The sequence below is a fragment of the Lytechinus pictus genome, chromosome 3 (genome assembly GCF_037042905.1).
Source record: "Lytechinus pictus isolate F3 Inbred chromosome 3, Lp3.0, whole genome shotgun sequence".
NCBI classification, from domain to species: Eukaryota; Metazoa; Echinodermata; class Echinoidea; order Temnopleuroida; family Toxopneustidae; genus Lytechinus; species Lytechinus pictus.
In genome coordinates this window covers 63,868,419-63,940,507 of record NC_087247.1, presented here as the reverse complement: position 1 = coordinate 63,940,507, position 72,089 = coordinate 63,868,419, and the positions used below count along the sequence as shown (strand labels likewise).

Below are 72,089 nucleotides of genomic sequence, written 5' to 3'. Positions count from 1 at the left end.
AATAAAATTGTTTGATAAAAGACAGGTTAGAAACAGTGATGCAATATTTATATATATTTTTTGTTACTATAAGAGGGAGAAATGGGGCACACTATCCCATTTCTCCCCGTACTGTCCCATTTCTCCCCAGCACATGTAAGCTTTACTTGTGCAATTCAAATTCCATTAATGTGAAATAGACATTACCATAACATCTTTATTGCACACTAAATGATTTTCTCAAGTTTACAGTGCTTCGAGTTGGCCTTATTTTTCTCCCAGAATTTATTTAAGAGCAAACCAATAAATAATTTCCACACTTTATATTTTGTTTTGTTTTTCCTACTTTTCCTCCTTTGCACACTTATTAAGTTACTACATAGCATAATAGACAAGTATGAGTGGAAAAGCTTGACAGCAAAACATTAAGTTAGCTTCAAATTTATGTTCATTTGCTTAGGCCACAACAAATTATAATACAAGTTGCCTCGTTTACACATAATTTTATCCCTATGAAGCATAAGAATGGTTACACTTACAATATAACGTTTTATTTTATAGGCAACAGACGAGATAAGTTTTCCAAATGTTGTATACATGTAAACAAGTTCTTCTTGCTTTCTGTACAAGAAATCAACTCAATTTATTCATTAGATTTGTTCATAATTTATCAATTCTTGGCTAACAGCTGTAAAAGTTATAACACGGTCATATAACTAGAAGGGCAATTACATTATTCATCATTATGTCAAATAACTTAGGCCTAGCTTGTTATTTGTTAAAAGTGCCCTTTTCAAAAGAGAAAGTGCCCTTTTTTCCTGTGCGCCCCCCCCCCCCACTTTCAAATTTACACGTACCTCATGGGATAGGATTGGGTGTACGAAAAATATTAAATGTTTTCATAATGTGACTTGTTCAATTCTGTGTGATACTTACATGTCAGAAGTTTATTTGTCAAGTTGTTTTACAAATAAGTATGGTTTTTCAAGGAGGGAAAATGTGAATCTGATTTACAGCTTTGTGTCGACTAGACTGAAAAGCTTACAACATTTTGCAAAATATGTTTGAATAAAACTTATATATATCTTTAATGATTGTGTAAAGAATGTTAATACGATCTATAGACACGTCTCATAGCAAATTTACATTCAAGGTTTAATATTAAAGGAATTTTGACTTGTTCTTATTGGTGTTCTTGCATGCAACAGTTGTTTTAGTGTTGTGTTCTTCAAAAGACGGTGTTTAATTACAACGTTATGCCTGACCCATTGTGTGTTCATTAATTGTAGAACTGCAATCTTCTAATGAAAAAAACGGGGAAAAAAGAAATAATGATTTTATTTGGAAATAAATCGATCGTTTCGCACTTTAAGAGCTGATAATTTTCATTATTATTGCATTGAGTTTTGACATAGGATACTAAGGACTTCTTGTCATCATATGAAAATGATGACTAAGCTATTCCTCTTCCTTAGCGCGAGATGAAACGTGTCGATATTCCCTTCTGAAAAGGACAATCTAATTATTGAATTAATATCTTACTAATTAATTTAACAAGCCTAAGAGAGCGCGAAATCTGTTAATATTATGGCCTGAAAACTAGACATTATTTTTAAGTACTTCTGTATGAATAGGATGCATGAGTTGACACATTTTTAACAATTAATGTGAGCGCAAATCTCGAGGAAAAATTTATGATAAACTGTCATGAAATGGGGATTTTAAGTTTATTGAAGAATTAACTCGGTAACTCATGCCCACCTTCCTGCTCACTTCTCCCTCTCTTGTTTTTTCCCTTCTTCTCTTCTCTTTTTCTAGCCCTTCTTATCTTTGTATTGTATTTTGTGTATTTTATCTATATGTCCACAGGCGTATCGCGTATCCCGCCACAAGCATGTGCTTCTATAGGGACCTACGCCTTCTTCTGTACACATAAGTTGTATATACAGTATTTATATTCTTTATGGTAATTGATTTCATATGAATTCTTGTAAACAAAAATGACGAAATTGAATGGAGGAAAATAAATGTTTACTTGAAATGAAAATGAAATGAAAATATTGAGATACACATAACCCACCAATCAAAATGCGAGTGTGCAGCGCTAGCTGACACTTTATGACAAATCAGACCTGAATAGGAATATTTTGAGAACTTTATATGGTATAGGTACCTGACATATCAAATTTTCCGAGTGCGCGCAGCTCGAGCAGAAAATGTTAATATTCAGACCATAAAACTGACATTTTACTTTTTAACAATCAATTTTATCAAACAAAATAATGAAAGTTCGATTTCTGAGCTGACATATGTGTTTTTTGCTATTTTAAGCTTCACCTAACTAAATGCGAGCGCGAGCGAAAATTTTATATTGTGATATGATTTTTTTGTCTACAAGTCTTCCCCCATTTTTATTCACTCGTCTTACTCCTCTAATTTTTCCTCTTCTTTTTTCTCCTCTCCTCTCCTTTCCCAGAAGGTAAAACCAGTAAGACATATATTTTTACTGGGCCAGTTGATTTTCAACTGGACTAGTAAAAATCAACTGGAGACCAGTTCAAACAATATTATTGCATTCCAGTTGAAGCAATTAGTAATACCAGTTAAATTGTTTTTTATCAAACTGGTGTTACTGGTCCAATAAATGGTTTCCAGTAGATCTTTACTGGTTTCCAGTATATGTTTACTGGACCAGTTGATTTTTAACTGGACCAGTAAAAATCAACTGGAGACCAGTTCAAACAATTAATGCATCCCAGTTGAAGCAAAGTAGTAATACCAGTTAAGTTGTTTTTTATCAAACTGGTGTTACTGGTCCGATAAATAATGACTTTATTTCAAGTCAGATCATTTGACGAATTATGGAAAATGAATCTTGCAATTCAGAGAAAGTTATTATCGTTATGTCGATTGTTATCATCATTCTTCTTATAATTATCATAATTATTAATTTTATGATTATTATGATCATTGTTGTTATCATTTTTAATACTGTTATCATTGTTATTGATATTGTAATTATTATTATTAATATCATGATTATCAAGTATTAACATTATCATTAAAATAATTATTTCCTTTAATTATGATTAAGAGCAAGATATATTCCTCTGATATAGTCAACTGGTCTAAAGTAATTCATTGTTTGAAATAGAACATGGTCAAGACCAGTAGTACCAGTAATTCTGATGATGCTGATCACGTGGTTTACCTCATTTGTATATTTCCTGTTTTTAAAAGAAAAATCAGGATTCAGAATGGAATATCCTTGCAATGGCACTCATTGTTGTTTAAAAACTTTCTAAATAAGTGTGTGAACTAATTCACAATGAAAATGTGTAATTTCATATATCACATTTAAAATAACAGCAGAAAGATTAATTTACTAACCATCTTTTCCATCACATTTCACTGACCATGGTATATAACAACCCAAATGCATGTAATAAATTGATCCAGTAAGACCAGTACGAGGACCAGTTCGACCAATTCGAGGACCAGTCATTCTAGTAGAAAAGACCAGCTTAAATTGGATACCAGTATGAAAACCAGTGAGACCAGAAGCAAGACCAGTATAAAATTCCAGTAAATCAAGACCAGTTTATTTTTTAACTGGACCAGTAAAATCTTAAAGGGGAATCCAACCCAAATAAAAACTTGTTTTTATAAGAAAAAGAAAAATCAGACAAGTTGATAGGTGAAAGTTTGAACAATATTGGACAAAAAAAAAAAGTTATGAATTTTTAAAAGTTGTAAATATTGGTAATCACTATGCATGGAGACTTCAAATTGGCCGCATATGGGATGACATAGTGATGTAAGGCAAGGACTACTCTTCCATGTACCCCAATACATATTATGACTAAAATGTCATTTTTCCCAAAAGTTTTATTTCAAATTATATTTTTCTTTCATGAGGACATAAAAAATATACTACCTGGATTATATTTAGATTACTGCCCCAGGGGAATGGGTACTTAGGAGAAAACCACAAATCCCTGATAATAAAGTACATGGCCTATGGGAAAGTTGTCCTTGCCCCTTGTCATAATTTACTTACCCAGTTGCCAATTTGAAATCTACATACTATTAGTGATCTCAATTTTAAAGCAGCTATAACTTTCTTATTGCTTGTCCGATTTCTTTCAAACTTTCGCCTTTCTGTTTAATTCATTTTTCTCCTTCGATCCCAACAACATTTAATGGCCAAGGCTGGATTCCCCTTTAACTGGACCAGTATGACCAGTTAGACCAGTAAACCGATGTTCCAATTTCCAAAGTTACCAGTTAAAATTGTACTGGTCTAGTGGAACTGGTTTTTCCTTCTGGGTTTCCTTTTTTCTTCCCCCCCCCTTTTTTTTCTCCGGCAATAGGGGGGCCGGGTGGCGGGTCCCTGGGCCGGGCCCCCCTCGGGGCCCCCCTGGATCCGCCTATGTATTGAACTATCATGAAAAGAATGAAAGAGGAAATAAATTAATTTAATTGAGTTGAAATTCAGCGTTCCTCAAAAATCAAAATCGACGAAGTATGTCCATTCTTCATAGAGATAGCGTTATTATGTTCTTGTGTCTTTCCAAGGAGATCTCCTTGGTCTTTCGCAGTCAGTCGCGTCACGTCAATGACGAGAATACACGAGAAAAACTTGTTATATTCCTTGAAATGCGCATGCGCAATCTCTTGGATAATCGCCGGTACGGGACTAATGGCGACAAAACCCGACCGTTGGTATTTTTCAAGAGAACAACTGAAAAACAGTCCTTCTGCAAAATGTGGGACAGAGCCAGAGAAAGAATTATCCTACCGGCAGCAGGCTGCCAACCTAATTCAGGATATGGGGCAGCGGCTTCAAGTGTATCCTTTTTCATAGATTTCCAACATGGCGCGATATCGCCAAACATGCCAATCGTTGAATCGACATCATCATGTCTATGACTAACTTAGTATGATCAGACTCAAGTCAAACGAACTATTGGCATTGGACTAACGACAACGTTAGATCTAACGTACCGGTACTTACATGTATGATTATTACCTTATTATGACCGGATGTACCGGTACTGGAAAAATGCAGAAAGCTGCAGCCAAGTTTCCAGGTCTGACTATGTTACTTGTTACTGTTAGTACTTTTTTAGTAGGGTGTCTGGAGAAAAATATTATTTTTCTTATTTCAAGAAAATATCACATTTTCTTTGTGAATTTGAAGAGAAATGACCTTCAGACTGACAGAAATGTAACATTTTTGAAAAAAATCCGATTATTGGCTGCAAAATAGAAGAATGAAATTAGGTCAATTTTCAGCATTTCTCTGCCATACTCATAGACTGTGTAGGCTAGTTAAGAAATGGACACACACAAATCCAAATTTTTAGCTTCCGAGAGCTGTTATAAATTTATTATTAATGCCAAAAACTTGTCCATAAAGAGTCGAATAGGATTTTTTATGCTCTTTCTGATGGTATGATTTTTATAAAGATTTGGAAACCAGATCACAATGAAAAATTGCGACAAAGTGAAAAAATTGTGCAAAACAGAAATTTCATTTTCCCATAGAAAACGCATGGGGAAATGGCAATCTCAACACACACAAAAATAAGGGTTTGCAATTTATCTCTAAATCCTTATTTAAAATGATCATATAAACTTGTCCTTACTGTCAAAAGAAGCCCCTGAATTTTCTCTTTCCATACATGCCAAACACAAGTTAATAATCAATTCAGATCACATTTTTCTAGTAGCCTGAACTTCCCAAAAAAAATGTGCCATATTTTCCTCTAAATCAGCCTCTCTTATGCTGACACTTTTCAGTGTGGCTCCAGACACCCTACTGTTAGAGTTAGCCAGGAGGCTTCTAACGTTAGAGAGTAAAAAAACTAAAAATCATTTACTAACGTAAGGACTAAGGTTACTCTCATAGCTTAGAGTCATAGTCATACGAAGCCAGGGCTTCCGTCATATACAGTTTTGCGTGTACCACCAAAAAACCTGAAACTTTCGCCCCCGAGATTTCTACTTTCTTTCTAAAAGATCTAGGGCCTAGCCCTAAATCATGTAGGCCTACATGGGATACAACTTCATTTCCGACATTTCTACGCTAGGCCTAGGGCCTATGGATTTTATTTTTAGACAAGAATTCATCCGAAAAAAATGAGAAAAATATGAATAGACGGAAGAGACTTGCCCGATGTTTACGCCGCCATCTTGTTTTCTATTGTTCTTCACCCACGATACGGACGCTTGCGTCGCGTAACGTTGGGGAAGAACAATACTAATAGAAAACAAGATGGCGGCGTAAGCATTGGGCAAGTCTCTTCCGTCTATTCATGATGTTTTTCTCATTTTTTGTGACTAGAGCCGTCGATCGACAGCGCATCAAACCTGATGAGCGTTACGATAGGAACGAGCATAGTATTGGAAAGTGCCATGGAACATGCAGCTAAGCCTAAGAAGTCAAAATAAAATTTATCAAACACGAATTTATTACCAATATCTGCTCAGATTTGATGTGAAAAAAAAACAAACATAAGCTTAGAATTTATGCATGATATGATATATGAAGAAAAATTCACACAAATTCTTTCTTACATCATTATAATGAAGAATATCTTTACCCATCCGGCGCGCGTCCGGAATCATGATGTAATTTGTCATGCGCGAAAATAACTGTTTTTCGTGGAGGGGTATGCGACAAAGAAAACGGTTTGCGATGCAAAGAAAACGGTTGGTAAATATAAAATAATTTTATCATATTCATAATTTTCATAATATTTGGAATAGCAAGTGCAAATATTTCTTGATTGCATTTCCTCTAGTTGTCATTTTTAAAGCACTTAGGTAGGGACAGTGATTTTCCGCGATCGCGGAAAACGGACGGAATTCACGGAAAGGGCCTTTTGAAACGGAAAATGGCATTTCAAACGGAAAATCACGGAAAACGTATTTTCCCTCAAAATACACAGAATAGCAACAGAAATTACTCCAAAATCACAACAAAATGAGAATATTAAATGGCCAAAAAAAACCAGAAAACACGATCTCACTTCGCTACTATCATGACAATTCACACATCGTGACTGCACTCGACATCAGCACACTCGATTGTACCCCGCACCGTACCCGTACCTATACCCGGCCGGCCGGGTTGGGCTTCACATGCACACATGTATCGTTCAACTACGTTACATGTACACAGTTGTGTGTTGCTGCCCTCTACGTTTGAAGATGTAACAGCACGATATCGTGGTCTTAAAATCCAAGATGGCGGATTGGGAAAAGACGATGACTGATGATAACGATGTCCAAAAACCCCCAAAATTATCGATGAAATATCATTTCACCGTGAAATAATGCTAATAATATGAAAGGTGAGGATGTATGCATGCAAAATGGGTGTGTTAAAATATTTTATTCACCCGCATAGATCCGATTAGAACGGATTTTATTGTGTTTTTGGTACAGTAGCAGATACAAATTTTGACCAGTGCGAGTGTGCATGTAAATGTGTAAACGGAATTGTCACTTTTCCGTGTGTACAAAGTCTATGGGGAAACGGAATTTCCGTTTTCTGACATGCTGAAACGGAATTTGAGATTTTCTGAAACGGAAAAGGCAATTTTTTGAAACGGAAAATCACTGTCCCTACTTAGGCTCGACATTAGCGGTGGCCCGGGGCCACTAGAAATTCACCTCGGGCTTGGTTTTGGTGGCCCGAATCGGGCAACCAATAATTTTCAAAGTAGTGCAATTTTTCTCCCGATTTTGCACGCATTTATCAACTTTCTACAGTTCAAATTGGAAGTCAATTCGTCATGCGCCCTTTTTGTTAATCTACACACAAATACACACACAAAGATTGCATAGTCATGACAGTATGTAGGCCTACCGCTATAGCATACAGTAAACTATTATCCAGCCGCCTGCGCCGGGCGTCTGGCGAGAGCTTTGCATGCATGAAACCACTGCATGCAGCTAGTTAGCTGTGCGCTAGCAGACTACTCAGACTCAGGGAGCTGCGATACAAAATGTTGCTGCTAAGAAATCTTCCACAGAACTTTGAAAATCTACGTCAAAGTCACATTTTACACCTATGAAATGCCCTTCTACCGTCCATATTACTAAAATCTGGTGTAACCTGATTATTTGCAAGCATTTAAAAGAGGAATTATGACCTCTCTTTTGACTCAAAAAGACCGATTTCCAAATGCATTAATGCACATAAAACACATAGGTGAGTACATCACTGTCCCACGTGTGCATTTGTATGTATGTTGATACTTTGTTTCTTCCGAAGCTGTGTCTTTTCTAGCCAAAAATAAGCAGACAGTTTCTTTATTTCTTTTTATAAATGACTTCTTAAACCACTCTTGAGGAAGTAAATACTTTGGGAAGGCATTTCATTGATATGAAATGTGAATTTTTCCAGCATTTGTCAAATATAGGGAAGGACTTTTCTCACTCTGTTTTTTCCAGATATAACTTATGCCATTTTCTTATTTTTTTTCTTTCATTTTTTTTATAGTAGTCAAACCATTTATACCCCTTCCTATTGAATATGCCTGATTAAGAATATGTTTCTACTGAAAAACAATTACAAATTTTCCCAATTTTTTTATAAATTTTGTTTTATTCATTTTTCTTTCATTTTTTTTTTTTTTTCCTCTAAATTTTTTCTTTTCTTTTTTTTCCTGTTCTTTGTTTTTTTCTTTCTTCATTTTCTTTCTTTTGTTTTATTTCACTTATTCATTTTATTATTTTTGTTTTCTTTTTTTAATATACTAAATAAAAATTATTATTGTTTGTTTCCCCCTTTTTATGCATTGTTCTAATTTTGCAGCATATTTCTTTGATTTTCTCCTGCTTTAATATGCTGGAAGAGAAAATAAACTAGATGTGGGGCCTGCATAATCTAGGTTTTAGGATTCAAAAAGGAAGAAAGGAAAAAATCGAAAGTCCACACAACCTTTGGAACAATACAATTCTTTTATTCTCTTTCAATCATTTCATATTTACAATGGTAGAACAATTTATATATTACCACAAATCAATTAGCAAAGTAAAATAACAGCAAACAAGATTAACATACAAGATGTACAAAGTGAAAGTAACTTGGTGGTAGTGGCTGCAGAATTAATATTTTAGAAGTTCGTTTTATTCATTTTAAATTAATGTTTTTCTTTATACTTTTCGGGCCACCAGACTTTGATATCGGGCCACCAAAAATAAGTATTTGAAGGTTTTGGTGGCCCGAACGGGCCACCACCAAAAAAAGTTAATGTGGAGCCTTGACTGAAATAAAGGTGTCCGGTAATAGGATACACTGCCATACATGTATCGTCTGCTAACTTTAGCATGTAGTAACTCCATTACGTTCGCTGCTACTAAATTCTGTGTGAAAGGCAGACAAATAAGGAGCAGCGAAAAGCTGGTGCATGTGATATGCCCAATGGGGATCCACTGTGCACCAGGCCGGTAGGCCCGGCTAGCTTCGCGAGGCGTGTGCGCTCGCGGCCGCTGGATTTGTCGAGTCGTGCGGTGGAATATCGGTGTGTGATTTCGGCGTATTGATGGGTTGATATTGACACGAAATGGCGGAAAATCAACAAAAGAAGACCAAGAAATGGTCTCAGAAGTATAAGACTGAATACAGTCTCCAGTACCCGTGTATTCGGAAGTCGGAAAGAGGAATTTACCATGCATTTTGCACAATTTGCAGCGTGGACATTTCAGTTGAGCACGGAAGGCTTGATGATATTCGCAAGCACGTAGGGAGCAAACGGCATACGGACATTGCGAAGACGAGATCTTCGAGCTCCACTAGTACCCTGTTGACTTATTTCACCAAGCAAGGGACCAGCGAGGAGGAAGACGTTACCCTCGCTTTAATAATGATAAAGAGGATAATTCCTCATTATTATTGTTGAACAGGTACTTTTCTTCTATTGTCCCCTCATTTTTTTTTTTACATGTAAAAAGGCATATTTTATATTTTTCTTTAATTTTTATGTTAAAAAAGTGGGAACAGTGATTTTTTAAAAGCATGTGAAATGCTCCAAAATAAGGGTCAGATTGCACCAGAGAGCATCTAGAAACCCAGAGCTTCCTGGACCCCGGCCGCAAGGGTCGAGCGCTCCACACTCGAGATGTGCGCTTATGCGCACATAATTTGGTGTCGGTCGCAAATCCTCCCTAATTCTGATTTCCAAAAGTTGGCATCTCTGAAAACTATCCCAATTTTAAATATTTCAACAAATATCTTTCACAAATTTGTGGCAAACATTCTAAAGATCATTAACCAAGAAGAAAATATCGCAAAACTCACTAATACGAAAATCCCGCCGTGTTTTCCGAACACCTCTTGATTTCGCCACCCGATGTAGAAGGGGTCCTAAAGCTACGCACTCGATTTATTATGCAAAAAAATAGTTTTTCCTGTGCCTCAATTTCTAAAATATATTCATATAGGGCCTAGGATAAAATGAAATTTAAGCGAATATAACTCCAAAATTCCAATCAGTTGTTGGTTTTCTCTGCATTTAGAGATTTACTGCAGCCTCTGTAGAAAAAAAATTGAATAGGAATCGTTCGTCACTCTGCAGTCACAGTTCCACACACAGAGTGCGTATTTGCCATAAAAACTATGGGCGATGAGTGGTGCGTAGCTTTAGGGCCTGCACAGCTTTAGGACCCCCTACCATACACATGCGTGACCAAAAAAACGCGTTTAAAGGGGTGTTTTTTCAGTTTTGGACACGGTCCGCACGTGGACTCGTTAAGGGTATAAACACAGATTTTCAAGAAAAAGGGTGGTTTTGAAAGACGGGGTCAAACGTATTTAGGGTTTTTTTTCTCCAAAGCATTTTTTTGAAGACTAGCCAAACGTGTTTAGGGTATTTTTTTTCCCAAGCTTTTTCCCCAAGGTCATTTTTTGTCGACATCTTGTTCAGGAGCCAAAATGTGTAAATAAAGCTAGCGAAAAACTTGTTTAGGGGGTTATTTTGCACACAGAGAAAAACTTGTTTGGGGGGTGTTTTGAAATTTCTTGGTCACGCGTGTGTACAGCAATATATTTGACTGGCCCCCCCCCCCCCCCCGGGATTTTAGAGTTGTCGGTTAATATCGCTTCATAACGCGAATGATGTTAGCCAAAACTCATTCCACTACTCACCTAGTCTTGAGGACTCCATGATGTCTTTTTAAAATCCTTTGACATATGCTTCTTCATCATTGGAGTCTTGAACGTACCCCCGCCCATATAGAGACCCAGGTAAACAAAGATGGATTTCCCTAGGAAATCCATCTTTTCATAAAAGAATCACGTAAAATAGGTTGATTTTATTTCTACACCTTCCTACGCCTAATGCGTAGGAAGGTTTTAAAACATGGTCCCTAAAAATGTAAAAAAATGAAGGTTTCTTACCAGACTGATGTCGTGTAGATCCCTCGATCCACATGTACACAACGCAAATACAATAGCGTCGACCCTTGAACCGCTTATGTATGACGTACATCCGATTAGCGATGCCGTTTTGAAGAACAATTTATAGATAAAAATTATTATTTCACAAATACAAAAATTTATTACGTGATTATAAATAGCAGTATTATACTAATTATTTATGATCATGTAATTAATTAATAAGACGGAAAATTTGGGAAAATTTGGGAAAATTTGGGAAATCGCAAGCTCGCTCCGTATTTTGTCAACGAGAAGAAAAATCAACACTTAAATGACGCTATTAAATGACGCTAATATTCATCATATTAGGATGAATTGACTTCACATCGTTCGGTAAGTTTCATAGGACTTGATTCTGTAAATCCTCTTATTAAATTTGCGGGAGTTTGTTGCAATTTTGCATGCGCCGTGCCTTCAATTTTTCTGTACATGGCGGCAGTAATGCACCCATGGGTGACTGAGGTCAGAAGCCCATTTGTTTTCTGTGTGTATGACAACAAAAATCCTCAAAACAAAAGCAGGTCTAGACTGGAATTTTTAAAGTAAGTAGACAGTGCAGTGAAAAGGGGTAATTTTTCATGATGAATCTGCTTATAACATTTTTTATTACCACCAAGGTAATCCTTTTTGCAGCAAATGTAAACAAAGGAAATTGGAGCCTGTTGCTTGAAAGGGTCTTTCGTAGAACCGTTCTACCGTTCATTTTTGTCTCACCTGCATAGCAGAGTGAGACTATAGGCGCCGCTTTTCCGACAGCGACGGCGGCGTCAACATCAAATCTTAACCAAAGGTTAAGTTTTTGAAATGACAGCATAACTTAGAAAGTATATGGACCTAGTTCATGAAACTTGGACATATTACTGAACATCCTGCCTGAGTTTCAGGTCACATGTCAAAGGTCATTTACTAGGGTCAATGAACTTAGACCATGTTGGGGGAATCAACATCAAAATCTTAACCTCGGGTTAAGTTTTTGAAATGTCGTCATAACTTCGAAAGTATATGGACCTAGTTCATGAAACTTGGCCATAAGGGTAATCAAGTATTACTGAAGATCCTGCCTGAGTTTCAAGTCTCATGACCAAGGTCAAAGGTCATTTAGGCTCAATGAACTTTGACCAAGTTGGGGGTATTTGTTGAATTACCATCATAACTTTGTGAAAGTTTATGGATCTGATTCATATAACTTGGACATAAGAGTAATCAAGAATCACTGAATTCCTGTGAGAGTTTCAGGTCACATGACCAAGGTCAAAGGTCATTTAAGGTCAATGAACTTTGTCCAAGTTGGGGATATTTGTTTAATTACCTTCATAACTTCGAAAGTTTATGGAACCGATTCTTAAAAAAATTGGACATAAGAGTAATCAAATATCACTGAACATCCTGTGCGAGATTCAGGTCACATGACCAAGGTCAAAGGTCATTTAAGGTCAATGAAATTTGGCCACGTTGGGGGTATTTTGGAGGAAATTATTAGATTGCTGTCATAACTTCCAAAGGTTATAGATATAAACTCCTCAAAAAAAGTTTGGAAATCTGACTTTGATCGATAATCTCTCCTTGGTTTTAGTTGATATCCATGTGCAATTAATATTAATGAATAGAACATTTAATTCTCTTTAAAATGATACCTACATGATATGATTACGCTTCCCATGGAGGTGCAGTGCCTTGGAATGTGGCGCAAGGTCAAAATTCAAAAGTTGCAAAATGACACAATATTGAAAGTCACTGTTCTTTTTTCCCTGGTGATGAGTGAATTTCTCAGCGGTTTCTTTTGATTTTGATCGATTATTCCTCATCGGTTTTTAGTAAATATCAATGTGTAATTAATATCAATGAATAGATCATTTAATTTTCTTAAAAATTATACCCTACATGATGTGATTATCGTTCACATGGAGGTGCAGTGCCTTGAAATGTGGGGCAAGGTCAAAATTCAAAAGTTGCAAAATGACACAATATCGAAAGTCACTCTTCTTTTTTCAGTGGTGATGAGTGGGTTTCTCATCGGTTTCTTTTAATTATTTTCATGCACCTTAACGTCAACATTAACATGGAATCAAACACACCTCTGCAAAAGCAAACACAAACCACGACTAAAACCATGTGCCAGGCTCTTTTGAGCATGGCCGTACACAGAATTTCTTTCGGGAGGTGGGGGCAGACGCGCGTAAACGCTCTCAAGTTGAAAGCGAGACAGCGAAGCGAGGCAAGCTTGTCATTTTGGCTTGGTCGCGTGGTTGTCTCGCTTTCAAGGTTTTTTTTTAGAAAGTTTACGCGCGTCATGCTCCCCCCCCCCCCCCGGAAAAATTCTGCGTGAGGCCATGGTGATAATGAGATTAAAATATAAAAATAATGAAAATGAAAAGTATATATAAATCAATGTGCCAGGCTCTTTTGAGCATGGCCGTACACAGACTTTCTTTCGGGGGGGGGGGAGCATGCGCGTAAACTTGTTCTCAAGTTGAAAGCAACACAGCGAAGCGACCAAGCTTGTCATTTGGTAGACAAGAATAACCGTCGTTTCTGGGGATTTATTCAACAATTTCTGACATTTTACTATAATCCCCATTTACCAATACCAATACATTTATGCATTGGTGAGTGAGCCAACGCAGTTCAGCGGAACAACCAAAATACAGAGACTGAAGCTTTTGGTCTAGTCATTTGGGCACTTTTTGGAGTTTTAAAAGTGAAATATGAAGGCTTTCGTGCACACTTTTGGTGAATTTTGTGATAATTTTCAATAGAAAAATAAGTTTTCAAAAATTTAGGGGTCATCATGCCCCCGTATTTTCGTTGCGAGCATTTGGGGGAAAAATTAACTTAACAAAAACAAAAAAACAAAAAATTAAAGAAAGTAGAAGGGCCTGATCATGCACTTACACTCACTCTCTCAGCTCATATTTCAGGCTAAATTCCACCCGACAGTTCCGGGGACCAACCAACGTAATATTTCGTATTGCGAGGTACCGTATACTAAGGTCGCACCATGAACCGCATTTTTCATTGGATTTCTAACAAGTGGGTCTCGCGTGCTGGGATCTCACTTCTGGTGTCCACAACACGCAACTTCTATGGCTTAATTTTTCTGTGCGCGACAACATGTAATGAACCCTTGGGTTGTTCCTACGATCAGAGAGAAAAGGTGAAATACACGCGCGCCTACGGGGATTGTGAACTGTAGGAAAAATCGTATAAAATTACACTTTTTGATATTTCTACGAAGACGAAGTTATATAGAAAATGAAGAATATTACAATCAGACCATATCCCTAGAAAATTGCTTCAAGAAATGCCATTATGAAGAGGAAACGGACAAAAATTTGTGAAGAAAAATCACGAAAAAGGAAATCGCATCATGAATATTCATATCATGGGCGGTCCCACATTTGCATGTTATAGCGAGTTTTCCATTATTTAATAAATAATGGCATTATTTAATAAATAATGGTTATTTGTATATAAATAATGATTATTTGTATATAATGGCAAACTGTAAAAATTGTTTATAAATAATGATTATTTATAAATAATGGGATATTGAAACAAAATTATTATTTATAAATAATGAAGTAGATATTTCATTATTTAACAAATAATCTTTATTTATAAATAATGGAAAACTCGAACATTAAATAATGATTATTTATAAATAATGAAAATAATGGCGCACTCGAAAAAATTATTTATAAATAATGAAGTAGACGTTTTCATTATTTAACAAATAATCATTATTTATAAATAATCATGTAATGCAGGCGACTGAGGCGAGTCTGCCAGAGCCGTTCCACTTGTTTATCTTGACCTACTGATATTATTAAGTGGAACATTTTGAATTGAATTCCTTCTCTCTTATTATTCCTCTAGTATTACTTAAGAACATTTCCTTGACAGCTGGCATTCAGATTTCAATTGTGTATCAACACAGCCATTGTGTATATGCACAGATTTTACATGTTCCATTCATTTACAAAGTTTCCACGCAATGTAAGTATCTCTTAGAAGATGATATATGTACCAGTAGTTTTTTGTTTTCCATTGCTTACATAGTGATTTTCAGAAAAAAGGTAATCCAAATTTAGAGGGCTGATATTTGAATCATATTTTAATTTAGTGAAATCATTCTGAATGGATTTGAAAGAAAAACTCATTGGCTTTCCATTAATACCCTATTTGTACCATTTGTGTCACGCTTTACCGGATGAATTGATGTTGAAGACAACAGGTGCATATACCACTTTTTTCCAAGTTTTCGTAAAGTGGGTAAAATGTGCACTTGATAGAATAAATGTTTTTCAAAGTAATTTTGGGAATGAAGAGTCCAGGCATTCCTGTGAAATTATGATTGATAGGTTAATGTCTTATTCACTTACACCTTCAAAATGTCCTTCACTCCTTTGCACACAAAGCCGGCAGCGTGGAAAGATATCTTGGATAGCTCGTCTCACCATTGCCGGATTTTCGCGCGAAGCATCCCGCTCATGTCGAATTCAGCTCTGTAAATCATCAAGATATTGGGGAGGAGTTGCAAACACCTTGTTTTTTAAGTTTTTCCAAAGGAAATTACCACAGGGCGTAAGGTCAGGCAAAAAAATATGTGTATAGCAAATTTGAATTTATAGTAGCACCGTACAAAGATTGTACAATTAGCACATTTGAATTGAGTTTAACAAAGATTTCATGAATTAACTAGCAAAGTTAGCACATGTCAGAAAAACGTGAAAAATAATAATTTATTCTAGATCTCATCACATGCTCTGTACCTGCCAATTTTCATTGCCATTATACGTTTAACAGCCGTGATCGAAACCATTTATAAAACTCTCTGATTCTTGTTATTTTATTAAAGCATGCATGAACATTGCTTTTTCTTTCCAGAGCATATCTGCAGCATGTCTTTTTCTTGCTGCAAAAGTTGAAGAGCAGCCTCATAAGCTTGAACATGTCATTCGAGTTGCCCATGCATGCCTGCACAGAGGGGAACCACCCCTGGACCCAAGGAGTAATGTAAGTATAGTCTTGTACTGGCTGCACAGAAACGTTAGCGCTAACTAGGCCCATTTTGAAAGTCTGTTTTTGATGCATGATATAGGGCGTGTTTTTTCGTCGTGTACACATAAACACTGAGAGCCAGTTTACGTAATATGATAACTTGCATTGTCTAAATTTCCACCAATAATTCATGAATTGATGATTACAATTCTCACATTTTTTCACTTGATTTTTCTTTCTTATAAGTGTTGAAAAATGACTGTAGATTGCTTTAATATCATAAAATCGTCAATCTCACTCAAAAAAGTTTGTGCGGGAGATCGGAGATGACACATTGTCCTAACCGCCACTCGATCGCTATCGAGGCATGGTCATTGCGAACAGTGTACACTCTGATCCCTACACACAGAGAAGCTCAATTTGATTGTACCATGAATTGCGCAATCCTCAACTAGAGTTGATGAAATGAACTTCGATCATTGACCCCTATTTGAACCCTGAATGAGGGCATGTGCTTTCTGGAATGTTGATAAACAATGCACAGGATATCAAAAGAAGAAGAAAGAGGGGGCAACAATGGAGGGAGAGCCAGAGGAGAGGTTGGAGAAAGGAGAGGGGAGAGAGCAAGAGGGAATAGTTGATTGAGAGATGGAAAGAGACATGTATAGGGTAGGGAGGTGGGCTAGATTGAAAGAGTTGGAGAAAAACAGGCCAATTCAATTTGTTTAATCCTTTCATTTTATTCGTTCATTTATAATCATTCATGTATATGTTCACAACCAGAATAATTTCATTTTAATAATCTATACTGAAATATTTACCCACATTATTCGCAGTTATTATATGAATAAGGGTTAATAAACCAACCGCCACATTTTTTACCTCAATGGTTCGAGTCAGACTCATAACACAGGAAACATGCATTTCTTTGATTACTCAATCCACAACTGGAGTTGAGGCCCTTACTAAACCCACTCTGAACGAAGGGCGGGTCTACAGACCGTACCATGTGCTTTCTGGGCTCCTTTGCATAAACGTTAAGAGAGTGAAAGAGACATGGGGGAGAGACAGACAAATAGAGACTGCAGTCAGAGAGGGGGAGAGAGAGACGGAGAAATGGAGGGGAGAGGAATAAAAAACCCTGATCAGCTTGGAGGAGAAGGGAGACCAGAGGTAGAGAAGGGAGACCAGAGGTAGAGAAGGGAAAAATATATATCTACGATGGTTATTCACCCACTCCCCCCCCCCCCCCCCTTATAACAGCAAATTACTTTTTGGGGTGAAGATTATCAAAAGAAAGGAAGATCGAGAGATAATTTGCAAGTTTGTGTGAGCGATTGATGGATGAAGGTGTTTGATGAATAATTTTTGAGTTGAGACCAGTGAATTTGCACATTGCTAAATTTACTGAAAGGAAGGTTGGGCATCGAAGCACAAGGTAAAGCAGCGATCATTTGTTAACATATTTGTTAATCAATATTTTTTCTTCGCAAATTTTGTTCAAAGACCTGATTATTACCATTTTATTTTTTCAAATATGTATCAAATTGCGTTGGTGCATTGCGTGGGTAGATTTACTCGGTAGCGCGAGCCAGACTCATGACATGATCGCGAAACTGACTTATTGCCACGGAATGAATTTTTACTCTTAGACTCATTGACTAGCGAAGTATATTGTTTAAAAATAATTTTTCTCTCCCTTGATATTTTTCCAATACCAAAAACTTGGAAATTATCATTTTGGGAACTCTAAAAAGTGAATAGAAAATGAAAGATATGTCGTAGTGCCCCTCTGCTGCTTGTAAACAGTGTGTACAGCGTACACTACAAGCCACTGAACTCTTGCCTTGCTCGCACAGCAAAAAGCTCATAGCTCATTGGTCTATCAAGCCTAACGTCACTGCATTGTATGTAAACTTTGTGCATGCTGCCCGTGCCCCAGGCCCAAGACAGATTTCATTCATAAAAATGGACTTAAGAGTGAGACTGGCTTCTTGCACAAATACAGAACTTCAAGGGTGGGTATGAAAGTGGAATTCAACGAACGTAGAGGGCAGCAACATACAAGCGTGTTGCTATTAGGAAGGTCCACTCCGCTCAGATTTTTTGACCACTCTAAGCTCCGCCCCTCACTCAGAGAACCATTGGGGTAGATTGTAGAGTTTTTTTTTTTTCATTTGTTCAATTTTACTATTTTTTATGGATAATGAAAACTCCAGTAAAGTATGTTAAATATTATTTTAAGAATGGTAATGTATTATGCTAAAACAGTAAGACAAAAAGTAATTATGATTTTTGTAGTTTGCACATCAATAAAAATACATAGTCTGGTGACATTGTATTTACCGTTCTTCTGCTTAATTTCGCTGCCCCTACCAAAACTAACCAGCCAACACCAGAGCCAAGACCTTGATCTTCTGTCCTTACAGTGCCGAAACTTCTCCGGTCACATATAGCTACGGACGTGCGCGCACAGCTCGAACAACAGTGCTGGCTGCATACTCGACGCGAATCGACCAAGCTAGATATGGACTCGAAAGATATGGAATTGGTCTGTCACTGTTGTGGCACTAAGGCAGTTGAGCAACGATAAATGGTGAAGGTTAGAATCTTAATTTTAACTTCCAGTGTAGATTGGAGTCTAAAAATATGAATACAGTATGTAATATCCACAAATCCGACCCAGCTTTTTTCAATCCATCAAGCGGAGATCGAATACGGCCACTACACGAGCTAGCAAAGCCAAGCCCTAGACCTAGATCTAGTCCATTGTTAGACCTAACAATATAATTAGACCAAAATTATCCGGTTAAGTATCGAGCCTTGCTCTAACGCGACAGGTATCGATTATGAACTATCTAGGGATGAAGGTTTATGTCACAGGTACTATTTTCATTCTATAATTTTACACCAATTTATGTAAGCATACATGCAGAATTTCAGATACCACCAACCGGTAAACCGGCCAAGCCTACCGGGATGCCGCCAGGCGCAGCACGGTTAAACCACCATGGCGCTGGATTGTGTAGCTAGGCGCATTGATGTGGTGCAGCGAAATTTAGATGAAGAATGTATCAACCTCACATATCTTTGTTATCATAAGTGATATGAAAAGTCATAAAATCATAATCATCACCACGTAATATTTTAGGAAAATACAGATATAGATAGTTCATATTTTTACCCATGATATTTGATGAAAAAACCTCTCTAACAAAAATGTTGAAAATGAGGAAATGAAAAAAAATCAACTCTACAATCTACTATAATGGTTCTCTGAGTGAGGGGCGGAGCTTAAAGGTCAAGTCCACCCCAGTAAAATGTTGATTTGAATAAATAGGGAAAAATCAAACAAACATAATGCTCAAAATTTCATCAAAATCGGATGTAAAATAAAAAAGTTATGGCATTTTGAAGTTTCGCTTATTTTTCACAAAACAGTGATATGCACTACTCAGCGACATGCAAATGGGTCAGTCGATGATGTCCGTCACTCACTATTTCTTTTGTTTTTTATTGTTTGAATTATACAATATTTCATTTTTGTCTCGCCTGCATAGCAGAGCGAGACTATGGCGGCGGCGTCAACATCAAATCTTAACCTAAGGTTAAGTTTTTGAAATGACATCATAACTTAGAAAGTATATGGACCTAGTTCATGAAACTTGAGCATAAGGTTAATCAAGTATTAGTGAACATCCTGCACGAGTTTCAGGTCACATGACCAAGGTCAAAGGTCATTTAGGGTCAATGAACTTTGGTCAAGTTGGGGGTATTTGTTGAATTACTATCATAACTTTGAAAATTTATGGATCTAGTTCATGAAACTTGGACGTAAGGTTAATCAAGTATTGATGAACATCCTTCCTGAGTTTCAGGTCACATGACCAAGGTCAAAGGTCATTTAGGGTCAATGAACTTTGGCCAAGTTGGGGGTATTTGTTGAATTACCTTCATAACTTTGAAAATTTATGGATCTAGTTCATGAAACTTGGACATTAGGTTAATCAAGTACCACTGAATATTCTGTGCGAGTTTCAGGTCACGTGACCATGGTCAATGGTCATTTAAGGTCAATGAACTTTGGCCGTGTTGGGGGTCTTTGTTAAATTACCATCCTAACTCTAAAGGTTTATGGATCTAGTTCATAAAACTTGGACATAAGAGTAATCGAGTATCACTGAACATCCTGTACGAGTTTCAGGTCACATGACCATGGTCAAAGGTCAGTTAAGGTCAATGAACTTTGGCCATGTTGGGGGTATTTGTTGAATTACCATCCTAACTCTGAAGTTTATGGATCTATTTCATAAAACTTGGGATATAAGAGTAATCAAGTATCACTGAACATCCCCTGTGAGTTTCAGGTCACAAAACCAAGGTCAGTTAAGGTCAATAAACTTAGGTCATGTTCGGGTAATTGTTGAATTGCCATCATAACTTTGAAAGTTTATGGATAGAGTGAATGAAATGTGGACATGGGTGTAGTTGACAAGTCTTAAGTCACCGTTCAAATGTCATCTATGGTCAATGAACGTGGTATTATGTCATTATATGAATGGTGTTTTTGTGAATGATTATTTTATAGTTGTTTTCAAAGTTAGCACTGCTGCTATATTAAATCGCGTAATGCAGGCGAGACTGCCAGAGGCGTTCCACTTGTTTACATATTTGACAATATTAAGGACCACCTTGACTGAACCATATAGTATTAAACAATGCTAATTCCACATGTTCAGGGAGGAATTAATAGTTGTTTCCCTTGACAATATAGAGAAAATTAGAATATTTCATATTTCACATAATAAAATACAAAAGATATAGTGAGTGAATGACGTCATCAGTCTCCTCATTTGCATACCGACCAGGATGTGCATATAACTGTTTTGTGAAATTAAGCAAAACTTTAAAATATCATAACTTTTTTATTTTACATCCGATTTTGATGAAATTTTCAGTGTTATGTTTGTTGGAGTTTTCTCTTTTTATTCAAGTCAACTTTTTGTTGGGGTGGACTTGTCCTTTAAATGTGGTCACAAAATGAGCTTGGCAAAATCGGGGTGAAATTAGCAGATTGGTTTATTTAATGACAGAATTCATCCTGTTTACTGAAGATTAAAAAAGATTAAGACAATGATTTAGTGATAATTTTATTTTTAAAATAAGATACATTATCATTCCATTGTTGGTATAGTTTTATTTTTCTATTATTTGAATCTAGTATCATAATCTGTTAGTTCACCTCCATTTTGCTAGTGTATTGTGTCGGTTCGTGGTTTTGTTGGCATGCCTACCAAATTATGCGCGCACTTCAATTGTATGCGCGTATCGAGTGGACCTTCCTAAAAGCAATACTGCAAAGTGTTGCTGCCCTCTACGTTCGTTGGTGGAATTTTAGCAATTATAACTTGTGCAGTGTCTGGGGACTTAAACTGTGAGGCTGGGAGCATGGTAATAGAATTTTCTTCATTTAAATAATTGTTCACTTGTTTACAACTCGCATGCAAGTCTTATGCAGATGCTAACGTATACACAGTCATGGAATTCAGTACACATGCACTGACTTGACCGGGCGTGTACACGGGAACACATGTACCCGAAATGGGCCTAGCGCTAACAGAGCACTAACAGCACCGTTAGCGAGGTTTTGGCCGCACAGAAGCATAATGTTAGCCGAATCACTTTCTAGCGCTATTACCGTAGACTATAATTATGAGGTCGCACAGAAGCTAACATTAGCGCTAAAGTTTGAACTACTCACTACGGTAGTGACAATGTTAGTGAATATTTCTTCCGTGTCTGACGTAAAACTTGTCTCCTTTTTGTCTCGCCCACCAGAGGTGAAGGCGAGACTAAGGGATCCAAATGTTGTCCTTCTGTCACAAACGTTATGACACATAACTCTGCAACTGTTAGTCTTGGGCGATTCCCACCTTTCCCAGAACCAACTCCGGCTCTGACGTAAGGCTTTGGTGCCGAGAGGAGTCGACTCCACAATCACTTAACATACTAGTGAATTATGAGACACATACAGAGCTCTTTTCATGTCCATAAAGTGAATGGAGCTACTGTGTTCACCAGCAAGATATCCCCTCTCACTCTCTCTCCCTCCCTCTTTCTATTCTCTCTTTCTCTTTTTCAAACCAAACTTTTTGGTTTCTTGTTTGTTATTGAAACCTTGAAAGTGTTTATCTTGAGGAGGACAATTATGTGGTCAGTAGATATGAAGCCAGACATGTTCTGTTTGGATTAGTCTGCTTGTACAGCCCTTACATGACACTAATAGGTCTAGAGAGCCATGGTCTGGCAGAACTACACATTAAACTAACTTGTGTATTAGATTTCCATACAATGATTTAAGACTGCAATTATAAACTAAGTCTGGAATTCCCTTCAACAGGGCTTTAATGTGATGTTATAAAATAGAATCTTCTCTTGTCAGTGGATCCCTCAGGCTCGAGTAATGGGCCTTGAAAGAATGGGGGTCGACTCCTCGACTTTGGTGACAAGAATCGGGTAGACTCGATTACTTGGCTCTGATGCCCAAGCCTAGCAACCGTAAGTCGCTTTCAACCAAACGTGAATGGTAGATGTACTTAGGGAACCTGCATGTTATGCTGCAGTCGGAGGTCACATGGTGTTAGGTCAAAGGTTATTTTCGGGTCAACGTTAAAGTTTACGTGAAAGACTCTTATGACACATAACTCCACAACCGCAAGTGACTTTTCAACCAAACTGAAATGGTAGCCGTAAGTCACTTTTCACCCAAATTTGGATTGTAGATGTACTTAGGAAACCTGCATGTCATGCTGTAGTCGGGGGTCACATGATAAGGTCAAAGCCAAGGTAATTTTCAGGTCAACGTTAAAGTTTACATGCAAGACTCTTATGATACCTACATGTAACTCTGCAACCGTATGTCACTTTTCGACCAAGCTTGGATGAAAGATGTACTTGGAGGACCTGCATGTTATGCTGCAGTCGGAGGTCACATGGTAAGGTCAAAGGTCATATTCAGGTCAACGTTATAGTTTGTGTGCAAGACTCTCTTATGACACATAAATCCGCAACCGTTAGTCACTTTTCACCCATACTTGGGTTTTAGATGTACTGAGGAGACCTGCACATCATGGCGCAGTCAGAGGTCACATGGTAAGGTCATTTGATGTCAATGTTATGACACAACTCTGCAGCTGTAAGTCACTTTTATACCAAACTTGGGTTGTAGGAGTACTTAAGAGACCTGCATGTTATTGTGTTCGGAGGTCACATGGTAAAGTCAAAGTTCATTTTGAGGTCAACGTTAAAGTTTACGTGTAAGACTTATGACATAAAACTCCACAACCGTACAAGTCAATTTTCAATGTACTGACATGTAGGGGACCTGTTTTTTTTGCTGCAGTTGGAGGTCACATGGTAACGTCAAAGGTCATTTTCAGGTGAATGTTTAAGTTTACATGCAAGACTCTTATGACAATTTATGTATTCCATCCAAGTTATTTTACAATGAAGTTTTGATACAATTCTGTTGCATGCCCTCAGAAATCAAGATATTTCTGGTTATTTTCATAAGTGGGCACAACGTTCTCGCCAGGTTCACTCTGACGCTTGGCGGCGCGAAGCGACACAAGCCGCGCAGCGGCCTCGGTGCGTGCGAAGCACGCACGGGGGGAGGGTTCGGGAGGGGGGTGTCCCCCCTCCCGCGCTATCGAAAATATCAATATCGACGAGCTTAGATTGCTGCTAAATGCACCACATTTTATGTCTATTTAATGCTTCTCCGGCCACACAGCCGTAACGGTTGCGCGAATTGAGATTGAAGCAGAAAGGCAATTACTGATAACTTAAAAATTGAAGTCAATCTCATTTTATACTTACAGTTTATAGATTATTTCCATCGATAAATTAACTCCATACTTTCCAATGTTCAGATCGATATCGCTACATCCTTAGAAAGTGCGATTAATTTTGTGAATGCGTGTTGTTTCTTATGTCAATGACCGACTGCATCTACGGACCGCATGCGTAGCCCTTTGAGCTTGCGCTGCATCACGCCCTTACTAAATCCAAAGATTGTTCCGACTTTATACCTCGGTCACATTTGTTCTACGGCGGCCGTACGGCGAGTCGAAAACAGCCCTTTTAACATTTGTTGTACCAGCTGAATATAGGTGGTTTGAATAAAAATGAATAAAACGGCTGTTTTCGACTCACCGTAGGGCAAATGTGACCGAGGTATTATTTGGAAGCCTCGGAAGTTTTCTTCCGAGGCTTCCAAATAATGGGCATCGGTATTCATGAGACGGGGTCCCCAACTTATATAATTTGCATGGTTTCTTGTTTGGTTTATTCGATACTCACTGAAACTATAACTCTCATAAGACTTCTGTTTATGAAGTTTATACTATCAATTTCCAATCGAGATTCTTTTATCACTGTCAATTATTGCTGTGTTCATTTGCATTGTTCGTTACTCACCTATAAAATAATGAATGTGCTGTGCTCATCACGAGCGTGAGAAATATTTTTAGTCATTCATAATACTCTAATATTACGAATTTGTTTTTCTTAACTGCGATTTAAAATGTTTTGAAAGTATAGGTTAATTGACAGGAAATAAGATTTCTATTTTTACATAATACATTAATATGTAGGCCTACAAATACAGCGTGTGTGAAAGAGAGAAAGAGGGGTGGGGTTGTAGGATGGTCGAATGGAGAGAGCGATAGGGGAGGGGTCGTGGCGTGGACAATGACAAGGGGATGTTGAGATCGTGTGTGTGGGATTGGTGAAGAAGTCAATATTCGAAGCGAATACATTTTTATAGACGTGTCTATACTTCTACCGATGATGACGGCCGAATAATCTTTCTTACATGTATATTTTGGTGAATTTAAAAAATATTTTCTTGCTCCATGCATGAGTGGGATGATGAACGATCGAGGTACGTGATTCAATAAATTGCATCACAATATCACTATAGGTGTAGTTTGAAAATCACGAACAGTTTATTAAAAATGAATAAAAGAGAAAGATCTTCTTAATTTTATAGCCCCCATCCAGCGTAAACACCATGAAGAGTTTTTGAGGTCACGATATCAGCTGATTCGCACTCAAACAACAGGTTAACAGGTCACACACGTGGGACACATTTCAAGGGCGGGAATTCGGGGAAACCCGTTTTCAAGCACAATGATTGGCTCAACCCAGAAAGTTAATACTAATTAGATCACGTGCCATCGGCTTTGGAGCGTCTCGTTCACATTCCAACTCATTTCATAAATATCCACTCGCAGTATAATTAGGCTAACGACGTTGTCAAGATATAACTCATATATTAAAAGCACAATTCCGATATAAAACATAAAGACAAAGACAAACTTGAAAAATTCATCCAACGATATTCAAATTATACTAGCAAACTCATTGTGGGCGTGAAAAAACGATATAAATATCCGATATCCTCTAAAACGTTCACACATATCAACTTCAATAATTCGTACTTGAAACGAATATCTGTGAATGAATTGCCAATTCCACTTTGTTGAATGTGTACTTCTATCGAAATCTATTGAATCACGTACCCCTCCCGCCCCAAGGTGGATTTTCCAATCGCCATAAAGATTATGCAGCCACAATCACAGTAGACACATCCATAAATGAATATTAATTTCATTCGCTACGAACAATCCCCTCCCCACAAAGTCACAAACATCCCATCATTTTCATCTACATTGCCCACGGCCACCCCCCATTCTCTTTTTTTCCTTTACACAAATTAATTTCAAATGATATTTTATTTTAAATCGTAGTTAAGCAATTGTACAACAAATTCATAAAGCATTCACTGTGATGACTAAAAACATTTCTCAGGCCCGTGACAGGTGCGCTCATTATTTAATTGGCAGGCAAAGAGTAATAAAGAACAATACAAAATAATGAAAATTCACTGTACGTATGACTCACATTTAAAAAATGAGTATTAATGATAAAAAATGTGAATAATATTAATAAAGATTATTAATTATGAAAATTATAACAGATTCAATGAATATATGAAAAAAATCAAATTAAATTAGTTTTGGATCCCATCTAATTTTGGAAGACTATCGGATCCCCGGATCAAGGATTTTGATGCCATGTGCGATTTGTATTATGAATGTGACCGTTGCGAGCGCGAGCGCAAGTGCAGTGGCACAGAACTTGGTAGACACGCCGTCGCGAAACTAATCAACAGTTTCAAAAGATCGATGTAGAGATCAAGACTTTGGAAATAATGGAGTAAAATCGGAATTTAAATGTGAATAAATCATTTTGATGTAAGTAAATGAGTTGGACATTATATCAATCCATTCCATTGGCTTTGTCATTACTAACGTGATCTTTGAATAGTTTTCTCAATTCGCTCTACGGCAGTGTCATCAGAAATGCATTCAATGTAGATGTAGCTATAGAGGCTGGGGCCTGGGACGAGATGAAACTATATTTCGATCAAATTTTGATAGTAAGTTTGACACACTTTATTTTTGACATAATAAGTGACAATATCAACTGAAATTCGTAATAATCTAAATTACATTGCCCAAGCCAGTAACCCACGATACCCCTCTCCCCTCACTTGTTTTTGAGCGTATTTACTACCATTTTAAAGACGTAAATAATGTGAGCAATGCGAGGTAAACATCTTCGCGCTTCCCACAAAAGAGATTGGGCCTCGAGTCGAGGTCGTATCGTATATAGCGCACTAGTAGTAGTGAGTGAGTCAAAGAAATCCCGGGAAGAAATCGTGGACGAAATAATCGACAAGTTTATTTTAGGATCTGAAAAGCAGATTATTTTTTTATATATTATCCAGTTTTTGTGTAGATCTAGGCCTGCTTTACAGTTGTCGGCCACAGTTGTCGGGGAAGTTCACTGTTGGCGGATTTGCCCTGAAAATTTTCAGGCTTGGCGGCGCCCGCCAACCGTGACGCGTGGTAGCGAGAACGTTGAGTGGGCAAGACACAAAATGGCTTATGCCTTATTTATATCAAGTGCTTTAAAAAATTATAATTATAAAATTAAAAGGGTACTCAAGCCCCCCCCCTCCCATTATATAAAATAAGAGTAAACAGAATGAAATTAGATGAGAAGACTGTAATTTCAATGAATTCTGATGAAAAATGAAAGAGTTCTTCAATGGAAGATATGAAAGAAATATAAATATATGAACTGAATGAAGTGAACACTGTACAGTATTTGTGAAAACATTGATGCCTGTCCATGCTACCATGCATGAATATCCTATGAATGGACTTACAAAGCCAAGTTTCATACCTAGGGACAGTGATTTTCCGTTTCTAAAAATTGCCTTTTCCGTTTCAGAAAATCTCAAATTCCGTTTCAGCATGTCTGAAAACGGAAATTCCGTTTCCCCATAGACTTTGTGTACATGAAAAAGTGATAATTCCGTTTACATAGAAAACCAATACGCAATGAATAGCGATGTCAAAATGCTAGCGCTGGTCAAAATTTGCATCTACCAATGTACTAACATCGCTTTAAAATCCATTTTAATCGAAGAGATTCGAGCTCAAATACTATTTAGAGAAATATAATCAACATTAATACATCCTCACCTTTCATATTATTAGCATTATTTTATGGTTACATGGGATTTTATTGTTGATTTGGGGACTTTTCGGACATCGTTTTGAGCAGTCGACGACTTCCGCCTATCCGCCATTTTTTATTTGTTGAATCACCGTGATCATTGTATTATGACCGAACGCAGAGGGCAGCAACACACGGCTGTATTCTGCCTTATATGCGGACGTCAGTGTAAACTAATTTAGATACGATCGGGTGATGGAGGGGCTCGAGTGTAGTTACGATGTGTTGATTGTCATGATTGTTGTTGCAAAGTGAGATCGTGTTTTTTTCAGTTGATATTCGTATTTTGTTGAGGATTTGGGATTAATTTCTGTGGATATTTTGTGCATTTTGAGAAAAAATAAGTTTTCCGTGATTTTCCGTTTGAAAAGCCACTTTCCGTTTCTAAAGGCCGATTCCGTGAATTCCGTCCGTTTTCCGCGATCGCGGAAAATCACTGTCCCTACATACCTCATTCCCTTTTCTTGATTTTACCATGAACTGTGAACTATGTTACAACGAGGATTTAGTTACAATTTTCATTGGCTATATTCGCCCAATACTTGAATATGCTGCTCCAGTTTGGAGCGGAGGTCTCCAAGCGTAGAAATAAGCGGGCGCTGAGCACAAATTTGCGCTCATAATGCCCCAAAATCATCAAAATTTTGACGACCGGGCGCAAATATTTAATTGCGCCCGCCGTGAGTGAGAAGTGAAGCCATATCATACATGTAATTTAAATATCTGAAAAGCCAAAATCAAGTAACTTTCAATTTACGATATAAGCACAGTTTCAAATTGCCAAGTGTGTCATTTTTTCTGTACCATAAAAAGTGAGCTACGTCTGTCTTTTTTTTCTGTAATGTGCGCGCGTGCTTCCGGTAGCGGTTTTTCCATACTTCACCACGTGCAATTTTTAATGCACACATTTCCAGTTGGGATATCACAATTCTGCGATATAGTAATTCGAATTGCACAGGAGATAAATCCCTGTTCACAGCACATACGATGTGCGAGTCTTTTATCCTCACAGTCGCCGACTTTGCTTGTCAAAACGGAGCCTTAATAATCCAAAATCACTTAGCTTATAGTTGTGAATTGTACCTTTTTAATTTCTTTCTTGGAGAGGGGTAAATATCAGACAATAAATCATCAAACAAGGCTCCATCTAAAAAAATAGGAAGCCGCCGTGCACTTGAGTGTGGTGTTAGCTAGCCAGTTTGAGCTCATGTTCTCTGCCAGAGCTCTGGGTGAGAATTCTATCAGTAATGGCCTAAGTGATGGTGATTTTCCGTTTCAGATAGAGTTTAGATTTCATGTTAATTTTTGAATACATTTTCACCAAATTTAGACTCTCCCAGAATGAAAGGTATTTTCTGTGGAGATCTGCATTTTCAAATAACTTGTGAAAAACTTAAGGTACATGAACCTACAATACATGTACATAGCCTGTGGCTATGTGCTGGAATTTGAATAGACTGAGTTAGATATTGATTTCATTTCTTTAACATAATTTATATGTAATCCAAGTGCACCTCACAGTCACAATCACACACAAACACTCATCCACACCCATGATTCTAACCATGAAATAAAACCTTAAAAATTATTTAGTTTTTTCTAAATTTATTATTATTTGATCTGAATTCTCTTTCTCCATCTGTCTCTCTTTTTTTATATTTTTATTTCATTCATTTATTTAGATTTTTTTTTTTTTTTTTTGGGGGGGGTTCATTGTTCGTGGTTCATTAAAGATGAAAAATAAATAAGCCCATGTGTGTGTGGTTGTAAAGGGGATGTGGAGTGAGGGTGTCAAAATGCACTTAAACATTTAAATCTGATTTCTTAAATGTTTGAATAAGCCTAATACTTAGCATGCTATTCATGTACTTATTAAGATATTGCAGGAGCTGGGCTTACTATAAACAAATTAGCGGTGTGGTTCACCGTTATATATATTTTTTAAATTGCCCCCGGTTCCAGAAAATTGCCCCCGGTTCTTGTAAAAAGCCTGTGAGCCGGGGGCAATTTTTTTTGAAAAATTGCCCCTGGTCTGCAGCTGCTTATTTCAAGGCTTGGAGGTCTCACAATTGCCCAAAGACAACGCTTAGAAAGAATTCAAAAACGCGCCTTAAGAATTATCTTTAGAAATGATTATGATTGTTACACTACTGCTCTTACTCTGTCAAAATTACAACAATTAGAAAAACGTCGAAATGATCTGAGTGTCGTCTTCTTCAAAAAGACTTTATTATTTACAGATCAGTTTGAACAGTTCATTCCCCAACGATTGCAAACAATAAATCTAGGAAAGACAAGAAAGATATACGAACCCAGATGTAAAACTAAGCGTATGTGGAACAGGCCAATTCCTGATCTGATCCGTTTGTACAACAAAAACCCTCGAATGATTATGCTTTTTGTATTGTATATTAATTACTGTTAGGATTATTTGTCACGTTCATTGCCGTAACTTGCCCTTTCTTTTTTTATGTATTTGTTCCTGTCAGGATCCCTTCCTAATGGTTTTTCTTCTTTTTTTCTACCTAATTCTCTAACCCTGTACTCTTTCCTTGCCTTCTCCTTTCCAAAATCTTTCTTGATCCTGGCAATACAGTTATGCATGAATGTAATTTTAATAGTTTTAATTGTATCATAAGATCAATGGTATACAGTATACTGTATTTTATCTACTTACACACTTGAACATTGTATTGTAAAATGTATTCAATGAAATGTATACTTGTATTTTTAGCTTTGTAATTCACATGCAATTCAGTTTGTTAACTGCAATATGTGGAGAATTTTAATAAAATACCATTTATCTATCTTTTAATAGTTGATGAAGGATTGTATACATTTTTATTCAAATGTGTCAAGCTTAAGCGACCTTCAATTGACAAATCATGGGGAAAGTGAATCAATACGAAATTTGCAAAAGGCCAATTGACTCGCATGATATAATCCGTCCATCATGAGAGCCTGTCGGACTAATGCGATAAAAGTTCGGACAGCACAAATTTGACCAAACTCGTGATTGTTATTACTTCGGGTCGTCGCAGTTCTAGTTTCCAACAATTCCTAGACTCTGAAGTTACATGTCTCAAAGTGAAAACATGCAGTTTACTTCTGGTTGGTTAGTCTACTAACTATCGCTCTCCTATATTAGACCTCCCAGACATGCAGGCGTCTATTACATAACACCTCCAGGCATGCAGCCGAGTGAAAGACTTGAATCCCTTCTCTGTTCTGAGATTAGCCTTGATTTTATGGTGGCCCTGAAGGGACATCGCAAATAGACCAAATCGTGAATATTCACGACGAAATTGGCGACGAAATTCACGACGTCGCCAATTTCGTCGTCAATTTGAATATTCACGACGAAATTGGCGACGAAATTCACGACATCGTGAATTTCGTCGTGAATTTGTTTTGCTTGCCTGGGCGGTATGCGGGTTGAAACCAATTCGTCTGCTGCTAATTCCTCCACTCACAACAGGGTCTACATTCATTTAGTCTAATGCAATTCTGTCCATTAACTTTTCGCCTAACAGCCATATGATCCAATAACCATTTGGTCCAGTCATCACTTCGTCTAATCACCAGTTCGTCTGTGACCATTTCGCCTCATAACTAGTTGGTCTAATATCAATTTTATTGTTAATTTCGCCCAATCAACACTTAGTTCAATTAGACCAAATGGCATATGGAATAAATGGCAATTGGACCAACTTGGTTATTAGACGAAATGGCAGTTAGACCATGAGGATAGTGGACGAACTGATGGTAGACCATGATAGCAGACGAGTTGGCATTAGACCAATTGAAAATAAACCATTGAAACGACAGAGCGATGTCCACTGCTATCCATATGCATAGGCGGATCCAGGGGGAGGGGGCCGAGGGGCCCTCCCCCCTATTGGCGGAGCAAAAAAAAAGGAAAAAAGGAAAGAAAGAAAAAAGAGGAGGGAAAAGAGAGGAGAAAAAAAAGAAGAGGAGGAAGACGAGTGAAAAAAAGAAGATGAGGGGAAGACATGGAAATAAAAAGAATCTTTCATGTCACTATATAAAATTTTCGCTCGCGCTTCGCACTCGCATTGCCTGTTAGGTGTTCCAGGGGCGGATCCAGCCTTCGCCAATAAGGGGGGGGGGGGGCGGAATTATTTTTCAGCCATATTTTCCCCGATCGGCCGCTCGAAGATGATTTTTGGTTTATGTGAAGGGGTAGTCTTCTTAGCTTTATTCTTATAAATCAACATAAATATATAATATCATATTCCTTATTTATATAATATGAGCGCGAAGCGCGAGCTAATTTTTTATAAAAATCTTATGTATTTTTTTCCTAAGATTTGAACATTCTGGGCAATGTCTGTTTTCCTAACAAAGATGTGTATGCAAATAAATAATTACTACGAACGCGAAGCGCGAGCAGAAATGAATTGGTGGAAAAGGTACCTGTTAAAGACTGTATGCAGTTAGTCATGAAGACGTTATATATTTTTAAAATCAAATAATGCGAGCGCGATGCGCGAGCTGAATTTTTTTGACATTTTTACCTAAAGAATGGAAATTCTAAGGAATTTCTGTAACTTAAACAGAATAGGTATATAATAAACAATTGATGCGAGCGCAAAGCGCGAGCTGAAAAATTTTGACATTTCTACATAAAGAATGGAAAATTTTAATCAATTTTTGTAATCGTGAACAGGATAGCTATATAACTTAACAATTGATGCGAGCGCGAAGCGCGAACGGAAAAAAATTCGAGATTTAGACCTAAATACGGGACACTCTATTAATGTTTTGTAAATTTTGAAAAAAATTAGTAATTCCTACATTAATGATGCGAGTACAAACCGCGAGCAGAAAATTATTTATATTGTGATCTGAAACTAGATAATGATTTTAATAGAGAACAAGCGCGTGTTTCATATTTAGACCTAGAATCTAGGCATTCTAAATACATCTTTTATCATGAAAATCAAAGCGAGCGCGAAGCGCGAGCTTAAACTATTCGATATTTTGATCTGAAAAAAGGGTCAATTTCAGCTCTATATTTCAAGCACTTTTTAAAAATAAATTTGTAAATCACGCAAAATAATGAAAGTTTGATTTTCGAGATGAAATATGTTTTGTATATTGACTTCCAAACTTGATATTTAAACTAAATATTGAACAAGATATGAAAATCACCTAACAGGCAATGTGAGCGCGAAGCGCGAGCGAAAATTTTATATAGTGACATGAAAGATTATTTTTATTTCCATGTCTTCCCCTCATCTTACTTTATTCACTCGTCTCTTCCTCTTATTTTTTTCTACTCTCTTTTCCCTTCTTTTTTTTGCTCCGCCAATAGGGGGGGGGGGGGCCTCCCCCCTGGATCCGCCTATGCATATGGATAGCAGTGGACATCGCTCTGTCGTTTCAATGGTTTATTTTCAATTGGTCTAATGCCAACTGTCTGCTATCATTTGGTCTACCATCAGTTCGTCCAATATCCACATGGTCTAACTGCCATTTCGTCTAATAACCAAGTTGGTCCAATTGCCATTTATTCCATATGCCATTTGGTCTATCTGAACTAAGTGTTAATTGGGCGAAATTAACAATAAAATTGATATTAGACCAACTAGTTATGAGGTGAAATGGTCATAGACGAACTGGTGATTAGACGAAGTGATGACTGGACCAAATGGTTATTGGACCATATGGTTGTTAGGCGAAAAGTTAATGGACAGAATTGCATTAGACTAAATGAATGTAGACCCTGTTGTGAGTGGAGAAATTAGCAGCAGACGAATTGGTTTCAACCTGCATACCGCCCAGGCAAGCGAAACAAATTCACGACGTCGTGAATTTCGTCGTGAATAATTCGCGACGAAATTCACGATGTCGTGAATTTCGTCGTCAATTTCGTCGTGAATATGCGCGATTTGGTCTATTAGCGATGTCCCTTCAGGGCCACCATATGATTTCCCCATGATTTTTCAATTGAAGGTCGTTTTAAAATATGTGACAGTAATGATGGGAGTGAACAAATGGTGGTGACTGGTGATGGACTATTCAGGTGGGAGAATGGCAATACAATCTGGTGTTAAGCATTTATCTTTCATAATCTATTTATATTTTTTCCCATTGTTAGGCATATGCTCAGCAAGCTCAGGAGTTGGTTATCAATGAGAGCATCATACTGCAAACTCTTGGTGGGTATTTCCCCCTCCACTTTTCCATGTACATGTATAGTATAAGGTTAACTTTTAGTACACAGCATACTTTTTAAAACTTAATTGAATTTTTTTTTGTAATTGTATCAAGACAATTAATTACACTTCTTCAAAATATGGTATAAAACAGAAATAAGACAATTTGCATTACCCAACCTCTCTAAAAGCAATCACAATCTGTAGGCAAGTCTTCAAAACATAATTAGAAAGGTCCTGCATATATAATATTTAATGGGCTGGGTGCAGAACAAAACGGCTCTTTTCATTTTGTCATACTAATTATTTATCGATCTTGATGTTTTTGGTATCATTGTAAAGAAGAAAAGTAATTTTTTTAAAGTAATGTGCTTAAATTTATTTAAAGCCTTTGTAATGAAGGTGAAACTTTTAGTCTAAACACATTACAAAATATTTATTTTTACTTGACAAAAGCTGTTGTTTTTACACTTGATTTTTGTTTGAGCCTGAACGATTTTTAGATCATGGTCCATGCGGGGCCTGTCCAAGGTCAAGTTTAATTTGATGGTGTGAAGCAATCTTTGTCTAGAGGTACCTACTCTACGAAAAGAAAATTAAAATATAATATTGTTGGCTCAGGTGGTAGAGTGTCCATCTCACAATCGAGAGGTCGGGAGTTCAAGCCCCGGCCGCGTCAGACTAAATGATGTTAAAAGATGTTAAAAGATGGGAGTTGCCAGTGTTAACCTGTTTGGCATTCAACAATTCAAGGGATAGAGCAATGTCGATCTGGCGCTGCATAGTGGTTGCCAATCCCTTGACCAATTGGGCAGAATGAATTTTCGGGTATTTTTTTTATGCGAACAATAAATATATGGATTTTCATTTTTGTCTCACCTGCATAGCAGAGCGAGACTGTAGGCGCCGCTTTTCTGACCAAGGTTAAGTTTCTGAAACGTCATCATAGAAAGTATATGGACCTAGTTCATGAAACTTAGACATAAGGGTAATCAAGTATTACTGAACATCTTGCCTGAGTTTCAGGTCACATGACCAAAGTCAAAGGTCATTTAGGGTCAATGAACTTTTGCGATGTTGGGGGTATTTGTGGAATTGCCATCATAACTTTGAAATTTTATGGATCGAGTTCATGAAACTTGGACGTAAGAGCAATCAGGTATCCTTGAAAATCCAGTGCAAGTTTCAGGTCACATGACCAAGGTCAAAGGTTGTTTAGGGACAACAAACTTTGGTAATATTGGGGGGTATTGTGGAAATGTCATCATAACTTTAAAAGTTTATGGATCTAGTTCATGAAACTTGGACATAAGAGCACCCATGTATCCCTGAATATCCTGTGCACATTTCAGGTCACATGACCAAAGTCAAAGTTCATGTAAGGTCAATGAACTTTGGCCATGTTAGGGGTATTTGTTGAATTTTCAGGGTAGTCGGCGCCCGCCAACCGTGACGCGTGGTAGCGAGAACGTTGATCGTATGAATGTTTTCTTTTGTGAATAATTATTCAATAGCTGTTTTCAAAGTCAGCACAGGCATTCCACTTGTTCTTTTTTTTCTTTAGGTAGGAGCCAATCTTACATTAACACTGACCACAAAGTTCATTTTAGTAATAAATCATAGAATTGTCCTAATAGTAATTGATTTTGATAAATAACAAAAAGCAATTGTAATAATTCATATGAATTTTGGCTTAGAACACAATTTGTATTCAAACAAGCAATGAGCATTTTGTCCCTATTGAAAATCAGGGTTTGAGTAATCCTACATTTTGCTCATCTAATAGTGATCTCTGATTTCATTCTTACAGGTTTTGAAGTGGGTGTTGTACATCCACATACACATGTTGTCAAATGCACTCAGATGATAAGAGGTAAGTCAGGGGTTTTCAACATTAACTGATAAGGCACAGTTACTTATAAAGGACTTTTAATTTAGTGACAAAATGAAAATGAAATATATACTAAAGTGAAACAAAACTATTTCACAAGTGCAAAGGCTCCTTTACTGAGATCAAATAACAATATCAGCTCGGATCATAAAAAACTAATAATAACTTTGAAAAATCTTGTTAATGCAGAGGTCATTGTATACCTTTTGCTCCTGACAGGTTTATTTCATATTTATTACATGATATTTTATATTTCATTCAACACAAATATATTTTATAAATATTATTTAAGTTTACACTTAATATATTGAATAATAGAAATTTGCATGTATTGTAACTAGTCATATATTTATGCACTGTATGATTGTGGCCAATTCACATTTGTAAGAATTCTCTGATATTTTTAATTATTTATTTTCCTATTCTATTGCAGGAAATGTAACATTGAACTGTTTATTTAATAATATGTAAAAAGTGATTAGTTTCCAATGTAAAGAAAAAAAAGGATTATCTTCCTCATTTTATAAGTGATATTCTCTACCTTCTGAAAACATTTTCAGCATTTGCTTCAAATTTTAAGCAGCTATTGCATCAAAAGAGAGATCTTATTGCTGGTGACAATGGGAGATTTTACCAAAACAACCAACATTTCCATGACACAACTTCTTTGTCAAATTGTCTGTGGGGTGTATAGGTGTAACCCATACATTTACATTAGAATGACAGATTTTGATTTGTTTGTTCAAAATAGACCTTATCATTGATCATACATGAATGTGTTCTGAATCATTTTAGTTCAGGAAAAGATACCTCTTGTGTTTTCTCTTTGTAAGGAAGGCAGTGAAATTGATTTGCATATAGATCTTGATGCACATGCATTCTGTCAAGCTTTCTGTACTGATTGATTCAGGTCACATTCTTGTTACTTTCAGCAATAGTTGAACAGTCAATATTCATTTTTCTAATTGTCTCGTGTTTCCCTGTCTGTCCCCCCGTCTCATGGGTGATGTGTTTCTACACCTGTCTCTCCGTCTGCACCGTCTCTGCTCCTCCTTGGGTCGGGCATTGCGTGTGGACGCTGGTCTTGGTGTTGGCACCCTCCCATCCATCGACCCTCTGCTCACCCATTTACCAATGACGGAGTAGCCAGCAAGGACCTGTCCCAGAGCTCCTATTTCTTAGCGACCAACAGGTTGGCTGCCCTAATTGCCTCTGATTGTCAGTAAAATAGTGAAAGTAACATGTGTTTGTATAAAAAAAGAAATTAATGTTGAAGAAGAAATGCAGTATTAAATTTATTTCCAATAGTTGAAACTTGACTCATAGCAAAATTCAGCATTTGCACTGTACTGTTTTAATACATGAAGTCAGCTTACAAAACCAATAATCAAAGGTTGAATACTCTCATTTTGAAATAAAAATAAGAGTAGGATTATTTAAAAAATATATATGTCACATTTGAAGTCAGTATCCTCCATGCCAGGTATGTTAATGTTGAATTTATCTTTGAGTCAGGATTGATCTGAACTTTTATAAATTGTATGTTGTGTAAGATATTACTGAGTGAATACAGTCGGCAACAAATTATTCATGTCCTTCCTCATTTTGACATTTATTCAATTTTGAAAATTTAGTAATTTAGCCAATTTTCTTTAAGAAAAAACAACAATTTACATACATGTTTTAAAATATTAGATATTACATCTAAATTAAGCAACTTTTGATATTGAAGTACAGACAGAAAATAAAAAGATATTTCAATTTACCAAGGTAAATGAATAATTTTGATGCTGACTGTATGTTCATTTCCATTGAGAGCACTTTGGATTAGAAAATATAAGATTGCTGAAAAGAACGAAAAAATAGAGGGAAAAGAGAGACAGGTTGAATAAGTTCAAATGATAATTTACCCGTGAATGCATATAGTAAGAATACTCATTGACTAATTGACATCTTTCCTTTTTTTCTGCATTGTAGCCTTTGTTTCCAGGTGCCTGCTGTAAATACATTCATCGACTAATGGAGTTAAAATCATGAAAATCTTCTTTCATCATTTTAGAAACATTCTTAAATGTAGTTTATCACCCAGTTGAAGTAATGAATTTTCCCATATTATGATATGTTTCTCAGATAGTGATTTAAAATAGGAGGAAAAATATTAAAGGCCTTCAGGTGTAATAGTAAGCCATTTAAGAGGGAAATTAAAAGGATGAATTAGTTTCCTTGAATTGATGTGAGAAAGATGAGTAATGTTAGAACATAGGTAATTATGAGAAGAAATGGTAAACTGCATTTTTTGTTATTTATCATTCCCATAGCGATAAAAACTTATATTGAAATTGCAAAGTTTGTCATTTTACATACTGCGTAGGTTATGTGATATTTTAACTTGTAAACCTCGTTCAGATTTAACAGGGAATTTCAATCTCGTATTTCCAACTTGTAACCTCGTTCAGATTGGTCTATTTAACAGCAAATTTCAATCCCATAATTCCACCCCCCCCCCCTTCTCCATCTATGCGCTTGTACTATATTTATGCCTCCGCCCACGCTGTCAACCGTAGGTGTTTGCTGTAGGCATTATTTATTTGGGTCATTTGTCCTGTCACCTTGTTTTAGTTGTTACAAAAGAACCATTTCACTGATAAACTTCAAAGTGGGTCCAAGTTTACTCAATACAGGAGTGATGATCTGATTAATTTGTTGGGTCATGAGATAAAAGGAAAAATTGGTCATTATATACAGTAGATTCTGCCTAAGTTTTCCTCAACTAAGTCAAAATAATCATCTAACACGAAGCATTATTTGAGACAAGAATATGCAAAATGTCTTATTACATTTTCAAAGTCAAACAGATCTGTGTAGTCCCAAGAAATTATACTCAGGCAGAGTCACCTGAACATTGGAATATCTTGTTCTCATGATAAATGGAGAACTGTTTGAGGTATTAACTTCAAACTTGGCTCATATATGTATGTATGTATATAGGAATGATGATGATTTCATTAGATTTTGAGGTCGTGAGTTCAAAGTCACAGTGATCGTTACATACATTGTATCATTTTGTTCTTACGTTAACTTGAAAACCATTTGAGAGTTCAATTTCATACTAGGTTTGTATGTGAGTGAAAATGATCGATTTAAAGTTCGGGTTTTCGGTCAGAAATCATTATTTGAAAATTATGCAATATTCATTGTATTCTTTTATCTGACAATTACAGATGCGTAATTTTGAATGTGTGCAGTTTAGAACAAATCTAGTTTTTATGGTTCCTCGTTATTAAATGATTTGTTAAATTTCAGGAAAATTTTGAATTAATTATTCCTATAACGGCGGGGGAGGGCTTAATGACCCTACCCCTTCAAGATTTTCTTCAACCATTCAGGCTTGTCAAAGTTTTTTACCACACTGCTGATATTTTTTTACTTTAAGGTCTTGCATATCTTATGAGACCAAATTTGCAACTCCCAGATACGTGGTTCTGAAATTATGCAACGTTTTGTAAACTGCATGCCAGACCTAAAATTGCTCTTATTTATGTAGGGATGCTACAAAGAATCGTTATTATTTACACCAAAAACTAGCATTCTGGGAACTTTTCTTTTACTATTTCAGAAGTTTTACCACTACAGCCAATATATATCACATAATACCATTTTCAATTTTTTGCAATGCGCGAGATTGGAGACCAAGATATCTTGAGGTTAGGGTTTAAAAAAAAAGGACAAAAAGACGGGTCAATTCAAATTATTGTATATGTCATGATATATACAAACAGAGTTTTTTTTTTCCAGGCAAATATAGAACTGTCAATGCGCATTCCTTTTTTTCTTGACACAGACCTTGAAACGTTCTTTGTCCTTTTATTACAAAATTTGTTCATTGCATTAAAATGAAGTCAGCATTTTACAGTGACATCCTCCAAGAATTCTAATCAAAATTAATTGACTTAACAATGAATGACTCTTGTCTCCCCCCCCAAAAAAAAAGGAGTAGTAAAATGTATTAACAATTCAACTGAACTTTTAAGTGAAGACATAGGGAATTTGCAATTTCCTTTTCATGCTTCACACCAAAGTGCTCTCATTGGAAAAGAAATATAACATGCCATATGTGGTGATTTTATCACAACCTTATGAAATGTATTTTGTCCTTGATGTACAGCCTTCACCTGACCACATTCTGCCTGAAGTACAAGCCAACTGTTGTAGCCTGTGTTTGCATTCACCTAGCCTGTAAATGGACTCAGTGGACGGTAATTGTTCATATTTATTATATGCCGCATACTAAGAATCTTGCTATAGGATTGGTCAAAACCAATCATGTTATAAAGGGTAGTTTCCCCATCAATCATCACTCACAGTGATGGAACTTTTGTGTTTTGCTGATCACTTCAGCCCATAGGGTCATAAAGATGCACGCACGCACTGTACAAACGCGCTAGCAGTACAACTTTACGCAAAATAAAAGTGTATTGCCCTTTGATTGTTTTGTTGTGATGGTAAAATTATGATGTCACAATTATCTTGCTGGAGCAAGATCTAGATGTTTGCGATCAGTTTACCTATGAGCTAGCATTAAAACAAGCACATCGACTTGACTGAATTTTTTCTTTTAATGGAAACCTTTATTTTTTATAAATGAAACTTCCTTCTTGTAGAGACATAAATATCAGTTTCTCTGTTTATAGTATTTATCGATGTGGAATATAGATTCAAAAGCATATATAATCTCCTCTTCATTTCATGTGATGAGGCAAACTATCACTTCCTCAGCAAGCTGGTTGTACTTTATATCTTTCCTCAGCTTCGCTTCCGAAAGATCGCTATATCCAGCTTACCTCGAAATTGATAGTTTCGTGGTAACCATCACCTTCACTAATGATTACTTGCTCACTATCAAGCAACATATACACTATTACACCTCCAATGAATAGGATTTTGTTCCATTTTCAGATGTTCCTTTTTTTTACCCAGTTGAACCCTATCTAGGCTAGGGTATTTTGGGAGATATGGCCGGGGGGCTAGCAGGCCCCTTCCCCCTTGAGATTTCGACCGAGATTTGAGATTCAACTTGAGATTTCATGTGAACAACTTTCCCTTTGGTGGACTAAAATACCCCCCAAAATGTCTCTTTTTGCTCTTCCTTATGGTGATACAAACTCTTTATCCATAATGTATTCTTTGAAAATTTGTATTACATGCCCTCCTATAGAAAGAATACATTTTAAGTGAAATATATATACAAAAGTACTGGGAGAGTTGTTCACAAGTGACATCACACATCTTTGTTGCATTGCCAATAGGAGGATCTCCATAGTATTTAGTGATCGCAATATTCAAATGCTCATAACTTTCTCATTATGTGTCAGATTTTTTCAAACTTTCATTGATCTGTTTATTTGATTTTTTCTGTTTTCACACAAGCTATCTTGTTCCAAAGGTTATATTTTCCTTTAAAGGGGAAGTTGAACCCAATTAAAAGATGATTTGAATTAAAAATAGAAAAATCTAACAAGCATAAAACTGAAAGTGAAAATTTCATCAAATTCTGATATAAAATCAAATAAGAAAGTTATGACATTTTAAAGTTTCGCTTGAATTCACAAAACAGTTATTTGCACATCCTGGTCGGTATGCTGATGAGGGGATGTATGACATCACCCACTCATCATTTCTTTTGTATTTTTTTATATGAAATATGAAATGATTTTATTTTGTCATTTTCATTTGAAACAAGGTTTTATTCCCCCCTGAACATGTGGATTGCATATTGTTACATATTGTGGTTCATCAAGAGGGTACTTATTGTCAAATCTGTGAAAAATGTTTTATTAAAACAATAACAAAATGAAAGAAATAGTAACTGTCATTTGCATATCACAGAGTTTTGCATATAACCGTTTCGTGCAAAAAAGCGAAACTGAAAACGTACCAACTACTATCTAACATCCGATTTTGATGAAATTTTCAGTGTTATGCTTGTTTGATTTTCCTATATTGATTCAAATCAGCTTTTTTTTTTTGGGGGGGGGGGGGTGGACTTGACATTTAACTGAAGTTGTATGACAGTTGAATGGAGGTAATGCAATGGATCGGGATTGACCAGGCCCCTCTAATGTTATTTTGAAAATGATGTATTCAATTGTACATTGTAGATTCCCAAGTCCAATGATGGGAAAGGCTGGTGGGAGTATGTTGACCCATCTGTTACAGAGGCCCACCTTGATGGTAAGTTATGTCTTTCTCTTTTTTCTCTATTTCTTTCTCTATTCTAACACTTGGACCAACTTTTAATCAAACATTACTCCAGACAGATTTAAGTGATTCACACATACCATGAATGTTAACTAGCAGATTAGACACAAAGGCCAGAATTCACAAAGGTGGTTTTGAAAATCCACGGTTGAGTCTATGGTCTGCAGATTTCCTGTATAAATTACGCTTATTTTACTGCATATATTAAAAAAAATGTCCAATGCTGATGCACGCTTTTGTCTAGAGTGCGCCAAATTGATGCCTGTTGCCGTGCTTATCCACGCTATTTTATTCATGAGTCTACTGTTTTTGAATAATGAGTCCACTCTTCAAACAGTGGACTCCTGAATAAAATAGCGTATCTAACCATGGTTAACAGGCATCAATTTGGCGCACTGTGACAAAAGCGCGCATCAGCATTGGACATTTTTTACACAAGCGCCCGATACGTGCTAAATTAAGCATAATTATACAGGAAATCTGCATAAACCATGGACTCAACCGTGGGTTTTCAAAACCACCTTTGTGAATTTGGGCCAAAAGGTTTAAAGCTAAACTTGGATCCATTTTACAGTAAGGTCCATAGTCAAGAAGAATTTTTTAAAGGACTCCATTCTAATACTTGTGCGGCATATATTTGTTATATGGCGCAATGTCATGGGCAATGCTTTGTTTTCACTGTGTTCACATTAATCATGGCAGTCAGGTTTCAGGCCAAATGGGTTATACTTGTATCATAAAATCAAGTGATAGTGTCATAAAACTATATATATATATATGTAATATGTATATATATATATATAAACACAACATCAAAAGTAAGTTCCCCCCTAAAGAACCCCATCAAATCGTCCAGTATAACAAATCAGTCAAGTTGAAACCAAGCATGGGATATAGCTAGGGTTAGAAAGTGGTTTTTCGAAAATTAGCGACATCCGTGACTTAATGAGCACAACATGAACAAAAAAATGACACTTTAAAAAAAACAGCAACAATGATTTGTTTTGTGAAAATTACAGTACGGTCGCATGTCATAAGGTGGTCCAATTTCGCGAACAGGATAAAAATGGTCAATTTTTTTTTATATATATGTTATAGGTATTACCATTCTGTAAATGAAAAAGTTTTCAAGTCTCAAATACCTTTAAGTTTTCCTTCAAATGACTAATTAACGGCTAATTATTACGTAGACGTCAATGTAAATATGAATTTTGAAATGTGTTTTTCTCAAATTGGACCTGCTGCACATAAAATGGTGTCAAAAGTTAATGTAACATTGGATTTAATTTCACATTTTTGCCCCCAAAATGCCTGTCACTGTTAGTATGTTTGGCAAAATGACTGCATCATGGGTAGAAATATTTGTTGCAATGATACACAACATTTGTACTAAAAATTAAGATTACAAAATAGATAATTAACCAAATTTCTCCAGTTTACTAATTGATTAGGTTGCAGATCAGAGCTCAGATACACATGTATTTCATTCCTGCATATTTTCAAAATTGTCAAATCTTTGTAACATTTAGTTAATCCCTGCTTTTAAACTGCCTAGAAATATGAGGCTGACAGTCATATTACATATTATATTAAGTTGTTAATTAAGTTTAATTGACATTCTATCATTCACCGCATCCACTGGCCCCACCACCCCTGTTACTTCAAACTTAATGTGCTTTAGTTTATGTTTCCTGATATTGTATTGAAAATAGTAATATATTTAGCCTATAGTTCTAGCTTTAAAATGAGATCTTACTCAATAAATTTGGTCAAGATGCTGTGATGTAGCAACAATTTATACAACACATGGATAGATCCTTGACAGCTGATTGGATGAAAGCGTGTCACGTGACATTCAGAGGAATCAGCTATAGCACGCTAAGATATGCTAGCCGTGCTATAGTCGACTATTGCACGCTCGTGCTATAGTCGACTGTAGCACGCTGAAGTAAATGAGCCAGCACTGCAAGAACCCTGGGCACACTGAACCCATGGTCATGCCCCGTACACGTTAAGTGAATACGCGCATACGTAATCACGTTTTCGTATCTCTGACCGATGTACGTAGCACTGCACATACACGTTGCTAAGCTGAACACAATGCGCGTACGTACGTTACTAAGCAAATTATTCCCAGGGTACGGCTGCGTACCTTCTGGATTTCCTTCTGGGTTTTATGGAATTCGTTCACAAATTGGACTTCATGGATCTATGTTGAAAATACTTGACTCTCCTGGGATTACTGGAGTAAATCTACTGACGCTCAAAAGACAACATTATAAGCAAAATAAGACCTAACGTGCGTTAGTCATAGACTACACCTATAGATCTAGTCTAAAGTAGCTATCGGTGTTGTATAAAACAAATATTCAATGTTGTATTCGTGCGACGTTCCGAATATTACATTCGTTGCAAGTTGAAACAGTCTATTCAACTCCGCTTTGCGTCGTTGAATAGACTGTTTCAACTTGCACACTCATGCAATATTCGGAACGATCGCACTCATCAACATTGAATATTTGTATATTATCCATTGCACTGTGTGGGAAAATTGTTCATCCGCCACCCTTTTTGCATACCCAACTTATGAAATGCGACTAGTAATGCTTGCTTTCACGGCTTACGAATCACAAATTAAAGACAATATGAGTAATTTTCAGATTCGTAAGAGTGATTTAAATTAATTTCAGTTCATTTTCAATGTGATCAAGCATGAAGTGAAATGCAGTTTAAAAGCATTGCCAAGCTTGCACCTTGTGCCATCTTGTCACATCCCTTTTCTTTCAAAGTCATGCTTAGTCAGGATTCCATTCATGGGATGTTCAATTAGGAGGTATTCCTAAAATTATGAATAATTCAACACATATTATGTGGTAACAGCAATGAAATGTAGACATATACAACCAATAAAATTTCTGACCAACATACAGTCTTTTACACCAAACACAACACTTTCATTGCACTAAGTGACCATGCCCAAGTTATCTGATCAGGAGAGGGCAATTGCAATTGGCTTGTTGGAGACTGGAACCTCTGTTAAACTGTTAAAGGGTTGGCTCGAAGAATGGGTGTCAGCCCCAATGCCATCAGAAAGCTGCCCAGATGTTGGAAGAAGAATGGAATGCCATCCTCCAGCAAAGAGCCACAAGACTCATGAACACCATGAGGCAGCGTTGCCAAGAAGTCATTGACAGACGTGGTGGCTACTCATATTATTAAACTGTCAGTATACTGTCTGATAAAGAGCAGTCAATAAAGCACAGATTTTGCTGTTTTTGAAAGTGTGTAATTTTCTGTTTGTGTTGTGCTCATTCAGGCATTAAGTCATGGATATCTCTTATTTTCGAGAATCTGATTCCTAACGATCCTAGCAATATCCCATGCTTGGTTTCAACTTGAATAATTTGTTACACTGGCAGATTTGATGGGGTTCTTTAGGAGGGAACTTACTTTTGATGATGTGTTATATATATAAAGTTATATGTATATATATATATATGAATAAATATATATATATACACATATGTATATATATATATATATATATATATATTGTGGAAGAAATGAATGAAGAGAACAATGGTAGGCGTAGCTTAAATCAAGGTTCCCTAGTGCTATCAGCCCTTTGGAAAAATTGGTGATGCCGAAAAAGTGCCTCTGCCGGGAATTGAACCCGGTCTTCCATCTTTGAACGCTGGTGCCTTAACCACTAGACCACAAATATGGGTTCATGGCTAGGGCCACCCTGATCCACTTGACCATCAGATAAACAGATTTTCGACACCACCTATTAATTTTCCTTTATTGGGTATAGGTGAGTTTTTAACAGTGACAAGCTTGTCATTGTGAAAAATAGTGCAAGCATGGCATAAACCAAGTGCAGGATTTTGGAAAGAGAATTGTTTATACTTTGGTACTGAAATTTTTTTCCAATTATGCAAGAGAAGACTTGTAGGCAACTCCAGATTTTCCATTTCACCTATATTTCTAGGCATGTTGTTGTTAAGTACCTACATAATTACAGCAGTGCAAACTAAAAGAAGGTATGGAAAGGCAGTTAGACAAAAATCGATAAGGAATATTTGATGCTGGTTATTGGCATATGTGCTTTTGTCAGCAAAAGTGCTGAATTTGTATTATTAAAACTAGGTCTGATTCGAAACAGTACCGACAAAGCCACGTTTATGCTCTGGAATATCAAAGTAATTATTTATTTTATATTATTTCTATTTCTTTGTGTATTTACTTGTAATAGGCCTTTAGGGCCCCGTGAGAGAATGATGTGACTGATGGTGCTACTCTGTATAAATAAGACTCAGTAACTCAATGATGATGATGATGATGATGCTGATCCATGATGATGATGATGATGATATGATGGTGATGATCCATGATGATGATGATGATGATGATCCATATGATGATGATGATGATGATGATGACAATGATGATGGTGATGGTGGTGATGGTGATGATCCATGATGATTATGATGATGATGATGATCCATGATCCATGATGATCCATGATGATGATGATGATGATGATTCATGATGATGATGATGATGATGGTGGTGATGGTGATGATCCATGATGATGATCTTAACGTAATCCTCTTCTGACTTCACACCTGGCAATGTATAAGGCCTCTATAGCTGAATGCCAGTTTCTTCTATTCTGGGCAAGTATTCCCAGCCCATTCCAGGTTTGGTTTATTGGTTTCATTTTCTGTTTGATAGTTCTCCATGTCCCTTTTAGGAACTTGGCTTGTTTTCCACACTCATGCATTGTCCTTACATTTTAACAAGCAATTCTTGTTTTGTGTTTGGGTGACATGATAGATGTTCTCGGAGTAACATCTTCCTCTCGGCTTTCATCGTCTGTTGTTTAAACAGTGGCTCTATATGCATACCCAAAACATTGTTTCAGCTGTGTTGGTTTCTGTAGTAGCATGTAGGGGTAGGGTAGCTAGCCTTACACCCACCCAACCCTCCTCTTAACATGGACTTGGACCGGCTATGGTAGATGGTGATGATATTAATGGACTTGGACCGGCTATGGTAGATGGTGATGATATTAATGGACTTGGACCAGCTATGGTAGATGGTGATGATATTAATGGGAAAATAAATACTGTATGGCCCTAGCATCTAATTTTTCTGCTTTGTTTTCTATGATTTCATGCATTTGGTAATTGATTACATATTTCACACTTTTCATGCTACAGACTTGACAAGAGAGTTTCTGAACATCATTGACCGCTGTCCTGCTCGCCTAAAGAAGAGAATAATGGGATACAACAAGGTATGTAAACTTTTTTGTTATTCTTGTTATTTTTATATTATCCCAAGTTTATCCCAAGGTTAATCAAGTATTACTGAACATCCTGCCTGAGTTTCACGTCACATGACCAAGGTCAAAGGTCATTTGGGGTCAATGAATTTAGACCATGTTGGGGGAAGCAACATCAAAATCTTAACCTAAGGTCAAGTTTTTGAAATGTCATCATAACTTAGAGAATATATGGACCTAGTTCATGAAACTTGGACATAAGGTTAATGAAGTATTACTAAACATCTTGCCGGAGTTTCAAGTGACATGACCAAGGTCAAAGGTCATTTAGGGTCAATGAACTTTGGCCAAGTTGGGGGTTTCTGTTGAATTACCATCATAACTTTGAACGTTTATGGATCTGATTCATGAAACTTGGACATAAGGTTAATCAAGTATTAGTGAACATCCTTTCTGAGTTTCAGGTCACATGACCAAGGTAAAAGGTCATTTAGGGTCAATGAACTTTGGCCAAGTTGGGGGTATTTGTTGAATTACCTTCATAACTTTGAAAATTTATGGATCTAGTTCATGAAACTTGGACATTAGGTTAATCAAGTACCACTGAATATCCTGTGCGAGTTTCAGGTCACATGACCATGGTCAATGGTCATTTAAGGTCAATGAACTTTGGCCGTGTTGGGGGTCTTTGTTAAATTACCATCCTAACTCTGAAGGTTTATGGATCTAGTTCATAAAACTTGGACATAAGAGTAATCGAGTATCACTGAACATCCTGTACGAGTTTCAGGTCACATGACCATGGTCAAAGGTCATTTAAGGTCAATGAACTTTGGCTGTGTTGGGGGTATTTGTTGAATTACCATCCTAACTCTGAAGTTTATGGATCTATTTCATAAAACTTGGGATATAAGAGTAATCCAGTATCACTGAACATCCCCTGTGAGTTTCAGGTCACAAAATCAAGGTCAAAGGTCAGTTAAGGTCAACAAACTTAGGCCATGTTGGGGTAATTGTTGAATTGCCATCATAACTTTGAAAGTTTATCGATAGAGTGAATGAAATGTGGACATGGTTGTAGTTGACAAGTCTTAAGTCACCGTTCAAATGCCATCTATGGTCAATGAACGTGGTATTATGTCATTATATGAATGGTGTTTTTGTGAATGATTATTTTATAGTAGTTTTCAAAGTTAGCACTGCTGCTATATTAAATCGCGTAATGCAGGCGAGACTGCCAGAGGCGTTCCACTTGTTAGTATAAATCTATGCTAATTGTTTTTTTCTTTTTACCAGAGCGCCAACTCTGCTAAAGATGTTAAACGACCAAGATCTGAAGGCCAATCTAGTAGTGAGAATTCACAGCAAGCTGGGAGTTCCACCCAAGTTGACAGCAAGGCATCCACCAGCTCATCAGTTTATGATTTCTCATTTGATTCAAAGCCAGCTAGCGGATTTGACCAGTATTCAGACAGTGAAGATTCAAAATGTGAAGAACCTTCCTCTCAAAAGACTGAACCCACTGTTCAAAAGAGTGAAAAGAAAGTAAAAGTATCCATTGAAGAGTACAAGAAGAGCAAAGATAGAGAACGTAAAGAAAAAGATATACTTGCAAAGCAGCAACAACGTTCTAGTGCAGGGGATAAGCCTGATACAGGTGGAGTGGGAAGTAGTAGGGCATTACCTAAAGATTTCATCAAACAGGGGCCAAAGCTTTTGCCTAGTAACATCGAAAACATAATCAGTTCAAAAGAAAGAATACCTTATGGGCTAGAAAAGTTATCCTCAGGAAAAGAGTCTGTTCACCTTCCACATGAAAAATCTCACACAGGTCATGACAGAATACCCTCTAATCATGAAAAACGTCCATCCCAGGATAAACATCTATCAGGGTCCAAGAGAACTTTACCGTCTCATGATAAAATGCATTCAGGGCATACAAAGGGACCATCTGGGCCTGACAGGTTATCTACAGAAAGAAATTCTGGAATTGAAAAGCCTTTTTCAAGTCATGGGAGAGATCCTGTTCGACCACTTGTTCATGACCAGACTTCTTCAAGCCTTGGGATAAGACCACAGGATAAAGTTGCTGCCTCATCTCTTGGTTCAGCGAAGCATTCCGGAAGTGCAAAGCAGAAGGATCATAGGAGATCAGAGCTTCACATACCTGCATCTGCAGGAAGTAGTAAAGAAGCACCGAGTTTACCAACTGAAAGGACGTTATCAGTCAAGGTAAAAGATGTCTTAGGAAAAGAGCACGGGCAAAGAAGCTATGCTCAGGCTGTCAAATCGGCAAAGCATCAAAAGGAGCACACGAGTAGACCTGAACATCCCACTTTGCATCCAGAAAAAGCTGTCAAAGAAAGAAAACCAGAAGCTCCAAAAGAATCTCTGCATATTATGAGAGAAGAACCAGAACAAGAGCATGCCACTCAGGGAACTCTTGATCTTCTTAATCAGATAAGTGCAGAAATCATGAAAGACATTGAAAAAGAAACCACAAATCCTACAGATCCTGTTGTTTCTCATCCTGTGCCTATTCTCCAAAGTGTAAAGAAGGAATCAAGGATTCCAGAAGATTTGAAAGATAGATTACAGGTACCACCTGTACCAACTTCTGTCAAACCTGTTGAAAAGTCACATGGGGAATCTGAGAGTGATGATATCATTGCTGATGTGGTTTCTCCTTTAGGCGCCATTCTTGAAGAAAGAAATGATCGGCATGAAAGCAAAGAGGAAAGAAGAGAAGAAAGGGAAAGAAAAAGAGAAGATAGGGAAAGACGAAGAGAAGGACATCGGTCAAAGAAAGATGAAAAAAGGCATAAATCCCACAAGCACCGTCATCGTTCTCCAGGTTCTTCTCATAAACATAGTTTGGAAAATGATAACGGTGAAGGCAGTGGGGACATGGCCCCTTCCAAAAAGCAAAGGCTTGATCAAGCCGGTTCTACACACACCGTCCTGACTACATCAAAGGGAATTAAATTAAAGATTAAAGGTTTAGGCAACTCTTTTAACAATGGTAGTGAACATGGAAAAGATACTGAGAAAGCAAATGAAAACTGTGATTCTCCAGGCAGTGTTTCACTGAAATTGAACTTGAGCAAATTGACTTCTTCTCCTCGAGAAACGGGTAAGGAGAGGGATAGCAATCATCACCATCATCACCACCACAGATCTCACCATAAACACAAATCCAGGCATTCCCGAAGCAAAGATGGACACCGTAAGCACTCTGTTAGCCCTGGACCATCTAGTGCTTCAGATGCTTCACCTGCCATCTCCCCATCCAAGAAGAAAACTGTGGAGATGTATGAGACAGCAACAAACCTACAAAATCAATCTTTACTTGACCTACCTATGCCACCAAGTATCTCAAAAACTTCATCTCGTCATGCCTCGCCAGTCACCAAGCATGGCAAACGGAAAAGAGAATCCAATCCTCCCCTACCTAATGAAGATGTCCCTCCTCCGCCACCACCACCACCCCAATCCAAATACAGGTTACCTGCCAGTTCTAGTTTGCAATCTATGCAGTTTTCCACCATTGATGCTTCTGCTTTGTATGATATTCAACCTCCTTTACCAAGTGGAAGACCCAGAGAGCAAAGACCCCCACCACCTCCTCCAGTTACTACTTCCCAAAGAAGACCCCATCTTCCACATTAAAATTCAATCTGGTGGATCTGGCCATATTAATTTCTCTCCCAACTTTGCTTGGACATTTATTTTATATCTATTTTTTACAGATTGGTGATAAAAAGATTATGACTGAAAGGTGCTGTAATATCAAACCAGGTCTTCTCTTTTACAAGAATCCCCCATACTGCATTCACCCGTATATGCATAGGTTACACTGCTAATCAAGCGAATGCATCTAAATACACACACACACACATATAATATGTGATGAAAAGCTGAAGACAAATTTCACAATGGGTAATTAATGAATGCAGAATGTGATGTTCAAATATTTTGTTGTTGAATCTTCTTCATTTTGAATTTTGTGCTGCTTAATGCAATTGGACAGTTTGTTTTTTTGTTTCAATCCCCCTCCTGTGAAGAGTTTTTTAAAAGTGGATTTGGCAAAAAGTCTTGTGATGTTTTGGTATACAGTACTCGTGAAAAAAAATGATCATAAGTGATTTATATCATTTCTGGTGGATTATCTTATTTCTAATTCATGAATTACTTGTGAAAGAGAAGGGGGAAAAAAGAAACATGTTCGAAGAGAACAAAAAATGAAGAAAAAAAATCATATAAAGCATGTACATACCTTATATTGTGTACATTGTAAGAGGTGAATTAGTTCATGTGTAACATGTATGAACAATCTTTATCATATCATTTCTTTGTATAAACCTATCAAAAGATATATGAAATATTAGGTATCTAAAGAAGAAATAAGGAATACTGATATTTTGTATTAACATATGAGCTGGTTCTGAGGCTATGTTTTTGTATGATATGTAAAGTTGCACTTAAAAAAGAATAACATTAAATTATTCTCAGGAAATGTTAGTCTTATTCAACATGTACAGATTACTGAAGAAATAACTTTCAAAGAGCATGAAAATCAAGAAGTGTGAATCTCATTGGTGGATAATTTTAAGGTTTTTATTAAGGGGGAGGGGTCTTTTTTTTTAAATAAGTAGCCCTTTTACTTCTTTGTCAGAGGTTTAATACAAGGAAGTGATATTTTGCAAAGTATGTTGTACTGTACTTCAGTTTATACAGGAAATCTTACCCCAAATGATAAACATGTGTGATGAAAATTAGATTTAATATGAGCTTTTATGTATAATACCATTAAGATGTGTTGGTGAAAAAAATTTAGCAAGGTATTCTGTATGCATTTTTTCTCTATGATCACAACCCTTTGTATGATTGGGAGCTGGGGAGTGTAAAAGATATTGTGAATGAATACCATATCACCAGAAATAGTTCCCCACACACCAAAGAACTATATCAACTTCCTTGCTTGAAAAAAAAAACACCACATAGTGGCTATGCCCATGTTATCCTCAATCTCTTGTTTTCTTAATGCCTTGTTTAGGGTTGAGTGATTGATGGGGAACTTGCAGATGATCGGGCAAGATTATAACTTATAGTTCTCTTGGGGTGAGGTTTCCTTTAATCAATATTAGTATTTGCTTACATACTAAGAACATCACAAGTAAGCTATGTAATAAATCATGTTTGAACAGACCTTTGTATTATGTAGTTTTTGCAATATCATCAAATTTCATGCATATGTTTTTGTGAAATGTGGGATGTACATTTTCACACATAGTTGTTTTATTCCTCAGAATGAAAATTGAAGACGTATGCAGTTGAGAAAGGACATTTTTATTGAGGTACTTAACAAAGACGAATGCATAAAATTTGCCTACGTTGTGAAAATTAATTTGTGAAAAGAGAGAAATTTTAGACAGTCATTTGTCATTCAGTTTATGTTACTGTTGCTGTATGGTACATGACTTTAACAAAAATTATGTTTTATTTCAGATGAATCATAAAACAAAACTGTCAAGAAATTGTAATTATATAGAAGATATAGAATGGAAATTTGCTTTGAGTTTTGCTTTCATTTTCATAAGAAAATGAGTGGTTGGTTTATAGTGAAACTAGTGCATGGCAGGGATACCCGGGATTGATAAGAAAGATTTGTTCATAGTTGATGCACATTTGCCAGTGCATATCTATGTACACGTACCTGGAGCTATGTGTAATAACACAATCTTAAGGATAGAGAAGGAAATTGTTCATTGATATTATTATTATTTTTTTATTGCATCATCAAGGAGACAATGTCTGTGTACATTGTATTGTCTATAGTGCTCATGCATCTTGTGTATATGTACATGTATTTGGTGAAATTTCATATGCATTTACATTTGCTGTTGGATTTATTGATTTAAAATTACTATCTTATTTGTTCCAATCAGAGAGAAATTTCATAATTTCATTTAATCTCCTCCATTGATAGGCCTACTTGATCAAGTTTGATAGCAAGTAACAATGACATGGGCCAAGAAAAAATTCCATCAGATTTGTGTGTGACATGACTTAAAGAGACATTTGAATGGAAGCTGATATATTGCCCTGCTTAATTTAGATTTGTTTTGTACTTTACTTTCATTCTGTTTCAATTGTCATCTGATTTCTTGGTAATTTGTAGTTAATCTTTGTGTTCATTGACAAAATCATTTGAATATGAAGAGAAATAATTAAAAACACATTTTGAAAGGAAATGGAAAAAATATAGTCATTGTGTTTTTAAGTTGTGAATTTATGTATTATGAGAAGTCTTTTTTATGTAGATTAAAAGTCTAAGTGTCAGTCTATCATTAGAGTAAATTTAAAACAAACCACCCAGAGTAGTATAATCAAAATCAGACATTTAGCAATTAAAAGAAATACATTCATTGTTTGCCTTGTTTGATTAAGCAACAATATGCATAGCATAGGTTACTGTGCAGATATATATGAGCAAATGATAATGTAATAAAGCTCACTCTCTTTCAATTTAAACATTCAAATTTCTGCTTAAAAAATGTAAACCATTCTTACAAACTCATCGGCCTGAATTCACAAAGTTGGTTTCGAAAACCATCGGTTGAACCCATGGTTTATGCAGATTTCCAGTGTAAATTAATACTAAAAAATGTCTGATGCTGATCACGCTTCTTGTCTCACCTGCATAGCAGAGTGAGACTATAGGCACCACTTTTCCGGTGGCAGCTTAACCTAAGGTAAATTTTTTGAAATGACAGCATAACTTAGAAAGTATAAGGACCTAGTTCACGAAACTTGGACATAAGGTTAATCAAGTATTACTGAACATCCTGCCTGAGTTTAAAGATACATGACCAAGGTCATTTAGGGTCAATGAACTTTGACCAAGTTGGGGGTATTTGTTGAATTACCATCATAACTTTGACAGTTTATGGATCTGATTCATATAACTTGGACATAAGAGTAATCAAGTATCACTGAACATCTCATGCGACTTTCAGGTCACATGACCAAAGTCAAAGGTCATTTAAGGTCAATGAACTTTGGCCATTCAGACCGTCAAATAAACAGATTTTTTACACTAATCAGGTCGCCCTAGCCACTAACCCATCTCTGTGGTCTAGTGGTTAAGGCAACGGCATTCCAAGCTGGGGACCCGGGTTCGATTCCCGGCAGAGACATTTTTGGGGGCATCACCAATTTTTCAAAAAGGGCAGGTAGCTCTGGGGAACCTTGATTTAAGCTATGCCTACCATTGTTCTCTTCATTCATTTCTTTCACACACACATATATATATATATATATATATATATACAGTGCGTATCGAAAAAAAGTTTACACTTTGAAAAAGCCCTGGGAATTAAAAAATATACAACATGTGGGAAATATTTTCACATATAATCTTGGGTTTGGGTCTCATCTATCCAATAAAAGTTTTGACAGAATGTTACACTTGAGTGAGCAATGTCCATTTTTGTAAAGCTCGCAGAAATCTGTTTGCGCAGAAATGCTCGTTTTCACGCTGTGTCAAGGGAAAGGGTGAAATCAAACTTACCCTGCGAAACATTTCTCATACATTTCCCTTGCACTTTTAGTCAATTAAAATAAAACGGATACATTCAAGCATTTTGTAACAATTTTACCACCCAAATTGAAATTTCAACACTTGGTAAGTACAACCTTTACCCTTTTTGTGCCAGCTGGATCTGAGGACATAACTGAATCTGAACAAAAGTTTATATCAGACATCTCCAGCATTTTGTCACTAAGTTTTTATCATTTAAAGCGGGTTTACATTTCATTTTTCATTTAATACTTGTTTCTACACACTTTTTCCAAGCTTGACAATGATTAACAAAATGAAAATCAAGCCTAACCCATTTCATGTAAATCACAGCTCAGTGTAAAGCAAATATCGTCACGATGGCCTCGGTGTGTGGGGTGGGGTGCAAATCGCGCAATGCACTCTTCGAAGTGTTTTGGGCAAGGAAACAAGTTTAAAAAGGTAAAAGATATCTTCAAATCAATTTTACTAGCTAAATTCCACGTGATCTTCATGAATAAGATCTACTTTTATTCGCATAACTATTTCAAAGTTCTGCGCAAATCGTTTTTCACTTACTTTCAAAAGTAAGTGGTGCTCACTCAAGCGGAAATATTTTTCGACAGTTATATCGTTTTTAGCTAAAATGGATCTGTACCAATGTTAAATTGTGGAAAAACCTTCAGAATATTACAAATGTATAATTTTACAGGATTTTTTCTAAGTGTAAACTTTTTTTTGATACGCACTGTATATTATATTTCTTTGTCACTTATAATCCATAAAACCTGAAAACAGAAGAGCTGTATCATCTACACTGTAATGAATATTGAGGTAAATTTTCACCAACACGAGGGTAATTATGTGTCCAACCAATTTGGGGCAGTATTTTACCCAATGCGAGAAGCATATTGTCCTGTAAGGTTTAAAAAATAAGCAGCAATTACTTTAGAATGGGCAAAATTTTCATCACACTGGATAAATAAAAATGGCCAAAATAAAAGCCCAATATTGGTTAGACACATAATTACCCTCATGGGGCACTTTTTCCCAATATTTATAGCGTGTATATTTTAAGGTTTTCCGAATATTTAATATATGTGCTAGTTATGATTATGCTAATAAAATGCTCATTAAAAAAATGCTGAGGGTTGCCAAAGTGGCAACCAAATACCCATCTAGAACACAAATCTAAAAAAAAATCTTGTGCTAAACAATTTTTCCAGGTCTTGTACCTGGCATATCTTCTTTGAGACTGTCTACTGGACTATAGAAATGATGTTTCATTCTTCATGCCTGCAATGACACAATATCCAACGTGCTACAGTATAAGTGGCGTAGGGGGCCACATGCCTCATTATTTTTCTAGTGGTAAAAAAATTTGTTGTTAGTTTAACTCTATAATATAAAATATCTATCATGTGAGTGAGAGGGGGGAAAGTGACATCTTTAGGTTGTCTCCCCCCCCCATGAAATAAAAATAGTAGAATCCTGACTCCGCCCATGATATCGTTTCTTGCACATAAATGGTTGTGAGCCTGAAAATGTTACAAATTGAATCAATCGATAGACAAAAATTTAACAAGCCAAAGACTTTATAACATTTGATAAATAATTACAAAGTTATAGTATTGATCGCGTTATTTTGAAATGTCATGTATGTAGTTACATTCATTTAAAGTGAAAATGCATTGAGCAGACTGATTTTGCAATCTCCCCATTAATTCTTTTGTACATATTCTATGTATGGAATTATAGTTCCAATCTTCTGCTCTTATGGATGGAGCACTGATTAAAAGTTAAAGATCATAATTCATATTGCAACTTGTATTAAGTAGAATATATGTAACAAATAAATTATAATGTTCCATAAATGGGGACAAGATATCGCCAACTCGCTCATTTTATATTCATGACAACATGCATAATTCATTAAAATAAAACGAAACTTCCACATTGGATAACTTCCTCATTTTTTGTTCAAAAATTTCTTCAAAATAATATCTGGTCAATCCTCATCCTTCTTCTCCTCCTTTTTTTCTCCTTCTCCTCTTTCTTCTCCTTCCTCCTCATCCTCCTCTTCTTCTTCTTCTCCCCCTTCTACTCCTAATAATGCCACCGGCTGCGAGTCGACCCTATATTCCGAGATTCAGATTCTAAATTGAGTGGCATCAGCTCACTCAATTCCGAGTCAAAGTAACTCGCAATATTCTCGGAACAATGAACACACAAAAAAAATAATAATTGGATGTTAACAATGCTATATAATGTTTATAAATAATTTTAATCATGGCAAGTGTACAGTGTAAAATCTTAATTAGTCAGAGACACTGAAAATGGGGTATTCCCGGTTTGACTTACAGAGGGTTCATCCATGATGAAATCAGAGTTTTTACTTTCATTCATGTGAATGAGACTCTGAAATGTGAATAAACAGATTTCACAGGTTTTATATAGGCTTTATACTTTTAAACAATATGAATTATTTGTATATGTACCAGCCAAGTGCCATTTAGATGCTATTAATGGATGGTCCGGGGTGAAATTATTTATATCTTAATAAATAGAGTAAAATTCACAGAACAAAATGCTGAAAATTTCATAGTCAAAATCTGATAACAAATAACGAAGTTATTGAATTTTAAAGTTTATCAATGTCTTGTGAAAACAGTTATATGCACATCGTCATGAATATTCATTAGATGGGCTGATGATGTCACATCCCCACTTCCCTTTTTCTTATGTTACAATGAAATCATAAAGTAATGTTTCATTTTTTCATACATGTGTAAATGATGTGTCTCCATTATGATGAAGTATAAGTTGCGGCAATAAATAACTAATGCACTTAATCAGTTGTCACTCCAATTGTTTTAGTTCTAGGTAGAAAATTTTTGAATAAACCTAATTTCATACAATAAAATACAAAATAATAAGTGGGGATATGACATCATCAGCCCACCTAATGAATATTCATAAAGACATGCCTAGAACTGTTTAACCGGAATAATGCAAATCTTTAAAATTCAATTACTTCGTTTTTCAGCATTTCGCTTTGTGAATTATACTCTCTATATAAATATCTCCAGCCTGGACCATCCCTTTAATGGCACTATCGAGTGTCTTTTGCCAAAAGCACTTATATCTAAGGACATATTGAAATAATAACAGTTTCACTTTCTATAAAGAAATACTAATAATCGAAACTAATGATCGCATAGTAATGAATATATAAAGCATACATGTATTTGTCTTAAAGTTTGTGTAAAGTTTTGATAAAGGCATGTTAATATGGGGGGATCCAATCTTACAAAGTGCAGCGACCATTGATTTTGTTTTCATCCACTAGTTCTTTCTGAAAATTATATTATACGCTGAGGACACACTGTTAAAAAAACCCTGATTTTACAGAAAAAAAGAAGATTTTGCAGAAAGCAATAACAGAATCATTCTGTAAATTCATAAAACAGGAATTTTTCTGCAATTTAACAGAACAGGTCTGTTTAAAAAGGGGAAAATGGTGTTTTCTTTAAGGAAATTTATAAGGTTCCATACACCAAATACCAATTTCCTGTAAGATTACGCAATCTGGTAAGATTACAGGTGTTCTCGAGACTCTGCTGCAGGAACTTCTTTTATTTTAAGGACAAATTTTCTAACAGTGCATGTACCATTGAGGTAACGTCTTTATTTTTCTTAAGAAAAAAAAAGACCCTTTGAAAAAAAATCTTATAAATTTAGTGATTGCGTATGAGAAAGCAACAAACACTCTGAAATACAAAATATAAATACTCAAATTAGTTTATTTAGACCCAAAAAGACAGAAAAAAAAATTATTTTGGTAATCGAAATACATCCATTGTAACATGTTTTTAACTATTACAGTTTTAGGACATGCGCATTCATAAATGGAATAGTGACTAACACTTTTAGGGGGATTTACAATTGAGAGTACCTAAAATGGTTAGAAATTCGAACTTATATAGTTATTGACATGTTGCTATTCAATATGGAAATATAACACGACAAAACTTTCTGTTGCTGTTCGAACTAATATTTTCTGTCGATGACCGGATTTGAATTGTGAAATAACACTACCAAATAGGGCCGACATCTTATATCCCAAGTTCATGAAATTGAACGGTGATATTAGAATATGATTATAAAACCAACATTCCTGGTTCTTAGAATTGTCGTTGATATTTGTCTTGAAATGTCATCGATAGTGACCAGTAATTAATCTTTAAATCAATAGTCTGCATGGTACAGTTCTAATGAAAATGATTGCAAATAACGGTTATCATGAAATTGTTACACTTGCTGGTACCGTTTTATTTATACACCCACCACCCCTTTCCAATTAAAACACAACTCCAAACATCAAATGCAATTTGATTTACTGCAGAGCACAAAGTGCATTTTGGGACTTTCTTTTTACAGTTGCATTTAAACGCGACTACTCCCATCCCTTCCCCTCCTCCTTCACCATCTTCTTTTCTTTTCATCTTCTCCCTTTTTCTTCTCCTCCTCCTCCTTCTTCTTTGTCTTCTTCCTTCCTTTTCCCTTTTTTTTATTCTCCACCTTCATTTCTCCTTTCATTCTCACATTTTCTTCCTTTTTCTTGAACTTCCAAAATGTCAGTAGCGCTCGGGGAACGCCAGTGTAGCTAAGTTGAACTTTGTGTGAAACCCATTTCTACAATTTCTACTCTTTCAAAATAGGGTGAATGGACAAAAAATGGGACGGTCAACTATATTACAAAGGTAAGACATGGTAGACTATAGAGTCTTATTGCTAACATTGACTGAATTCACAAAGGGCCATCTAACTGTCCAAATATCTTCCAAATTCATAATAATCTTTGTTTAAAAAAAGGAGGCTTTTAACTGTTCAAAAAGACAAATTCAGTCTTCAGTACTGTTCCCCAAAATTAAAGGTCAAGTCCACCTCATAAAAATGTTGATTTGAATCAACAGGGAAAAATCAGACAAGCATAATGCTGAAAATTTCATCAAAATCGGATGTAAAATAAGAAAGTTATGACATTTTAAAGTTTCGCTTATATTTCTCAAAATAGTTATATGCACAATTTAGTCACATGCAAATGAGAGAATCGATGATGTCCCTCACTCACTATTTCTTTTGTTTTTTATTGTTTGGATTATACAATATTTTCAAGTTTTACAGATTTGACAATAAGGACCAACTTAACTGAACCATATAATATTAAACAATGGTAATTCCACATGTTCAGGGAGAAATAAAACTTTGTTTCACAGGACAATGAGGAGAAAATTACAATATATCATATTTCATATAATAAAATACAAAAGAAAAAGTGAGTGAGTGATGTCATCAGTTCCCTCATTAGCATACCGACCAGGATGTGCATATAACTATTATGTGAAATTAAGCAAAAATTTAAAATGTCATAACTTTCTTATTTTACATCCCATTTTGATGAAATTTTCAGTGTTATGCTCGATGGATTTTTCTCTTGTTATTCAAATCGACATTTTGTTGGGGTGGACTTGTCCTTTAAGCATAACTTATTTCTTTAATTTTGTCTTATACATCATAAAACGTTTAAAATTGATTGGTTGATTTTATGAACTGATTTAGCTACGGTAATTATTCCCTACAAGCAGCCTGAAATTTATTATTTACGAGGGCTTTCACCAACTCTTTTTTTTTCAGAGTATCCATAAAATTGGCTATTGTTATCTTAACCTGGCTTGATTAAATATGTTCCTTCTATCCAAATAGTATAGTAGTATTAACTTAATACAGAATTTTCCCTTTAAAAACCATATAAAGTGAAAGCATGGTTAAAGGTTGAGTGCCAATGAATATTAAACCTTCAGCTTGTGGGTGCATCTCTTTACAGAGGCGTCGATCCTGGGGGGGGGGGGGGGGCAGGGGGGGGGGTGATCGCCCCACCAATGAAAATATTGGGGGGGCAAACATCATTTTGCCCCCCCCCCAATAATTCCGGATATGCATAAAAAAAAACAAGATTGTAATGTTCAGCAAGCGAGATTGAGATACACAACTCGTTCTTTATTTAAAATCGTGCTCAAAATGTCCGCTTTTCAGATTGGAATATAAAAATTTTCAGCTCGCGCTTCGCGCTCGCATCATTTCTGTAGCAAAAACCCATACTTTTCATGATTGCTTTTCAGATTGGAATATAAAAATTTTCAGCTCGCGCTTCGCGCTCGCATCATTTCTGTAGCAAAAACCCATACTTTTCATGATTAAATTGGTGAATGTAAATGTCCCGTTTTCAGTTCTAAGCCTCAAAAGAACTGCTTCAATTTGCAATCATCTTTTCTTGGATATATAGCTTGTTCTTTATAAAAAACGTGTGTGTGTGTGTGTGTGTATATAATATATATATATATATATATATATATATATATATATATATGTATATATGTGTGTGTGTGTGTGTGTGTGTGTGTGTGGGTGTTTTGTACGATCGAGTGCCTTTGGAACGTTAATGATTTTGCCCCCCCCCCCCAATCTGAAAAATGGATCGAAGCCCCTGTCTCTTTATATATACGCTTTGATAATATAGATACTTTAAACACATGAGATGAGCAACAAATATAAAATGGGATAAAAGGCTGAGTATCACCCTGTGTACACAGATGTGTTCTTGATGAAAAACAAATCCATTCGCTGAGATTCATGAGTTGCCAACGTCATTGCCATGATTGCTAAATCGGTTCTTTATTCTCTGACATGACTTCTCTTCCGATTGCTTCTCAAATCAATCTCCTTTCGGCGATATAGTCTGCTATATTGTCTTTTGACCGCCAAAATTCTCTGACCCCCCTCTCTCGTTCTCTTTCTTTCTCCCTTTTTTCCATCTCTCTCCCTCAGTCTATCTGTTCTGCTCCTCAATTTGCATGTCCAGTTGACAAATTCCCGTTAACAAGGTTACGAGTAGATTCTGTATTCTCACATTTCGGTTGCATCTCACTTTCTTGGTCGCTGATCGGTTGCAATTTTTTCTTTCTCACTTGTCTGTTTTTCGAAAGAAAAGAAAATACACGGAACAATACTGATTATAAATGAATCTTCCTTCAATTCATATTTAGGATAAAAGGTAGCCATGTTTCTACAACCTCCCCTCATGTACAAATTATTGTACAATATAATGGATTATTATGTACGACAAATATAACATTATCCCGAGTGCAGATTTATTTAACCGAGGGATAATTTTATATTTGGAGTTCATATTGTCCAGTAATATTGTATGATAGAACGTTCACTGTTTATTATACCAAACTGTACAACATTCTTGTGAGCGAGTCAGGAAAAAGTGACGTCACTATAAAAATTAAGATTTAACGCATTGTACGCGTTTAGTAAATGCTGTACGCGCAGGGCTTACTGGCTAAAATGTGCATTGCCATTATTCATTTAACACGGGTGGTTTTACCCTCCAAAAATCTAAAGTTATATAGTACATAATTATGTATAATATAACTTTTTGAAGGGAGGTCATGTGGTACCGGGCCAATTTAGCCCCAATCACAGCTCGTATTTTACTACCACTATTTACTATATATATATATATATAATATATATATATATATATATATATATATATATAAATGTATATATATATTATATATATACATTTATATATATATATATATATATATATATATATATATATATATATATATATATATATATATATAAATCAAATTGTTTCAGTGTAGTATACGAGAGAGTGCATGCACAGCCAGCAATAAAATAGCACTCTCTTTTTGCATAAATTCTTTTCATTAATTGATTTGAAACATTTTTATTCTTAACACTGTTTTAAACTAATTTCATGTAATCGTCATTTTGAGGAGGGATTGAGCTTGAACAAATTTGGATGATCCCCTATTAAAACCAAAACAAATAATAATAAAAAAAAAACATGTTGAACTGCGCTTGGGAGGCGGGAGGAAGGTAGATAGTGGTTTAGCGCAATAATCATTATTTAAATTAAAAAAACCCAGTGAAAATATGTAATTACGGTACATCATACAGATTGGGGAGACTCAAATTTAAAAAATCATCTAGGCTTAATCTCAGTTTCACTAAGTTCAAATATACATTATGGTTTGAGATGAAAATGATAGAGAGTAATTAATGGTATTATGGTAATCTCATGGTATTATTATGATCATTTTTTTTTCTAAAAGTGTTAACTTACTTGTATACAATGATGATAAGTAGAATGACACCGACTATTACCACACAGATTATTCCCCACATCCAGGGAGGAAATTTTGCGTCTGAAAGAAAAGTACAAGATCTATTAGAGACATATAGGACACGACCACGCTTCTCATGAAAAAAAAACCATCTGATATCATTCATCCGACTTCAGTCTTGTCGGATATTTTATCATACAAAGCCTGTTTCATCCGATAGATACCATAGAAACTGATCTTTTTAGCCAATCAGAATGAAGGAAAGTTTCAGATCTGACAACTTGTCACACACAAAATATTGATGAAACGCTTTCCTGATCCTATAAAAAAAAAACATCGAGCCACATAACCAGAAAAAATAGTTTATCTGCATAAAAAATATCATTCGAATTATTGAACACTACGAGAAAAAAAAGGAATAACACTGATAATGACACTTCAATAAAAAAAGATCCACAATTCATTCAAATATTCCATTTTACGATGACTATGATAATCTTTACAAATGTTTTTGCAATAATTTAAATAATGAAGATTGAAGTTTATCTACATTCGAATGCCCATTGGGTTTTTCTAAGGTGCCTAATATCAAGAAATTGTTTACATTTTCTACAGAAATGTATTATCAATACCACCATTTAATATCAAATCTTTTACACAAAATTTTACTTTAATGTGAAATAGAATACTATCATCAAAGATGGATATCTTCCGGGGAGAACTCATCATGTCGTCTTAAATAGGTCTGACATTTCTTGGTTGTCATTGGACGAGAATCACAAGGTAGTGTCCGACTGTTACTACTGTCAGATGATGACAACTTGTCAGTGCTGAAAACTTTTACGAAATAGTCCCCAAGTATTACTTTCCCCTAATTAAAATTAATATCATAATGGCGATCTCGAAAGTACAATAACGGGTAGAAAGTACAATAATAGGGGGATAAATGGGGGTAGGAGCAACCAGCCTCTTTTTTTTACAGAAAAACTAATTTTGTGATAGATCTTGACATGATTTTTAGAAAATGACATCCTATTTCACCACCTTTTGCTTCCCTTGTCTTACTTTACCTCCTCTTTTTCTTGGTCGTGAAAATGTGGGAGGTCCGGGGTCCCAAAGCACCCTCCCCATCTACACGCCAGTAGATTCGATACTTACCTTCGTTTATAAGACACGCCCACTCTGGTTTCTGTGGTAGGGACGGCGGTGGTGACGAACAACGACATGACAAAGTATTGCTGCTGAAACATAACCGTGATTCTAACATTTTGACGACCTTTTCAAATTCATCCAAGGTTTCGATGACGACTTCTTCTTATCAAGAGTGATGCTTGGTCTCATAAAACGGTCTTTCATATTGATCTAAATTCGAAGAAATTATATGGACGTTACTCGTATTAAAAGTATAGCAAAATAATGGGTGGTTCCCGGGGGGGGGGGGGGCAGTCAAATATATTGCTGTACACATGCGTGACCAAAAAACGCGTGTTTTTTTTTCAATTTTGGACGCGGGCACTCGTTGAGCGTTTCATTTAGGGAATTAATAACACCGAGTTAGTCAAGAAAGGGGGTGGTTTTGAAAGACTGGTCAACGGTCAATCGAGGGGTCAAACGTATTGAGGGTATGTTTTTTCCAAAGCTTTTTTTTAGACTAGCCAAACGTGTTTAGGGTATGTTTTTTTCCCCAAGCTTGTTCAGGGGTCATATTCTGGCGACAACTTGTTTAGGGACCAAAATGTGTCTATGAAACCCGCGAAAACACTTGTTTAGGGGGTTATTTTGCACACAGAGGAAAACTCGTTTAGGGGGGGGGGTTGGAAAGTACAACAATACATTAGACTGCCCCCCCCCCCCGGGATGGTTTACTTTCGGTTCACACTGAATACGCCAAGAACGTGCCAACAATTTAATGATCGAAATTTCTAATAACTGTTAGCATCAATAGCAGTAATAGTATGGGTATGTCTTTTCTTGATTGAGTCGTATTTGACAAACAACTTGAAGTTGAACTTCACGTCTTAAGGTGCCCTTTTTCAATTTTAGATTCGACTCAACAAATCTACAACATGCACCCTTTTTACTATTTTACCTTTTGCAGGCACCAAATTTTTAATAATACTTGATCAACACTGCTTTTAAACCACTATTTTTATGTTATTCTATCAAATTTCTCCCTCTCTTTTTTTTTTACACTGGAAAGGTTCTTAAATAAAAGGAAACAAAACACTGCGGTTATTTCACGTTCTTATGTCCTTCATTGTTTCATATTCAAAATACTTTCAGAAAAGAAGTGTTTATTGATGCACGAGTCTTGAATACAATCAATGTACCATTCAATAATATTATGTACTTGTAAGTGATTTGATTTTAACCGCCATTATTCAATGTAGTAGAAAAACATGTCTGGAAATACTATTGTAATTTATCTTGTGAGAAAAGGCGGAAGCGTCGAGATAAATAGAAATATAAATTGATTTTTATTATTGGCAGTATCATACTGAAATAAAATTCGACATCAAATATAGGCATAATGGGAGAGTAAAAAATCACTAATCATTACATTCTCGAAATTTTGGAAGGTAATATAATTATAAATAGTAATTATGGAATAATGAAAGAGTGTTTCATTATAATTCATCTTTTCCCATTTTTGTGTGATACAGCATTATGTCCACATTTGGGTGAACTTGACAAAAAGTATTGAGCTGAAAATTTCCCGGTCGTATCATGGTATGAAGAGGCAGTGGCGTATAGGGGGTCAGATATGGTATATCTGGCAAAATTTACAAAAAATAAAAAAAATAAAAAAGTTGCGAGCGACCAAAAATTTATACATTTTATTACAAAACTCCAATATTGTAATAGATTGACAAAATATTCAGAAAATAATATCAAGGGTTTCAACCTTTTCTCTTTCCTTATCTCTTCGTTTTTCTTGGTCCGTACGCCACTGTGAACAGGATTTTCTTAATTGTTTGCGAGCATAAGGGCGAAGCTCTATGCGACAGTAGCGTGAATGAGTAAATAAAAAAAGAGTGAGGAGAGTATGGCGCGTGCGGCAAAAAATTGCTTGATAGAGGTCCCGAGCGAGCAAAGCGAGCGAGAAAAAAAATCATCTTTTCATGAGAATCTAACTTTGAAATAGATTTTGACATGATATTCAGAAAATAACATCATATCTTACACTATTTTTCCATTTCTTTTCTTTCTTTCCTCTTTTTTTTTTTTTTTTTTGGTTGTAGAACTTTTGGGGGCCATGACCCAAAAGCCTTCCATTGCTACCTACGTCAGTGCTATGCGGGTGGGGTCCTCTTGATATTAAAGCTATTTCAAACCTTACAGATAGCCGCTATCTTTAATCAAATCGCAGTTATACATTGTATAGCTTTTAAACAACACAATTCAACGCACTTGCGTAATAAACCAATATTTTGAGGGGCACATAGCAAATGGGGGGGGGGTTGAAAAAGTCGCCGCGAGCGAAGCAAGCAAGAAAAAAATTGCCTTTTGAAATGAAATTCTAATAATGTGCTAGATTTTTAAATTCGTTTCATTTCGTTGCTTCCTTTATTTTCTTTGGATTCCCCTTGGCTGTGGACCCCCCCCCCCCTGTACGTCAGTGCTTCAACACAAAGCTTAATGCATGGAAAGGTCCATATACAGGGGCCCGTTATAAGTCCTTTGAATGTTACAGATGAAGAGCCCCTACTCCATGGGGTCTTGGGCAGAGCTCATGTTAGCTTTGGAGATTTAGCCATCTTTAACAATGCCATTGTTAAAGATGAAACTCACCCGCTCCATGGGGAGCTAGTCTTTAACAGATCTGGTCGCATTAGACTCACAAGGGTGAGAACAGAAAGGTTCAGAACGTCCTTTATACCTCGGGCATCAAAGTGCTATAATGCAAAATTTGTGAGATAATAGACAATACTATTCTAATCTAATTTATTCACTTAATGTATTCATGTATCCACTTAATAGCTCCTGGTACCTGTCTGCATGCTTGAGTACCCACCTTAGATCGCATTGTTCCACTGTGGTGACACTTTGTTTCATACAGTGGGTCAGTGGTTGGTGTCGTGTCGTGGGTGCTCAAGCATGCAGACAGGGTATATTTATGTATATTTATTTTATTGATATATTTATACTACATGTATGTATTATTTTGATGTATTGTATTTATAGTTTGTGAATGATTATTATTTTTTTATGCACTTTTTGTTAAGAAAGGAGTCCGAGGACAATTTTTGTGTTTTTTATACATGACAATAAAATGAATTGAATTGAATTGAATTGAAATAAGAGGCTTTTTACGATAACTCATGCCAGCGAAAAGCTTTACTGAGGTAATAGTAAAGTGTAATAAGGGTGATATGTCTAGCCTTTGGCTAAAGACTTTTTGTCCTGATTGCGACCGTTTTTGCATAACACTTAGCAAGTTCATGATAGATTTCATACCCATCCATCTTTCTTCCCGTTCTTTATTTTTAATCCGCGGCAGCCCGGTCGTTTTAGTTTTTCTCTTTTTTTCTTGTCCCTTTCCTTCATTTTCCAATAAAGCCCCTTCCCCCCGCATGTTAGGCCGTTGCTCTCAACTACCAGTTAGTATAGTTCGACTGGAATAATTTAACACTGTTATTAATTAATTTTGATCTATGTAAACTATTTTAGCATCTAACTATCGAAATATTAATGGACACCTATATGCCTCAACAATCATAACAATAAAATTAATGACATTCTATAAGTGCTGAAACGTCCTCGTAAATTGTCATCATGATTAAATGGACCGTTTGTGAAACTGATATTTCATTCTCTTGGTGCCGCGTCGGTACGTATAGTCAAATCACCTGGTACAGTATAGTTTTCAAATTTGACAACGATACGTAGGCCCTAAATGAGTATACAACTTTGCATAACAATAATGGTGTTTGATGCAAGGGTCGTGGTTCTCAAACGTGATTCACTCATGTCCGAAAAGGAATATAAAGATAATCTAATGCTTGTCATTGCTAGAAAAATTAATGAATCAACATTATAAAACAATAATCTGATACGCAATGGAAAATGAGAATTGTGTCATGTTTATTTCACTTTTACTTTGTAAGCATAAATAGATTCATCAGTCACCACACTTAATAGAATCTAAATCGTGACTATTTTTATTATGTAAATGCAACATATTCAGACATGTACGAATCAGATACCCAAACATAAATTATACATCTACACACGAATGCAAACAGACACTTACATTACATTTATGCATATCCACTTAACACACGCACGTACGTACACGCAAACTCACACGTACAGTCAGACGGCAGGTCCCAAGAAAGTGGCTTCTTCACCCAAGTGATATTCATGACTTGTTATGTTTTGCATATTTAATGAGCTTGATGCGGACCAAAACACCTCTTTTCATTCTGTCATTGCTGCTCTAGTTGTGCATCGAATTTCATGGTTTTGGTATCATTGTAAAGAAGAAGAATTATTCTTTCAGGTCATGTGTTTAAATTTATTCAAAGATTTTGTAATATAGGTTAAAATTTTGATCTAAAGTGTGCTACAAAATAATTATTTTCACCTAAAAAGCTGCTATTTTCACACTTTATTTTTGTTTGAGCCCAAATGATTTTTAGATCATGGTAAAGCTGAATATGTATGCTTTGAAATGGTATAGGTTTCAAAATAAGAATTTGTTTTATCGGGTCAAGATCACACTTTTCATAGGCCAAGTAAAGCAGCTTGAAACAAGAATACTGCACTCTGATTGGTCAAGGAGACCACACACTGGCAAATTCCAAGGTTCCAGTGCCTGGGTTCATGGGAAGGTCACACTTCCCATGTGGTAATCTCCTCAAATTACCCGCGCCTGTTGTTGTGTAAGCATGGGTGTCGATCACGTGGGGGATGGGGGATATATATCCCCCCCCCCCCAATATTTCATGTGGGGGGGATGGCCTGTATTATCATCCCCCCAATAATTTAGGGTAGAAAATTTATAATAATGATGATGAAAAAATGTAAAGGTTTGATCATGATGATTATAGTGATGATTATAGTATGCCATCAATCAGTTTGTTTCCCTCGCAATTTGTGTATATTGTTATTAAATAAAAACATTCTTTTCCAAGACTTTTAAACAGATGGGTGGAGGTTCAAGATGAAAAAGAATGAAATGTTTACGTATATGATATTTTTTAACACATGACATAAAAGGACCCCGACGAAAAACAACTTTTGTTGATAGGGTGTTCCATCCCACCAGTGGTAACATGATCATATTTTTACAATTTTTAATAAGTGAAATCAATTAATGGTTTCAGAAAAATAATCATTCATTTCTCTCTAAAGCGTATCTTCGGATATGAACATCGGATTTTTTTTCCATGTTATTCTTGTTATTGTTATGGACTTGAATAACTAAACTTGATTGGCTCTTTCTTATTTTGGCAAAAAGAAATCTCTTTTGAGTTTGGTAAGGGATATGACAGTTTTGCATTCTATATGAGCACACTCATGCGGTACGTAAATTTCATTTTAACACATATATTAGCTGATATTACACACTGATGGTTCAAGAAAATGTTGGAGAAATATCATAACATGACAGTTGAGTTTTGATTGTTTTTATGTTTGTTTTTGTTTTATGCACTTATAAAGCACTTAAAACATGTTAAAATCCAGGGTTAAAATCGTCTCAGGAATGACGGTACGCCCGATGGCGCACGAGAAGCCACACAGTTTGTAATTTGTGCTAGTCTTAATTTGTCCGAATCTGCATTTTATCATCATGCATTAAGAAGAAAAAAGATATCGCCAGTCGGGTTAGATTTAAGAGAGAAGTTGTATACATCATGTCCAATAAACAGATCACTTTGTACATGGTCCAGACAATTTTTGTCATTTTTTCTTTCGTATGAGTTTAGAATAGGCTTACTTGTAACACAAATTGAATTTTCAAAAAAAATTATAAGTACAGTACACTGCAATAATGAAAGAATTTCCAAGATCACAGTGGCGTAACTACGGGGGGGGGGGCATAGGGGCACGTGCCCCCTAATCGGCTGGCCAAAAAAAAAACGGGGAAGAGGAGAAAGGAAGAGAAACGTAGTGGGAATGAAGAAATTATTGTTCATTATAATGTTATATTATAATAATGTTATGTTATAATACATAAGAAACATTTTTTCACAACTTTATTTTGCTCAGGCCTAGATTTCTTCATTGTTCCCGGTACTCGCATTGTCTGTTTAACGTATTTAAGTCAATATACACCAAATATATTTCATCGCACTTCGACTTATTATTGTTTTATGTAGTGACATATGGTTCTTTTTTATGACTACTTAAAGTGATTGCCCCATTTTAAGGTGTTAATATAAAACATTTCCTGTCCGTGCTTATGTTCGTACTAGTAGATTGGTGAGATATGACTGCTCTTCATGAATTCCTAAAAATCAGTCCTTAAAATGTCCCTTTTTCTGATCTGAATATCAAAAATTTTCGATCGCATCATTTGTTTAGTGAAATACGTATCGTATGGTCTTAGTGAATTCTTACAAACAGGCCTTAGAATGCCTCTCTTCAGGTCTGAATATCCTAAATTTTCAGCTCGCGCTTCGCGCTCGCAATATTTGATGAGTGAGATGCGTATTATCATGATTACAATGACTACAAAAAGTGCTTCATGTGTTTAGATGTAGCGAAATCAGCAAGCGCTTTGCACTCGCATTAGATGACTATGGTGAGATATGTATACTCTTAATGGATTCCTAAAATATAGTCCTTAACATGTCCTTGTTTGGGGTAAATATTTACAAAAATTTTAGCTCGCGCTTCGCGCTCGCATTGTTTGTTTAGCGAGACAGGTATGTATCATGATTACAAAAATTTGCTTATAATGTCCTTTTTTGGTCTGCATATCAACAATTTTCAGCTCGCGCTTCGCGCTCGCATTATTGAGCAGTGAGATACATATCCGTTTAATGGCACTGTCCTTAAAATGTCCCTATATTAGGTCAGTATACCTGGCAACTGAGCGCGCTTCGCGCGCTCAATAAGTGATTCAAAAATTTTGCTGGTACCCCCACCCCCCATGCCGTGACTCACGGTACGCCACTGCAAGAACACCATGCATATCAACCACTTCCAAATGTCCTAACTTGTGATTTTAGTGGGGGTAATGTTGAAAGATCCCCATCCACAAGAACATTTGTGTCAATCATCCCCCCCCCAACCAAGAATACCGATCGACACCCATGTGTGTAAGCCTTATCCAGCCAATCAGAACTCTGGATTTCATGCAACTACAAAATTTCAGAAATCTCGTCTTGTACCTTGGTGGGAAAGTGTGATCTTGACCCGATTAAAAGGTGCCGCATATCAAGAGTGGCATTGTGAGAAAGTACAGAAGTTCAGCTTTATGGTGATATTAATATATATCATTGAGGCTCAAAATAAAAAGTTTTACACAATTTGCAAAAGAAAACAGAGGAAGAAAATTCAGTTTTGAGGCACATTTTTAGGCAAGAAATTCACTTATTTATCAAAATATTGTATACAAAATAAATGACCAATATGAAAGAGTAACAT

At 36.1% G+C, this 72,089-nt stretch overlaps 1 protein-coding gene and 1 long non-coding RNA gene across 2 annotated transcripts; one reads left to right on the top strand and one right to left on the bottom strand.

The window, feature by feature from the left end:
* Positions 1-23,349: 23,349 nt before the first annotated feature.
* Positions 23,350-52,727, top strand: LOC129255414 (cyclin-T-like). Its single transcript, XM_064096050.1, has 8 exons — positions 23,350-23,427; positions 34,209-34,269; positions 36,077-36,139; positions 37,304-37,349; positions 40,323-40,413; positions 42,316-42,388; positions 47,641-47,717; positions 49,002-52,727. The coding sequence occupies exons 1-8, from the start codon at positions 23,350-23,352 to the stop codon at positions 51,372-51,374; spliced, it is 2,862 nt and encodes a 953-aa protein (XP_063952120.1). The 3' UTR covers positions 51,375-52,727.
* A 9,410-nt stretch (positions 52,728-62,137) lies between these two features.
* LOC129256159 (uncharacterized) lies at positions 62,138-64,853 on the bottom strand. The gene is made up of 3 exons (XR_010293144.1): positions 64,650-64,853; positions 63,491-63,572; positions 62,138-62,298 (listed from the first exon to the last, which is right to left on the bottom strand). It is a non-coding gene; the product is annotated as an uncharacterized LOC129256159 (long non-coding RNA).
* Positions 64,854-72,089: the final 7,236 nt, after the last annotated feature.

Excerpts from the sequence above, each read along its gene's own strand:
- LOC129255414 (XM_064096050.1), top strand. The coding sequence starts at position 23,350 with ATGTCACTTTTCGACCAAGCTTGGATGAAAGATGTACTTGGAGGACCT. Across the intron at positions 37,350-40,322 it reads TATTTCTTAGCGACCAACAG|CCTTCACCTGACCACATTCT; the intron begins GTTGGCTGCCCT and ends CTTGATGTACAG. Across the intron at positions 40,414-42,315 it reads GTAAATGGACTCAGTGGACG|ATTCCCAAGTCCAATGATGG; the intron begins GTAATTGTTCAT and ends TGTACATTGTAG.